Source organism: Phodopus roborovskii, unplaced genomic scaffold (assembly GCF_943737965.1).
Source record: "Phodopus roborovskii unplaced genomic scaffold, PHOROB, whole genome shotgun sequence".
Taxonomy (NCBI): domain Eukaryota; kingdom Metazoa; phylum Chordata; class Mammalia; order Rodentia; family Cricetidae; genus Phodopus; species Phodopus roborovskii.
In genome coordinates this window covers 19,883,451-19,955,539 of record NW_026126434.1, presented here as the reverse complement: position 1 = coordinate 19,955,539, position 72,089 = coordinate 19,883,451, and positions in this window count along the sequence as shown.

Here is a 72,089-nt window from a genome sequence, read left to right as displayed (position 1 = left end):
TCTCAGAAAAATAGTAGACAAACTGCTCAGAATTGATCTGTCACATGGCTTAGTCAAGACTGCATCTGGTGACTTTCCTATCTTCCAGGACAAATCCTTTCTTGGACTTCAACTCTAACCAGGTTGAATGCTCTGACTTGGGGATCAGTTTTCAAAAGGTCCCATTTGACTAACACTTGAACCAAATTAGTACTGTATTGTCTAGTGGCCCAGGTCTATATTCCTCGGAGAATAAATATAAATGTAGAACAGGGACATAATGGGGTACTAAGAATAAAAATAATAAATAATGCTAGCTAGGCTGGTAGCCAGAGGCCAGAAACCGAAGGAGAAACATGGTTGGCAAGTAGCTGGCCCTGTATTTTAAGGTAATTATAGATCATCTGAAAAATGTTGGAGAAGGCCACATGGACATAAAAGCATAATATTTTGGCTTAAGTTCAACAACAACAAAAACAGAAAACGTTTTCTGTTCCCTAGAAGATCATATAGCACAAAAACACACTGAAAGCCAGAGAACCAGGAAGACAAACAGGTCACTCCATGAGAAAATACCAGAATTCAGAGAAGAAATGCTATCTATTCTTGACCAGGAAAGAGAGGAAAATAACAAAAGGAAAATTCCTGCCTTTATAAAAAGGTCAGTTCTACAACAATGTTTGATACATAAAATACAAATTAAGGACAGAATAAACTACCTATTGCTGATATTTTGTAAGAAAAAATATTTTTGGCTTGAAGAGGAAAGAGACACAAGACTGAGTTGAAAAAGAGAAAGTAAAGAATTTGCACTTACTCTGGTGCAAATAGAGCAGCTGAGTAATTCTGCAGAGATAAGTTGCCAGGTATCTGTATGTATGAATCTGGGATTCCGAGGACATGAAAAAGCCAGAGGTGAGATATGACTTGGGACCAAATGAGGGAATGTAGAGGAAGCATGGTCATAGGGAACAGACAAGCCAGGACCCTATTGCAATGTGTGAGTGAGGGAAGTTCCTGCAGGGTGATGGGAAATGTGTGGTCCTATATATGTGACCAAAGTCAAAAAGGAGTAGTTGCTGTTCATAAGAGAAAGGCAGAATTTGAAGAGAGAAACTATTTGTGTCAAATACAATAGTATCAAATAGATACAACTCTCTTGGTGTGATGCATTCACCAAAGGTGGCCCATACTGCAATGTCCCAGAACTTTCCTTTTGCCGCTCAAGCTGGCTAGGTGTAGGTTAAACCCTGCTCAGAGGGTATACTGAACATGAACAGTCATATGAACTATGGAGATACAGCTACTTTGCTTCGGTTTTAGGGACTCTGTCAGGCAGCCCAGGAAACAGGTCCATGGAGGCCGAGGCAGGGCTGGTAACATGACCGGAAGATATGGGGAGGAGCCACCACAAGAATGCATACTAGCATACTAGGGAAATTTTAGTAGAGACAAGGACTAGCCTTCAGACTTAGAGTCTTCATGAGCAGCCATGGCAATGAACTCAGTCCCAAGAGAGCTCTGGTACAAACTAAGACAATGTAGTGGGTGCCTAGGAGCTTTGGGGACACAATCTCTGTCTTAGTGAATGCAGAAGTTGGGAAAGAGTGAATCATGAGTCTCCATCTGTCTTTGAAATTCTGGACTTGTGGGCATGTATTACTCTTTTATTTTTATCTCTTGTATAGAGTGGAAATATCTATGCTTTGTTCACGCAACTGCTATTTGTAGAAACACAGGCTGTGTTTTCAAGGTCTTTTTTGCTATAAGAGAGCTTTCTTAAGGATGAGTCATGTCTTGAGTCACAGTTATATTGGATTTAGAAGACACTTTAGACTTAGAGACTTTAACATGGATGCTATAGTGAGTTGACACCATATGTAATAAAGAATTTTTTCTTTCTTTTTTTCTTATTCTTTTTTTTTTTTTTTTTTTTTTTTTTTTGTATTTGAGAAGAACCAGTTTGAGGGCCTCAGGAACAGAACTGAATGTTTTGAATATTTTTCCATCTACAGTTTCTGTATGAGAGATGACATCCCACTGAGATCATATAAAGAGAAAATGTTCATAAAAGATGTAATAAGGGTGAGACTATGAATGAAACCAATCAATGTCTCATAAAAGAGCTGATAGAGAGGGATGGAAGATTTTACTCTTCTATCCTGTACCTTGTGTCATGTGAGGGTAAACAGTCACTCTTACTGGGGGATATGCAAGTAAGACATTGTTGTAGAAATAGACTGAACCTTTCTCTGATACCTAATCAGCCCATGCCTTGATATCAAACTTCCTAACCTTCATAACTATAGAAGACAAATTACAAATCACTGTTATAAACAGACAGGGAATTCTGTTATAGCAGCACAAAGCAAACTAAGGCTGGTGGTAAATGGACCATGAGAAGAAAGGGGACCCCACATTCTACTTGTTAGATGTGTTCACATTTTAGTAACCCGAATTTAATTCAACAAATAATTGTTACCAAAAAGTAAAGAACATTGAGATGAGTTTAAGGTTCACACATATGTAGAGCAGAGGTGATAATCATGGACTACAAGCCTTAAATGTGTTTCAGGAAATATAGGCATGCCTGGAAGTATGGAAGGGAAAATGTTATTGAATAAAATTTAAAGGTATCTGTGACAGCTTGAGTGTAATTTTAAAACTGAAAGGGACAGACAATTGAGGGTTTGAAGGACACAATGTAAGACTGAGGAGGCAAGCAGAATGAGATGAAAATGCTACAAGAGTGGTCATATCAGGTATTGTCGGTAGCAATTTTGACATTCCAATGGTAACTAATACATTAAAGTATAAACAAAAAGGAATGTTTGGAATCGATCTGATCCAGGGTATGCACTCTTCTCAATCATTCTTAGCCATAGAGACTTCTTTGTGTAGTGGTTAGCAGTCAAGATAGAAACATATATCTTACTAAAGAGCGGAGAACAAGAGATTTCAACATAAAAATATTGCAGTGAGTTGAGACCGTTTGTGATACAATATATTTTATATTTGAGAAGGAGATGTTTTGGGGGCTTAGGGGCAGAATATAATGTTTTGAATGCATGTATCCATCTAAAATTCCTATGGGAGAACTTAAATCCTATTAAGATAGTATAAAGAGAAAAGTGTTCTCAAGGAAGGGGATGAGCGATTTTAGAAGTTTTCTGAAAACAAACAAGAATATAGAGAGCTGTCAAAACATTATGACCTAAAAATACAAGCAACAGGTTGGAAAGAAGAGGTGAACATTCACATATAGTTAAAGATTCCCAGGCACTCAAAGTTGGTCACCTTCCTAATAATCCCAAATGGGTACATAAATATGTATGTGCCTTTATGCTATTTTCATAATTTATTTATGATAACTTTTAAAACATATGTGAAAAGAGATAATGAAATGCACTTTGATAAGGCTATATTATAACATAGTTTCTTTCATTAAAATTTACATTCAACTTTTTTTCTTTAAAAGAATGCTCCTGATAAAAAGAATTCAGAGAACTCATTACATCTGTCTGCTCAAATAAATATGGCTACAACCTTTAAGTTATATTTAGTTTCAAATATGTATATGAAAAGCTACCTTCTGTTTGGTTGGTAAAATTAGAAACAATGCTTTGTTAACATTCTGTAGCCATCTTGACAGGGGATAACTACCAAATAGATACAAGCTTGGACCAGTTTCTGTACCTGACATTGCAATTTCAGGGAATGATAAAATCCATTCTATTTAAGCTGGGATGCCTGGATTTTAAAATCTTTTTTCCCTTTTAGGTGATAGTCTCAAAGGTGAAGGTATGCAGTTTTGGTTACAAAACAGTTGGGGTCCTGGATATTTAGGCTGTTTTTAATCTCTTGGTATTATGCTTTTTAAACATTTTAAACTTTGAATTAAAATGCAAACTATTAGATATTATTATACCATTTCCAAGAAAGTTTGTTTAGGTAGCTTTCTCCTTCATTTCTATCATTTGAACTCTCTTTTCTTTTCTCTTGATTTTGTATGTTGACTGGAGCCAGGATTGGGAGAGGTGAGGCAGAGGGCATTTGAAGGGTCATATGGAAACCTAGTACAGTGGGAATTTGTATTTTATATGAAGGTGAGCCTAATGAAGTCACCAAATAAAGATAGAGACAGAACCCCAGCTGGCCATCTCTTGTCCTAAAGAAATAGAGAGTCTCAAAAAGCCTCAGGAAATGGCCACTAATAAGAAAGGACATTTCTTATACAAAAAAAGGCATTCTAGTTTGATATTTTTCTCAGTCAAACACAGATGAATCCTTTGGATGTAGGGACAAAATGTATATGACAGGACGACATAAGACTGGAGGCCATTTCTTTCTGATTGAACTTGCAAAAAATGAAGAACAAGAATAATGAAGAAATAAGGAAAGACAGTCCTTTCAATGGGCCTTTAACCCTTTACAAATAATAGGTGTAACAATATTAGCAATAATATATATGCACATATTAGCCTTTATAGTATATGTATGTATTTATGCAATGTTCATAAAGAATATCACTACTTAGCCACTTACTGACAGCACCAGGGACATTATAACATAAAAGAGTAAAATATAGGGAGGGGAGACTAGTGTGATAAACAATTGATATTACATGTTCAACGTGTAGCATTCAACAAACAGGAAGGCCATACATGAGATTATTTGGTGGTCTGAAACATTCTGCCTGTTCGGTTGTATTTAGACATTTATTGACTTAGCATTTATGGCACTGGCCTTGATGTGTTTGTCTTTTGTGTATCTGTCTTTATTTGCTCAAGAGTTTGTGGTCAAAATGGCAACTGAGAATCATCACTTTGACTGTTAGGAACCAAAGCTGGGTGTACGAGAAATGCCGGGATCACCTGGGATGAATGGTAATAAAGGACTTTGGGGTGTAACTGGCATTAGTGAAGATAAAATGTTGAGTAACCTGTGTGAATGGGATACAGGTGCTTAGGGACTGACCAGAATGACTAATGATACATGGGCTTGAGGGTGGCCAGAATTAAGGGGAATCAATGAGGCTGGGGATACATGAGGGTTGGGGATGACCAGAGTGGAGGGGAATAAATGAGTTTGGGGAATAACCAGAATGGATGATGATATAGGGGACTGGACAGTGACTAGGATGAAAGTTAATAAATGAGATTTAGGAGTAACAAGGATGGATAAGGATACAGGGATTGGAGAGTGGTGGAGTGGATGTGATACTGAAGATTGTGGAGTGATGGTTTGGATAGGATACAGAGGGGTTGGGAGGTGACATTAGTGGGTGGGAATAAAGGATGGTGAGGGCATTGCTCAGATAGGAGGTCATGTGAATATAGCATTGGAGAGTCATCTGAAAGGCCTAGTGGAGATATTAAGGCTCAGTTAGAGAAGGAATGATCAAGGTCATAAAATTCACCAAGGCAAAGCCCTTAAAGATACGAACAGAAGATGTGAAGGAGAATGGGAATCTATGGGGCCACACTTGACTGAGCATGATAGAAGTTACTTATGTATGAAGTGACCACTCAGAAGAGGCAGGTTAATGAAGATGGACTGCTAGGGTCAGAGCTCAGCATTGTCATTTCTTTGCAGAGTAATTATGGGCAAATTCTCTAACCTCCTATGGCACAATGTCCTAATTCACAAGGTAGGCTTATTAGAAGAAACATCTTTGAGCTTTTGAGGGATTAACATATGAATTTACATCTGGCACTTCAAGTGGGGTACTTTAAAATATATCTGTATAAGAGTTATCTGTAATTTAGATCACAAGCAAGATCATGAAAGGGTTGATATAATTTCACAAAGAAAATACAAAAGGTCAAAGGTCAAAGGGTTGGTTTACAGTGGGAATTTTTTTTTTTCTGCATTGATGGGTATGTAGTATTGGGTGTAGAAAGCTTTAAAGGAAAAATAAAATGCAAGTTTTCTTTTTAAAATAACAAAAAAAGTTTGTTACTAAGTTTACTTATTTCTTATCTTCTCAAAATCATTAAATACATACAGATAAGTTAACATAATCAGATGGATTACTCTTCATTAATAAAAGTCAAAAGTTTTATAACATTTAATATACATAATGTACTTATTGCTGCATACAGTGCAACTTAACTGATGTATAAAATCACACTTATGTATATTTCTGCACAAATATACATAAATGGTAAGTCACAACAAGATGACAGGGAGAACCAAATGGAAATAATTTTGTCTTACTATAGATACCAGCATATTCATTGAGAGGTCCCTTCTGTGTATGGTCTTGGTGAGGGACTTGGAAGGATGATTAGAAAACAATTAAAGAAAGATTTCATATAGGACGGTGTTCAAATGCAACTGTAAAGCAAATTCATAGCATTTGATACTATATTTAACAAACAACAACACAATGCTAAGACAGTGGGAGGCTCACAGCTGTATCAGAATCTACCAACATGGCATCTTATAGAGCAGCCAGATAGCCCTGAACCACTCAGTACCATGACACTAACATCTCCATACGTTTGACTTCTCCAGGTCATATCATTGGGATCACACAGCCTTTTATTTTAATGTATGTGCTGTCAAAGTGAGCACACAATACAGCCTTTTAAAACTTGCCTTGCTAAGTTAATTATTTGTTTCCTGCATGTTTTCTGTGGCTTGGGGGCTCAGTTGTTTTTTTTCTCAAGACAGATAACAAGTGTAAATATTTACAATGTGTATATCAAGATATATGTGTCTCATTACCCACCAAATACTTTGCGGGCTATTTCCACATCAGGAAACTCTAAAGAAATCCTTGAAAACCAACCCTGGACAGGTAGGTGTCTTAGACAATGTCTGCTTCTAATGCCTGCATCAGACATATTCTTTAAAGCCCAAAGTGCCTGGGTACATAATCTATACTTATAATTTCTTCCTTCAATTTGGAAACAAAGAAAACAAAACAAATGTCTGTGTTTTTCCCCACTGCTCAGAGAAATGTCAGCAGAGGTACAGCTGTCTGGGAAGAGCCTAGAGCATTAAAATAGTTAACAAATCCTTACTGGGTTTGTTGTATCCCTGTTTATTTGATTGTATGACAAATATTGCTCATAAAGCATATGGAAAATTTGGAATAAAAATGTAAATAGTTAAACATTCTGTCACTCATAGATGAAAATTTAGCATATGCTAAAATTAGCCCTGGCTTTGGGAGCGGCAGATCTGAATTTGATGGATGCTGGAGCATTTACAGGCTCTATGACCTTGAACAAGTGACAAAATCACTGGGTTTTAAGTTTCAGCACAAATAACAGTTCACTAGGAGCCCCAAGGCAGGCAGGTTAAGAAAAGCTGTGTTTCTGATTAGAGATACTCATCAAGATCGATTATTCCCATGTTTCAAATCTAACGTCAAGGTCACTGTTTTCATATCATTTAAATATTCTGTGACTTTTGACACAGTTGCTTTCTCCTTCTATGAAATTGCTTGTGACACTTTTATCTCACTTTGAGGTATGTGCTGCAGGGGAATGAAGATGAGCATATGGTAGAGGTCTCTGCTCTGTGGTGTTTATTGTAGTACAATCGGCATCCCTAAGATATGGAATCAGCCTAAGTGCTCATTGGTGGATCTCTGAAAGTGGTATTATATGCTAATGGAGCATCATTGACCCACAAAGAAAGAAAGAATGGAATGTTCTCACTTGCAGAACAGTTAGAACAGGAAAACACTGCAAAGCTTAATAGGTCAGACACAAAAATACAAATGCCATTTGTTCTGTGTTCTATAGGGGTCTAAGAAAGAATATACGAGATAATAGCATCAAACCACCAAGCCACATAGCACACAAGGGTAAGAATTCCTCCACAGAATAAGAACAAACTACTCACCCTTCTCTGTTTTCTCAAACAACCTGCAGATCTTCTGCAGTAGGAGCTTGCTCTGCCCTCATTATAAAGTTCACTGTGAATACTAAAGTGTTTTCCTATCTTTGTGAAGGATACCTAAGTGGTACTGGGGGATTGAACCAATCCGTGCATGGAGACCAGGGTTGTGCTCCATCACAATGTGCCCACAATGGAAACAAATCAACAAAGAACTGGAAAGACGGTGCTGATGAATTGTCTGTTTGGCTTTTTATGTTTACATGAGGACAATAGGAGGAAAATATCCCTGATATTGAGAACACTGGGTCTGCCTGTAACTATAATCAGAGACATCACTGAGACATGGTACAGTTGTTATTCTTTAGTTACAGTTCTAAGAATAAAAGCTGGAGAAGGGGTGAGTGGTCCTGGGTGAGGGTCCTAAGTGAGTGGGGTCCCAAGGTAAGGGACCACATGGGAGAGCATAGCAAGTTCCATAGCAGGTGAGGATGACCCAAGCGGGAAGGAATAACACACCAGGCAGATAGGGCTTAAATGAGTTTATTTAGAAAGGGGAGTGAGGGAGAAGGGAAGAGACAAAGAGGCACACAAAACAGAGAGGGGGAGAGAGGGGAGAAGACAAAAAGGGGGGGGTTAGCTGGTGGCCAAAGGTAAGCAGGAGAGAGAGAGCAAAAGGGAAAGCAAAAGAGAGAGTAAAAGAGAGCAAAAGTGGGTAGGGGTCTGACTTTTAAAGGGGTCCTTTACACCTGCCTGCAGATTAGGACTCATGGAACCCTGGGCTGACCAGGATATTGCCTGAGTGCATTCTGCCAGGTGACAGGGGCAGGCCAGAGTATTGCCTGAGTCCTTACAACAGTCATTCACATCTGTCCCTCATCTAGAGGATGAGGACAAACACTTTAGAATGTGCACTCCCCAGCATGCAAAGTAGCTTGATGCAGCACAGAACCATATAAAGTGACATGTGTGACAAAGTAAAGGGACAAAAAGGAAGTGAAGTATAAGTTGCTAGGAGACATCCTGGAATCAGACTTTGAGAGAAATAAAGTTACTTCAGGAACTCATGTTCATGAAAAACCTGAACATCCAAAAGAAGCTATGAAGATTTCATTCCAAATGCAAAGCACTGGGAAAAAAGTAGAGAGCTTTGAGCAAATTACAACCAATTCAACCACATCTTTTCTCATCTCAGAAAGTCATACACAAGCTAAAATAAGTCCATACTTAATAGGAAACTAGAGAAGACAATCAGGGATTGGCTCCTTCATGCGGTTCTGCAAGCCCCAGAGAGCTGCATAGAAAAAAACAGCTGTTGTATAAATAAGTCTCTCATCTGGAAGTTGTAATTGTATTTGTGAGAAGTCACAATTCTGGCTTATTGAATTCTCACAACTGTTAAAATAGAGTCTTTTAGAAGGCAAAAAAAAAAAAAAAAAAATCTACAAAAACTCCATTCTTGTTAATCCTCTTAAATAAAGACTTTTTTTTTAAAAGTTAATTTTTTGGTAATAAATTCAGTGTATTTGGACATGTAACCAATGAGATATCAATCCTGTGGAATTTAAAATTAAAAAATACTGGGTCTTTTACTCCATTAGTAAGTACTAATTGACTGGCTAGTGCAGATTAGGAAATCATACACATTTTAAGGGAGGAATAGATTGTGTGAACTCAAAGGTAGAGCAAGAATAATTCATCACATAATTACAAACAGAAGTGAGCAGCATAGGAAAGAACATAAAGTCTCACTTAGAGAAACAATTAATAAATGGGACCTCTTCAAACTTAGAAGCTTCTGTAAGGAAAAGGACACAGTGGACAAGACCAAACGGCAGCCCACAGCCTGGGAAAAGATTTTGACCAATCCTATATCCGACAAAGTGCTGATCTCCAAAATATACAAAGAACTCAAGAAACTAGTCAACAAAACACCAAATAACCCTATTAAAAAAAAATGGGGTACAGAACTGAAGAAAGAATTCTCAATAGAGGAAATCAAAAAGGCAGAAAGACACTTAAGAAAATGCTCCACATCCTTAGCTATCAGGGAAATGCAAATCAAAACAACTTTGAGATACCATCTTACTCCTGCCAGAATGGCTAAAATTAGAAACACCAATGACAATTCATGCTGGAGAGGATGTGGAGAAAGTGGAACACTCCTCCACTGCTGGTGGGAGTACAAACTCGTACAGCCATTTTGGAGATCAGTATGGCAGTTCCTCAGGAAAATGGGAATTAGTTTACCACAGGATCTGGCATTCACCCTATTAGGCATATACCCAAATGATCCACATCCATAAACAAAGACATCTGTTCAACTATGTTCATAGCAGCACTATATGTAATAGCAAGAACCTGGAAGCAACCTAGATGCCCCTCAATTGAAGAATGGTTAATGAAGATGTGGCACATCTACACAATGGAATACTACTCTGCAGAAAAAAATAATGGTATCTTGAAATTCGCAGGCAAGTGGGTGGCACTTGAAGAAACCATCCTGAATGAGGTAACCCAGTCACAAAAAGAACACAGTATGTACTTACTCATATATGGATTTTAGACCTAGATCAAAGGATCACCAGCGTATAATTCACACCACCAGAGTAACGAGGATACAAGGTGTATTCTAAGAGATTCATATAAAGTCCCTCACAGAACCGGGAAGGGACAAGTCCCCCAGAGCTCAGGGGAAGTGGGGGGGGGGGCAGCGAATGGAAAGAGAAGTAGGAGAAAACGAGGGAGAGGAAAGGAAAACATGTGTGACCAGGAAGATTGAGCCTAGTTAGGAATAGAAGACAGGAAAGAGGGAGAGAGAGAGAGACAGAGACAGAGAGAGAGAACATAAAAGAGGGAGCCAATATTGGTTTGAAGATAAAATTGAACACAAAGAAAGGTCTAGAGAACTACAAGACTGCTGCCAACTAACAATTTGATCTTCTGTGGAAAGGCTACCATAAATGCCCTTCCTGGAGAGTGAGATCAACAACTAACTTATCCATGGAGCCCTCAACTAATGCCTGCTGGAAACAGGAGCAAACACCCATACATAAACACTGAGTTGAAGTAGAACCCAGATGCAGATGGAGAGGACAAGACCAGGCGGCAGAAACACATAGAAACAGCTTACCTGAACAAGGAGGAGCTAATGGGCCACCAGACTGATAGCTGGGAAGCCAGCATGGGACTGACTCAGGCCTCCCTGAATATAGGTCTCAGCCAGAAGAACTGAGCAGTCTAAGGGACCTCAGACAGTGGAGCCAGGATGTATCCCTGGTGCACAAAAGGACTTTGCGAACATATCCCCCTTGGAGGGATAACTGCCTTAATCTAGAGACAGGAGAGTCTCTAGTCCCTACTTCACATGACCTGTCAGATCTACATGACCCCAAGTGGATGGCATTCCCCTACATATGGAATTAGGTAGGGTGATGGGAGGGGAGGGTGGTTAGAGTGCATGTGAGAGGGCAGAGAGGGTAAAAGGTAGGGAGGGAGGGAAGAAGAGAGGAAGGGAGGGAGAGGGAACTGGGATCCACATGTAAAATAATAAATTAAATTAAAAAAAAATGCTTTGACTCCAAAACTTAAGTTCAAGGACAAGTTACTGGGGAAAAGGATTTCTATTTTTGTTTTCACAGAAAATGAAAAGATGTGGATTCCTTCCAGACTAATGTGGTTTGATCAAGCCAGACCACCTGAAACAGAGTACCAGGTGATCCTACATTCAAAACAGCTGGACAAAGCAGCCTTACAGACTACAGCCAGGATTTCTGAATCTTCTTTGAATCCCCCATGACAGCACCCCTTACCAGCAGGAAGTAATTTGGAATGAACAACGCCCAAATTCCCAAATATTGTCTATAAACATTTGTTTTCATTTAAATGGACTTGGTTATATAAAATAAGTAAAAAAAAAAAAAAAAAAAAAAAAAAAGAAGTCCCAAGCACAGGTTCCCAATGTTGCTTACACAAGGGAAGCTGACTAGAAGCTTGGTCTTAGTAGACATCAAATTTTATGAAACCACTGTGCTTTGAGGCTGATTGCAATGCATTCTTCCCAACACAGTGGCAGTCACACTTTAAAATGAAAAATCTGGAAATCTGGGGCATTTCTTATAATCCTTCTCTTTCTGGGTAAGGGTCCCTAATTTAGATGCATTTGCTTAGATTGGAATTTAGAAATAAAGAGGGTCTCATTTATTTGTTTAAATTTAATTTAAATTTAAAATTTAAATGTTCTCATTTATTTGTTCTCAGTGTCTTGAATGCTTGTCATAGTGAGTAAATATTGAGGAGTATATTTTACTCATACATATATACATGACATATAATACATATATTATATGTAATGAGTTACTCTTAGAATAAATATACTCAATGAAATGTTAGTATTTATAAAAAAGTAATAGTATCACATATTTCCCACAATTGTCTATTAATCTTATAAAACACACTTGACTTTATTCTCCCTACTACTTGTCCTACTCATATCATGCTCCTGTCTGTGGGATCTGTGCCCCTTTCAAGTCTAAGCCTGTGCTTTTTCTATTTCTTATCAGTCATAATACTTATGTGTCAATTTGTAGGGCTCTTCATAAGTTTTTGATTATATCTATATTCATTGTATATGTTTGAAAATTCAAAACTTTTTTCTAAGTTCTTGAAGTTCAAGTTTAGATGATTTAGGTGAGCATTTTCGTGTATGGAAGCTGACCAGATGTTTTGTTCTTAGTCTGACAACTGAAGTTCAATTCCCAGACCTCACATGATAAAAGACCTCTGACCTCCATAAAAATGCCTTGGACAAACAACTAAAATATAATAAAAAATTAAAGCTTTCTTCTTCCCCTTTCTCTCTCTCTCTCTCTCTCTCTCTCTCTCTCTCTCTCTCTCTCTCTCTCTCTCTGCCTCTCTCTCAGTCTGTGGTATGCATGGGATGATGTAAGTTCTCTCAAAAATGTCACAGTGGTTTCCCATGATTTTAATTTTTTTTTCAGTTTTTCTGTAATTATTTACCATTGTTAACAGAAGTCAGCAAAGGGGTGTGTTTTCTTGTAGTCAACTAATCTTAGGTTCACTTGCCTCTTTGAATCTGTCATAAGTGCTCCAATATATGGGGGGATGTTGCAAATGCAATTAAAGAGTTTAATTTGTTTGTTTGGTTGGTTGGTTTTGTATTCTTTCTTTCTTTTTTTGAAACAGAGGTCCTCTGTGTAGCTTTGGAATGATTTTTTTTAAGTTTGCCCTTCTGCACTCCTACACTCTTTCAGACAAATTGCAATCCTAGATGGTTCAAACACCATTGTTGCCCAGGTCAACAGTCATCCATTGTTCCATGTGTGCAACCATTTGTCTAATATTTGGGTCTGCTGTCTTGAACAGTGGATGGCTCCAGAGTGGACATCAGATTGGTGGCGAAGAACAATCAGAGAAAGTAACAGAAAATACAAATAAAACAGAAATGAGATGTTTATAAAAATCCAGGGTTGAACACTTTCTCCAGGACTGAAACACTTTCTCCCCTAAGAATTTGTGTTCATTTCCTTTAAAAAACCTTTAGATTTCACATCAAATCAAGACTTTCTTCTTCTGAAGTAAATTTTGGTAAGTTCAGCATTGACTAAAGTAGAAACTATCTTCTAATACTAAATAACTAATTTAAATAGTGCTAGACACAATTGACACTTACATGGATGTGAAAATGATATGCTACCAAGAGCAAAAAGATTTTATTTTGTAAGATATAGTATGAGAAAGATAAACACATCACTTACACCTTAACTGTTGATCCAATGGGTTAAGTTTTGTAAGTTTCTCAAAATTAAATGGAAAAAGAAATGGATACTTATATTACAAAAAATAGAGGCCTCTTGGTAAAGAGAGCCAATTACAGAGCCATTTCAACCTTAGAGAAGAAACTATTGTTCATAGCAAAAGATCTATGGATACTTTATATATTTAAAGACATGTCTGCTGTGAACATCTAATCCAGCTTTATTAGCTGTACCCTAGGAAGCAATTACCTAAGAAAGACTCAGTCAGGTCCTGATTATATTCAGACATTTTATTCTTGCACATAAGCCTAAGTCTCTATCCTAAACATGAGATATAGTGGCATACAGTTAGCAAACATTTGTAGCTCAGAATGGTAAATATAAAGACAAGCACCAGAGAAAACAATGGTCATCTTTACCTTAGAGTCCCTTTCCTGCTTCCTTTTCCTCAAACAGCTTTAGTACCAAATCATGGGAATATGAAGAATAATGGGGATTAAATCTAGAGATAAACCTGAGTTTTTACAAGGAATGGATGGTATTAACAGTTTAGTAAGGCTAGTAAGGCAGAGTATATATTCTTATGTCCTGACTACCAAGACCACTTGGGGATCAGTTAGAGGTACAAAATAAATGGATGGAGAGTCATTTATAGGTGATATACATATATACATATATTTTTAGGATTTTATTTTTACTTTAAAAATTATTCATACATGTGTATTTGACATATGTGTCTTTATACATGTGAGTATATTACACTAGGAGTTCAGAACAGGGTATCAGATCCCCTGGAGCTGGAATTGCAGGCAGTTGTGAGCTGACTGATGTATTTGTTGGGAATCAAATTTGGATCCTCTGTAATGTCAATATATACTCATATAACTTGAACCATCTTTCCAGCCCCATATAAACATATTTTTGATATTTTATTCAGATATTTAAAAATAGCACTTATATAACCATAGACACATATTTATAAAAGTATAGCTTGTATGTTTGAGTTTATATACATACAAATGTTTATAGATTTATATATTATTAGATTAACAGGTATATACATGCCTTCATATTGATACATAACTAAGTCAAATACCACTTAATTCTATGTGCCTATGGTTATTTCTAGGCCTTGTGAGATTTGTGTTTGGCAAGTTAAAGCTTCTCATTATATCAGCTTTCTGAGTGAGTGTTGACTGCATAAAGCTCCTGTGAACATGGGCAGAATATTATCCCACACCTTCAGAAGAAAGTTATGTTAGTGTCCAGTTACCACATAGAATGCAGCCAACATTTCAGGAAAGTGCAAACTTAATTCTGAGTATGACTGCCCCACACAGCCCTCAGGTAGCTGCAGGGATAGGAGTCCGGATTACAACAACTCACTCACCAGGGAGGCAGGAATAGAGGTTAACCCTCCCCCCCTCCCCCCGTTGAAATGGGAAAGGGCACGGCACTGTAGATATCTGCCTGGTAATTTTTCATAAACTTAAATATATATCCACCATAGAACATGAAATTCAAAATGAATGAGAAACTGGGTATATAAAAATCTACTTAAAAATATTCATAGCTGTAGCAAATGTAATATAACCAGCTTAGAAACATCACAATAAATATTACAGGAATGCATGCAGATTTCAGTTGAATTACATATTGGAAATCAATTAAATTAAAAAGAAGTGATGCATACAATAAAAAGAAGTGATGCATAAACAACAGAGACACAAATAACCACCATAATGGGCCAATATCTTTTGAATAGGCTATACTTTATCTCCACATTCATAAGGGGCTTTAGAACATACAGCATACTTTGCTCATCCCTGATCAATATTTTCTTTTATAGAATAGAGTTCTAAATGAAATCAGGTGGCACATTCCTCGGGCTTTAGTCTCCTAATGTCATTAAGTTGTGCTGTTGTTCATCCAGTGAGGCAGGTTGTTCATAGTAAGGGTTTCCCTGATACTGATTGTAGCAACCACAGCTCTCATGGTTGTTTCTTTAGAGTGTATGGTGTTTTATATGAGGGTATTTTCATTTGTTTTCCTAAATGTGAATGGGGGAAGAGCTATACAGACAGACTAGGAATTATAAACGTAAGTAAGATATCATTCCACACATAAAGAATTATTTATTCCCAAATAGCACCCAAGTTGAGAACTGCAACCTCCAGGGATTATTATGTTTAGCAATGCATCACAAGGCTGTTGTAACCTCCAACATACACGAACATTAACAGTGAACTGCCCCAATGTCTAGGCCAATCTTTCTTAATCAATGTGTACAAGTGCTTGAAAGACAGTCACTGAAGAAACATACATGTGCTTAAATATTTAATTATTAAAATATGATCATATTAAAGATTTCTTTTGTAAATCTGTACTGAAATCCATGTCATTCAATACCAAGAGAATAAAGCTTTGAATAATATTACCACCAAAGTAAATAGATAATCTATAATCAAAACAATGATTGCTGCCCAATATTCTGTTATTTGTTTTTCTATTGCCATTTTAAATTTAGGAGGGGATATAATGCACTATAAATATAGAAGAAAGCAAGGCACACACTACATAGATGTTACATGACTCCTGTGTCTATGTATTTCAAATGACCAAGGTTAATCTTCTTAGTTTTATAACAATTCAGGGTATAAAAATGTTATCACCATAGTACATTATACCAATAAATAAAGAATTATAAAAAATAGGATTTTCATGATCTTAGAGGAAAATGTTTATATGTTATTAAATAAGACTGAAATATTAAATAAATAAAATAAATTATTTAATAAAATAAATAAAAACTGTCCTATAATTTACTCTGGGTGCAATAAAAAATGTCTTAGTTTTGCATTTGAAATGGCACCTAAATAAGAAAATAAATTCTATTTCAGAGATGAAATGTTTTACTGGAGAGTTTCCATGTGGAGCATGCAAACACTATATCATCATTGAGGTTTGAACTGTAAGCCAGGCTTGGACATCTCTCTTCTTCCTTTCTTCCCTCCTTTCTCTGTGTCTTTTGTCATCTTGCACTTTCTCTTCCTCCTCTCTGTATATCCATCTTTCTCACTTTTATATGGTGCGCTTCAATTTTGGAGTTTAGTATCTCCTATCCCATACATTTTTGATAACTCAGAAGTAACAACTACCTTCTCTCTAATATGATATTCTAAATATGGGGAACCAAGTAAAATTCTTTCCCTTGTTCTATTGGTCTTATCATTTCCCCCCATTTAATCTCATCCTATAAACATGCTTAAGACTAAAAAAAGCATCCTAATAAAACAAGTGTTCTGCATGTTTTTTATGATGAGACAAACAACGTGTTACGGACCGTCTGTTTCCTCTGCTTTAACTTTTTTCTAAATAAAATTCCTTACTACGTTTTAGCAAAAGAGTAAGAAAAAGCAGCATATGAGGCAAGGTGTGCACCGTGTATCCATGGAGACATTGAAATTATATCAAAATGCAACATGAACATTTATGAGCAGAAAAGGATAGAGTCAATCTCTAGTGAATTCAAAATGAGGAGCATAAATCCAGTGTGGATGAAGCCACGCCTGAACAAGAATTAAAGTAGTTCTGCAGTGGTGAGCTAAGACACACTCTACAGAGGTAAATCATCACCTTCATCCACTTAAATTACTGCAGAAAATTTACATTTACAGCACAGGGATGGGCTCACCTTCTTTTCAGGGTCAACCCTATGATTTCAAGGTATCCTGTGGAGAAAGTTTAACCTTTCGGATCCCCAATTAAAAGTTAATTACAGTACTTACATTTTGTACCATATAAACTTTCACTGTGCAAAATTTGCTGCATTCTTTTTATTGGAAAATCTATGGCAAGTAATTACATGAGAGGAAGAGGGACAGATGGTGTTTCCGGGTTCAACTTAGACTTTTTTGTTATTGTTTCTTTAACAAATCCACACAATCTCATGATATGTATGAAACCCATAATAATCTTTGTAAAGAAGCTCATTTCAACAAAATTTTACTAAGAATTACACAATGGATTCTCAGCATGATTTCTTGGAATTGAAGCCAACTGGAACAAACAACAGGATTTTAAGATAAATGCTGATTACATGTGAAAAAGCAAATGAGAAATTTGCTCAGAGAAACTGTACTAATGTGGGCCCAATGATGGCAGCTGTATCAGCTGCTGTGGGGAAGGCAGTGTTAACTTTAGCTTTTTACCTTAATGCTATCAAGTAAAACAAAACAGATACAAATATTAAATATGCTTCTTAATAAGTGGTGCAGCTCAAATACATGTTGTATTAATTGTTTTATACCAATTTAAACAAAACTACGTTATTGTTTGCAACATACTAGAAACAGAATGGCTTTTTGATGAATAGATCTAAATTTATAAAAAGTTATGTAAATGAATCTTAAACTACAAAAATGTAGTACTTATTGAATATTTTTAATATAAGTATAGTTTTAGTTATATTCAATGGCATCTTTAAAATCATGGACAGTTATGTTACATATGTATGTATCTATATGCATTTATTTATATTTATAATATCAATTTACATATTAGGTTTCAAGATATAGCTAAAAACAACAGTTATAGATAATTTTTGATAAAATCTGACTTTTTGAGAGGTGCTTGAAAGCATATTTATATTGATAGGCACAATCTATGTTAAAATTGCAGAAAGAAATATTTAAAATGGGCTTGGAAATCAAAAGAAAATATATGCTTTCATGTGACTGACAGTTCTAGGTTCCCATCAGATTTCATTGCACTGTGGAAAAAAGAGTCCCATCTTCTTTCTCATGTATACTCTTTAGCATTAGTCTTCTGCAAGCTTTTTGTTCCAGCTCCAGAAACCCAAGAACTGCAACTAGAAACCCTGTTCTCATTTGTAAGTGATGGATAAGAGGACATTATGCACATGTGTTAAATTATGCAGCATTCATTCATGCAGGATTCAGGTAGCAATATCCCCCAGATCATTTATATATATATATATATATATATATATATATATATATATATATATATGTATAGAGAGAGAGAGGGGGGGGGGATCCAGTATAACAAAACCTGGAGTAAAGGAAAACAATTTCTATAGCTACAAGGTTTTATGCAAGAAAATTCAAGAAAACCTAGGCTTTAGATACTGTTAACTTTATTTCTAGTTTTTACATTTTCTAAAGTTTTGGTGATGCCAAATTTATATGAAATAGTTGTTAAATTTATCCAATTAAGATCTAAACTATATAGATCTGGGAATTCTCCCAGAGAAACATGCTGTTCCTTATTTTAACGGTTGACTAATTTAAATGGAAAAAAAAAACAGTCATGACAGATAATGATGTTCATACAGGAGGCCACTTTGTTTGACATAATACCACGGTGGGAGGGGCAATTTTAGTGTGTTAATTAGCACATGTAGTTGAGAAACTGTTGTACAATATAGACACAGGAAAGTCAGAGATTTCTAATTAAATTAAGTACTTCTTGATGGCATAAAAATAAAAGGAAAAGCAAAATATATTTAAAAGGTTTAAGATGTAATAGGTCTCAAATTTTATTATTAATTGCCCAGAAAGCAAGTACACAAATGAATGTAATGTTAATGATTTATATGACATACATAGAAAATCAGAAACTATATGCTATACTTCATATCTTTTCATATATTTTGAATGCAAAATCAAGTAAAACTTGATGTATGTTTGAGTGGTAACTGAAACTATTTCGAACTATATTTCATGTTAGTTGTCACAGTATGCGTTTTACCCTCTGAAGAAGGTAGGCAACAGCATGTTTTCAAGTCAAGTGATAGCATTTACAGAGCCAAAGCTGTGTTGATTCATTTGTGATAAGGATCCCATTGGACTTATGGAACTTTTTTGTCAATTTTTCTTTTAAAACGAAGAACAAATATTTTACAAAATTATATTTTAAAGATTTAAAAAATGTTGGGTACATATTTGTGTCTTTGTGTATATGTGCAGGTGTTTGAGGAGTCCAGAAGGTGTATTTAGTCCACAAGTGTAGGGTGTTACAAGTGGTTGTGAGCCACCTTACACGGGTGCTGGGCATTGAACTTGAGTCATCTGGAAGAGCAGTAAGTGTTCATGATCACTGAGTCATCTCTCCAACCACTCATCTTTTCTATAAGATGAAATACTTAGAGAAAAAAATGACACATCTTTCAAAATTAATTTTTTTCACTCTCAGTTGTAATAGCCTTATATATTAGAGTAATATTTATCATATATGAAATCTAGAAAGTGGACTGATTTACTAAAAAAGGACATTTAAGTAGTTGGTAATGTTGAGACACTTTTTTTTCACATTACAGAAAATGAAGTTTATTTTTCAAAACCTTGAGAATGAGATATGCAAAATTAGAAAGAAGGGGAAGATGAAATATAAGCTAAGTATTGCCATGAGTGTTGGTCAACACTTGTAATACCAAAATTAGAAAGAATGAGACACAAGGATTGCAATAAGTACAGGCTAAGCCTGGGCAACATTTTCTAATATTTATTTTTAATATATTTTTATATAATTATTTTAGCATATTACTGCCCTTCAACCAGCTCCTCCTAGGCCCTCTCCACCCATCTTCATGTTCTCTTTATATTTAGCATCATGGTATCACACAATAATCCCAAGCAACAAGATTAATTAATGGGAGAACATGTATGATCATGATCAGCAGACACTAGTTATTTCCAGCTCATCATCTACACATACATGTAATAAATAGAAAAGTTAATCCTTGTGCCTCCAACAAGTTAACTGTCTTGTTTTAATTTTTTCTATCATAACCAAAACTAAAATTTAGAAACCAGAATTCTGTTATTGTATATCCAGTAGTAACATAGTTGTAAGATAAAGGCAAATCATTTTCTTTTAACTAACATCATTTTCTATAATTTTTTGATTTATGAAAAAATTACCTGGTGTTTACCAAGTTCCTATTTTCAGAGCATAATATTACAGGTGATGGTATAATTCTCTAATTTTGAATGAGTTTAAGATTTGATAAGGGTGATCCAAGTAAGGAGATTGTAAAAGTTCACAAGAAGGTTTTTGTTTATGATGTGTTTCTTGCCAGTGACACAAAGGGGTAAGACATAATGAGTGGAGTTCAATTATGTAATTTTCTTATGAGTGGGAGAGTGAACAGGGGTGGAACTCACCAGCGTATCTACAGCAAACCTTCTAAAACCAGAAAATTTAACCTACAACTGCCAACGTTGTGTCCTGTCTAGTTATGTCTCTTAAGCTCACCCCAAGTGAAGCTGGGCCCCAGCCCACCAACCAGGGTCTTCATCAGCTATGGCTTAGCTTGGCTCCATTCCCTTTGGAAGAGAGCTCCTAGGCCAAGTTGCATTTTGTCAATGTAGCTGAATTTTTATTGCCATTACTGATGGTACGGTTTTGTTCTTGTTCTGGCGGAGGGAGGGAGTCCTTTTATGGATTTTCTCAAAGGTCCTCCGTGCTTTGGGCATAGCTCTAACTCCATTCCTTGTTCTGTTAATAGACTATTGTGCAGCCCAGCATCACTCCTTTCTTATTTATCTTCAACACAGCCAGTTTCAGTTCATGTGAACAGCAGGGCATCCAGGCATTGGTCCCCATGGCCTTAGTGCTGCTGCAGGCAATATGTCTGTTTATGATACTGCAGATAAGGGAACATACTTGGCAAAATTGTCAGTCCAGGAACACTGCAATTATGGACTTAACAAAGAAGATGTCAAGCACTAACGGGGAGGAAACACATCGATGAGTTCATACTTTGGGCTCCTCATTTAAACACGTGGGTTCTGAAATGAATAAATCCGCAGTTCAATTTGCACATGCGGAGTGAGAAATTATAGTGTAAGAGCTCATAACATGAATCATCCCATATAACTTTCCAGCTTGATACAGCCTCATTTCTGGGTGGAGTTTGGAGTAAGTTACTTGTATATATGCTAAGATTTTTGAGGCCGGTAACAGTTGTTGTAATGATTATATAATTAAAAACAAATTATGGGTCTCTCTTCTTTCTCTCCCCCTTCTCTTCCTTCCTCCCTTCAACTCCTCACCCCATCTCTCTGTTCTGCAAGTCGATCCCAAGGGCCTTGTGTATGAGGAAGCTTTGCTACCGAATCACATACCCAGACCATTTGTAGTGAGAATTCAAAATTAGATATATGTGCAATACTGTTTTTTTCTGTTTTTACTTAATATGTGATAGTTATTTTCACATATTTTCAGATTTCAGTGTTTCCAGGAACCCAGAAATCTTCTCGGGTTAATGCATAGAAAGACAGAGTGAAGGCAGTCATGAGTCTACCAAAGAAATTGTCTTTAAGTGTAAGCTCATGAGAGTCTACGTGCAGGTGTCTGAGACAAGAAGATTTGCATAAATACAAATGAGTATGCAGGCATGGGAATAGAAATCTCCCAGAAACATGTGCTGGGCAGGAATCCAGGAATGCAGGCATTAGCCCTCTTCAAATTCCCATCCCTTTTGTCCAATACAAAAAAGGACCACTGTCCCTATCAACAATGCCCTGCTATCATAAGGAACTCCAGAGCACATGTAATCCCCCAAAACCACTACCAATGCTAAGCATTTGCCCTTGTTCAGATGGGGAGCAGTAAGTATGACACAAGGGAAAGCAAGCTCACCCCAAGTGCCACAACTGTTGTCCACACAAGCATGTACCCTAGGCTTGGTTCTGTAACTGTTCATAAGAGCTATAAAAGATGAAACTAGGAAAATAATCTCCACTAACCTAAACATCATATTATCAGCTGTGAGCTCATAGAAATAGATTCTAAGCTTTCCCAGGATCCCAGGATACAGGGTTCTGTGTAACTTTTCCAACCTTTACATCAACTGTTATCCTAGTTTTTCCCAGCATCTTGAGGTGTAATTGGGTATAGATGACAGACATGAAATGCATCAGCTACACCAGTACACTTGATTTCCCAGAATGACATCATCTATGAGATCAACTTTCCCCAGCATTACCAGGGTGATGGGAAGGTACTATTCTCAGCATGAGTGCTCTGGCTTCTCCAGATGACTTTGCTTCTTCTACTAAATAAAACGTTTGCTGGGTTGCTTGCCTGCTGTGCTTATCTATAAACTCATATTGATGAGCTCAAGAAACTGCACAGAAAGAGATATGATCTCCCCAGTTCACTGCATCTACAACATCATAAAGAATAAAGCATGCCTTTGAAAGGAGTAAAAAAATAACCAATATCAACAGAAAATACTAGGGACTTGCTCTTCAATAAAGAGAATTAAGTGTCGGTGTGTTTTTGTTTGGAGATTGGATTGTAGAAGTTCAATATGCTTAGAAGTTAACTCAAAGGGACCCAATTGGGATCCACTCCCTTGTTTAATAAGGACATGGAAGCAAAGAGGATATCTGGAGTCATTTTGTGTCCTAGTTTGGGAAGCAGACAGTATGGAGGACTCCCTTGTAATGTGTCAATGGTCACTTAGCTAGATTCTTAATGGACACTTGGACGTAAGTAGTGAAATTAATTTTTCATTCTATTAAATCTACAATATGAGTAGACACATTTAAGGATTTCTGGGGTACACTGTTAACATTCTTCTTCTGCTCAATTCCTTTTAAACCAATATATCAAATCAATCTGAAATATCAATGGCTTCTCCTTTTCCGCCCATGGGACTAATGAAAGCAATTGTTCTCAGACTAGAGAAGTGAGTTCATCCACTGATATGCTTAGTGTCAGGGTTAGTGACAATCTCTTTTTGAAAACCATTGACTTTCCTTAGATCTTAGAGTAACAAAACAAACGGGACATGCTTGCTTTTAGCAAAAGGGAGGGAAGGTGCTGTCAATGTGGAGGCATATTATACACAGAAACGTACAGGCTATGCTATCACAAGATAATCTGTGGGGGTTTCACAGTAAACAGTTCAACACAGCACATGCTGAGATGAAGTATACGTACTAAAAAGAGTGTGTCTACATAACAAGGATAGTTCTTTTTAAATTACAAATCTAAGTACTGTGTCTGTTTACTTTCTCTATGTATCAAATTACTGTTTTGCTCTGCATTCTCTTTTGCTGTTAATAAATAAATATACTATTGGCATTTTTTTTTACATACCTTTCTAAGTGTGATTATACTTTGGCTCTGAGCTTTCCAGAAAAATAATGTGAAAACACACAGAAAGAATTATCATTCGTGCATGTATTAAAGAATAAATGTGTCACCCTGCAGCATTTCTGATTAAGGCATGATTTAAGGACAAAAAAGTCTTGGAAATTGTGTATTACCAGTTCCTGTTGCAGCCCTGGGATTTTACCTGTAAAATTTACTCTGGGTAGAGCTTCCCAAGGGTAAGGGAAACATCATCAAGTGGTCAAGGCTGAGCCATGCCTGATGTCAGAGTACCCTGACTATGCCCCCCCACAAGTCCTAAAAAAGATTTGTAAAATCTAGCTGCTATAAATACCTCAAAGCAAAGATTCTATATTATTGATTTTTAACAAGGATCCAAAGTTTATACACATAAACACACACACACACATACACACACACACACACACACACACACACACACACATACACACACACATCTACTAAAGTACATCCATCTGACAGAGCTGCTACTCATACCAGAGAAAACACTAAATCAACATATCAAAGATCCAATGAGTGGATTCAGGAGCCCTAACAAATGAACCCAGTAAACCTAGAGGAGCACTCGCTTCCCAGTAGTTCTAGCAAAGACTCCATCTATACATTAATGAACATCCAAAGGTCCACAATGAAGTCCACAGACACAGCCAATTCATCTCCAGCCTGGAAACAAGTAGGGATAATGATGATGAACTCTGAGAACCATTGCTGCTACAGCTACTGGGATATGTTTGAAAATGCCTGCCCCACTTCGGAGACCTCTCGGAGCAACTCCGAACAAAGGAGACCTGACTATCCACGCGGGACCACCTGTAATTTCCACCGGCTTGGTCTCTGACCCTGCCTCCAGTCCTCTGCTGGAGTCCCGGGCCCCTCCCAGAGATCCGCCTATCTCTGCGGGTCCACTCGGAGTTCCTGCTGGCAAGATCCTTGACCCCCAAAACTGGGCCCCTGCCAAAGAACGGGGTCTCAGCTGGAGAGCGCCAGTTTCCAGTGAGCTCCCACTACCCTGCAAAACCTTCTCAAGTTCCAGCCCAGCCCTCTTCCTCTTCTGCCAGCTATTGGCCAGAGGTGAGTCTGGGCCCAATTGGGGCTGCCTGTCCCCTTCAACCTCTTTCCCCCCCTCCCCCGCCTGAACTCCCTGGATTGGCCCCTGATCCTGCTGCTCCTGTCTCCAGTCCCCATTGAGAGCACCCTTGGAGCTCTGATACACCCCCACCCATCCCAACCTCCAGCCTACCCCCCTACCCTGTGCCCTACCCCACCTACGGTCCTGCCTCTCTGGTTGAGCACTGGGACAGAGGGTGGAGCCAACAGTCCACCCTACTTCGGAGACCTCTCAGAGCAACTCCGAACAAAGGAGACCTGACTATCCACACGGGACCACCTGTAATTTCCACCGGCTTGGTCTCTGACCCTGCCTCCAGTCCTCTGCTGGAGTCCCGGGCCCCTCCCAGAGATCCGCCTATCTCTGCGGGTCCACTTGGAGTTCCTGCAGGCAAGATCCTTGACCCCCAAATCTGGGCCCCTGCCAAAGAACGAGGTCTCAGCTGTAGAGCACCAGTTTCCAGTGAGATCCCACTACCCTGCAAAACCTTCTCAAGTTGAAGCTCAGCCCTCGTCCTCTTCTGCCGGTCATTGGCCAGAGCTATTGGCCAGAGCTATTGGCCAGAGGACCACTGTGAGTACCTGCTGGCATCTTCTTCTGGATCCTCATCCTTGACCCCATCCCTGGATCCCTGTCTGCAGAGAAACCTCCTAGAGAGCTTGGACCACACAGAGCTACAGACATTGAATCTTTGATCCACATAAGCCCATCGGGGAAGGACCATAGAGAGAGGGAAGAGACACCACCAACACCTACTGGAAGAAACTATGGGAAGAAGGCAATACCAGAGAACACCTAACAACAGAAAGACAAACATGACACCACCATAATCTAGGGAATCTACACCAACTAGAATGGAACACAACAACAAAGCAGAGGAAGCAGAAGGGTACGACTTAAAAATCACCATCATAAAAATGATAGAGGCCCTCAAAGAAGATATGAGGAAATCCCTTAAAGAAATGGAGGAAAAAACAAACAAAAAAGTGGAAGAAATGAACAAATTCCTTAAGGAAAGTACAGAAAGCCAAGAAAAAACAATTAACCAGGTGAAGGAAACGGTTCAAGACTTGAAAACTGAAATTGAGAAAATAAAGGCAACACAAATGGAAGGAAAGCTGGAAATTGAAAAGCTGGGCAAAAAATCAGAAACCACGGACACAAGCATAACCAATAGAATTCAAGAGATGGAAGAGAGAATCTCAGGCACAGAAGATAAACTAGAAGAAATAGATTCATTGACCAAAGAAAACCATAAATCCAACAAATCCTTAACACAAAACATCCAGGAAATGTGGGACACCATGAAAAGGCCAAACCTAAGAATAATAGGCATAGAGGAAGGTGAGGAAGCCCAGCTCAAAGGTGCTGAAAACATATTCAACAAAATCATCGAGGAAAACTTTCCCAATCTGAAGAAGGACATGCCCATGAAAGTACAAGAAGCATACCGAACCCCAAATAGGCTGGACCAAAGAAAAAAGACCCCTCGACATATAATAATCAAAACACCTAGCATACAGAATAAAGAAAGAATATTGAGAGCAGCGAAAGAAAAAGGACAGGTAACATATAAAGGCAGACCTATCAAAATTACACCTGACTTCTCCATGGAAACCCTCAAGGCCAGAAGGTCCTGGATAGATGTTCTAAAAGTATTAAGAGAACACGGATGCCAGGCTAGGCTACTATATCCAGCAAAACTCTCAGTCAATATAGATGGAGAGAACAAGATATTCAATGACAAAACCAGATTTTCCCAATATGTATCTACAAATCCAGCCCTACAGAAAGTATTGGAAGGAAAATTCCAACCCAAGGAAGGTAACTATGCCCACAAAAATGTAGGCAACAGATAATCCAACTACACCAGAAACCTAGGGTGAAGCAGAACAAATATATTCACAATACCACTGCCTAAACCTAAACCAAACAAGCATCAACAATCAATGGACCTTACTCACCCTCAACATTAATGGTCTTAACTCACCTATAAAAAGACACAGGCTAACAGAATGGATACGAAGACAGAATCCATCCTTCTGCTGCATACAAGAAACACATCTTAGCTCCAAAAATAGACATTACCTCAGGGTAAAGGGTTGGGAAAAGATTTTCCAATCAAATGGAAATAAGAAGCAAGCAGGCATAGCTATCCTAATATCTAACAAGTTAGACTTCAAACCAAAACTAGTCAAAAGAGATGAAGACGGTCATTTCATATTCATCTCAGGAGAAATCCATCAACACAAAGTCTCAATTCTGAACATCTATGCCCCTAATACAAAGTCATCCACATTCGTAAAAGAAACACTACTAAAACTCAAAGCTCATATAAAACCTCACACACTTATAGTGGGAGACTTCAATACACCACTCTCAACACTAGACAGGACCACAAATCAGAAACTCAACAAAGAAACAAAAGAATTAACAGAAGTTATGTCTCAACTGGGGTTAACAGACATCTATAGAACATTCCATCCAAAGACAAAAGAATATACCTTCTTCTCTGCTCCACATGGAACCTTCTCTAAAATCGACCACATACTAGGAGACATAACAAACCTCAACAGATACAAGAGAATAGGAATAGTCCCCTGTATCTTATCGGACGACCATGCTTTAAAATTGGAATTCAACAACAACACAAATAGCAGAAAACCTGCAAACTCATGGAAACTTAACAATGTGCAATTGCACCACTCCTGGGTCAAAGAAGAAATAAAGAAAGAAATTAAAGACTTTCTAATATTCAACGAGAATGAGGATACAACATACCAGAACTTATGGGACACCTTGAAAGCAGTGCTACGAGGGAAGTTCATTACACTAAGTGCCCATATGAAGAAAACAGAGGATAGTCACATAAAAGAATTAACAGCCCAACTGAAAACCTTAGAACAGAGAGAAGCGAATTCACCCCGCAGGAGCAGACGCCAGGAAATAATCAACTTGAGGGCTGAAATCAACAAAATAGAAACCAGGAAAACAATACAAAAAATCAATGCAACAAAGAGTTGGTTTTTTGAGAAAATCAATAAGATAGATAAAACTTTATCCAAATTAACGAAAAAGCAGAGACAGAACATGCAAATTAACAAAATCAGAAACGAAATGGGGAACATAACAACAGACACAGAGGAAATCCAGTCAATTTTCAGGTCATACTTTGAAAATCTGTATTCCACAAAAATTGAAAATTCAAAGGAAATGGACAAGTTTCTGGATAACTATCACTTACCAAAATTAAATCAAGAACAGACAAACAACTTAAATAGACCTATAACCCGAAATGAAATAGAAGCAGTCATCGAAAGCCTTCCAACCAAAAAAAGTCCAGGGCCAGATGGATTCAGTGCAGAATTCTACCAGACATTCAAGGAAGAACTAATACCAGTACTCCTCAAACAGTTCCACAAGATAGAAACAGAAGGTTTATTGCCAAACTCTTTTTATGAGGCCACAATAACTTTGGTACCCAAACCTCACAAAGATACAACTAAGAAAGAAAACTACAGACCAATATCCCTGATGAACATCGATGCAAAATACTCAATAAAATAATGGCAAACCGAATTCAAAAATACATCAGAGAAATCATCCACCATGATCAAGTAGGCTTCATACCTGGATTGCAGGGATGGTTTAACATACGAAAATCTATCAACGTGATCCACCATATAAACAAACTGAAAAAGAAAAACCATATGATTATCTCCCTAGATGCGGAAAAAGCCTTCAATAAAATTCAACACCCTTTCATGATAAAGGTCTTGGAGAGGTCAGGGATAACAAGAACATACCTAAACATAATAAGAGCAATATACAGCAAACCAACTGCCAACATCAAACTGAATGGAGAGAAACTTAAGCCAATTCCTCTAAAATCAGGAACAAGACAAGGCTGCACTCTCTCTCCATATTTCTTCAATATCGTACTGGAAGTTCTAACTAAAGCTATCAGACAACAAAAAGAAATCAAGGGGATCCAAATTGGAAAGGAAGAAGTCAAACTGTCTCTATTTGCAGATGATATGATAGTTTACATAAGCGACCCAATAAACTCTACCAGGGAACTCCTACAGCTGATAAACACCTTCAGCAAACTAGCAGGATACAAGATAAACTCAAAAAAATCAGTAGCCCTATTTTTTTCAGACGACAATGAGACAGAGAAAGAAATCAGAGAAACATCACCCTTTACAATAGCCACAAGTAACATAAAGTATCTTGGTGTAATGCTTACCAAACAAGTAAAAGATCTATATAATAAGAACTTTGTTACTCTAAAGAAAGAAATTAAAGAAGATACCAGAAAATGGAAAGACCTCCCATGCTCTTGGTTAGGTAGGATAAACATAGTAAAAATGGCAATCTTACCAAAAGCAATCTACAGATTCAATGCAATCCCCATTAAAATCCCACCACAATTCTTCACCGACCTTGAAAGGATAATAATCAACTTTATATGGAAAAACAAAAGACCCAGGATAGCCAAAACAACTCTATACAATAAAGAACTTCAGGAGGCATCACCATTCCTGACTTTAAGCTCTACTACAGAGCTATAGTTCTGAAAACAGCCTGGTATTGGCATAAAAATAGACAGGTAGACCAATGGAATCGAATTGAAAATCCTGATATTAATCCACGCACCTATGAACACCTGATTTTCGACAAAACAGCTAAAATTATACAATGTGGCAAAGGCAGCATCTTCAACAAATGGTGCTGGCACAATTGGATGAGGGTGTGTAGAAGACTGCAGATAGACCCATGTCTGTCGCCATGCACAAAACTCAAGTCCAAATGGATCAAAGACCTCAACATCAATCCAGCCACATTGAACCTCTTAGAAGAGAAAGTAGGAGGTACCCTTGAACAAATTGGTATAGGAGACCGCTTCTTGAACAAAACTCCAGGGGCACAGACACTGAAAGAAACAATTAATAAATGGGACCTCTTCAAACTTAGAAGCTTCTGTAAGGCAAAGGACACAGTTGACAAGACCAAACGGCAGCCCACTGACTGGGAAAAGATTTTCACTAATCCTATATCCGACAAAGGGCTGATCTCCAAAATATACAAAGAACTCAAGAAACTAGTCAACAAAACACCAAATAACCCTATTAAAAAATGGGGTACAGGACTGAAGAAAGAATTCTCAATGGAGGAAATCAAAAAGGCTGAAAGACACTTAAGGCAATGCTCCACATCCTTAGCTATCAGGGAAATGCAAATCAAAACAACTTTGAGATACCATCTTACCCCTGCCAGAATGGCTAAAATTAGAAACACCAGTGATGACTTATGTTGGAGAGGATGTGGAGAAAGTGGAACACTCCTCCACTGCTGGTGGGAGTGCAAACTCATACAGCCATTTTGGAGATCAGTATGGCGGTTCCTCAGGAAAATGGGAATTAGTTTACCATAGGACCCGGCAATCCCCCTCTTAGGCATATACCCAAAGGATTCACATCAATGCAACAAAGACATCTGTTCAACTATGTTCATAGCAGCACTATTTGTAATAGCAAGAACCTGGAAGCAACCTAGATGCCCCTCAATTGAAGAATGGTTAATGAAGATGTGGCACATCTACACAATGGAATACTACTCTGCAGAAAAAAATAATGGTATCTTGAATTTTGCAGGCAAGTGGATGGCACTTGAAGAAACCATCCTGAATGAGGTAACCCAGTCAAAAAAAGAGAAACACAGTATGTACTCACTCATATATGGATTTTAGAACTAGATCAAATGATTACCAGCCTATAATTCACATCACCAGAGGAACTAGGATACAAGTTGTATTCTAAGAGATTCATATAAAGTCCCTCACAGAACTTGGAAGGGACAAGTCCCCCAGACCTCAGATAAAGTGTGGGAGGACAGCTAATGGAGAGAGAAGTAGGAGAAAATGAGAGGGAGGAGAGGAAGGCATGTGCGACCAGGAGGATTGAGCCTGGTTAGGAATGGAAAAGAGGAAAGAGAGAGAGAGAGAAAGAGAGAGAGAGAGACAGAGAAAGAGAGAGAGAACATAAAAGAGGGAGCCAATATTGTTTTGAAGATAAAGTTGAACACAAAGAAAGGTCGAGGGAACTACAAGACTCCCAACTAACAATCTCAGCTCCTGTGGAAAGGCTATCATAAATGCCCTTCCCGGAGAGTGAGATCAACAACTAACTTCTCCATGGAGTTCTCAACTAATACCTGTTGAAAACAGGAGCAAACACCCATACATAAACACTGAGTCGAACTAGAACCCAGAAGCAGATGGAGAGGACAACACCATGCGGTAGAAGTACATAGAGACAGCTTACCTGAACAAGGAGGAGCTAATGGCCACTAGACTGATAGCTGGGAAGCCAACAGGGGACTGACTCGAACCCCCCTGAATATGGGTCTCAGCCAGAAGGTCTGAGCAGTCTAAGAGACCTCAGACAGTGGAGCCAGGATGTATCCCTGGTGCACAAAAGGACTTTGCAAACATATCCCCCATGGAGGAATAACTGCCTTATTCTAGAGATAGGAGAGAAGCCCTAGTCCCTACTTCACAGGACCTGCCAGATCTACATGACCCCAACTGGATGGCATTCCCCTACATATGGTATTGTGGTGGGGGGTTGGGAGGGGAGGGTGTTTAGAGTGCATGGGAGAGGGCAGAGAGGGCAAAAGGGAGGGAAGGAGGGAGGGAGGGCTGGAGGGGAGGGAGGGAGGGAGAGGGAACTGGGATCGACATGTAAAATAATAAATTAAAAAAAAAAAAAGCTTTGACTCCAAAATTTAAGTTGAAGAACAAGTTAGTGGGGAAAAGTATTTCTATTTTTGTTTCCACAGAAAATGAAAAGATGTGGATTCCTTCCAGACTAATGTGGTTTGATCACGCCAGACCGCCTGAAACAGAGTACAAGCTGATCCTACATTCCAAACAGCTGGACAAAACAGCCTTACAGACTACAGCTGGGATATCTGAATCTTCTTCGAATCCCCCAAGACAGCGCCCCTTACCAGCAGAACGACGCCCAAATTCCCAAATATTGTGTATAAATGTTTGTTTTCATTTAATTGGACTTTGTTATATAAAATTAAATTAAAAAAAAAAAAAAAAAGAAAATGCCTGCCCCAAGGAAAATTACTGCCAGTCACCATGACAAGGTAGTGAATAACCTGGGAAAGCTCTGGAGAATGTAACAGGATTTGATGACTACAATATTTAGAAGCTGAAGCCATCAGGGACCCCTATCCTTCTGTCTATCTTCCCCCTCATTTGATCCCCCAATAGTGCTATTAGGTGGTCCAACCTATATTTCACAAAGCAAAATGATTTTGTGTGCTCTGAGAAATATAACTGTATTTTGTTTGTTTCATGCGTTAGAATCCAGATATCTCTATGTAGATATACTGTGGCTTTCTTTGGGAGCAGGATGAACTTCACTTTCTGACAATAAAGCATCTTTTAGTTTTAAACATCTGCAGCCTGGGCTTGGTGGCCACTGGTACCCTTGCCAGCTACAGTGAGTTTATTCCACACATGGGATATACATCATTGTTTAGGTAAGTCAGAGTGTACAGTTGCTTCAATGGGCTGGTTCAAGGGTAAATAATGTGAAAGGTGTCAGAGGAAATTGGTGGTCTTTGTATTTGACTTTGCAAAGAACATTTAACATTGAGATCAAACACACCTCCCAGTTATGGTGAAGGTGGACTTAAAGGGACATCACCAAGTCCTTGGCCAATACTTGCCTTAAGTTTGTAGCAGAATTCTAAAAATTCTGATCTTGAAGCAAATTAATTTACCTTAATTTTATGCCAACCTGATTTATATTTTATTTTCACTTTAAGGCATCTCAACCCTATGTGAAAATAGGCAGGCACTACTTATGATTGAATGTGTAACAAGTTAGCTAAGAATATAGCACATGATACTTGTTACTAATCTATTTTATTTTTGCCTCATAACAATTCATATTTAAAATAAAACACAAATATGTATAGCTTATATATTTCTTTGGGAGTGCACACTTCACAACTTATAGAATTGCTACATTTTAATTAGTGGTGATAAGTGCCAGGTTTTGATTTATGATATAATGTGTGAATACTGATTTGAGGGTCTTTTGAAAGGGAGATTACAGATACAATATTTAAGTTGTATGCCAGATGGGGAATGGGGCAGAATATCATTAATATTCCACATTTCATACATCTGCAGCACTCCTATTGAGAGGGGACTTTTTCTGTCTCTCTCTCTCTTTTTTTTTTTTTTTTTTTTTTTTTTTTTTTTGTGGCCCTATTTAGAAGACCCAGTGACCACCTTCCAAGGCAGAAGTGATTTCCAAGTCCAGGATGTCTCTTTTTGATATATAAACCTCATTGTGTACACAAACTAAATGACAACCAGTTACATCTGATGGGCTTTCAGAGTGTCTGGGGTCAGAGATGAAAACCTAGAAAGTGAGGAAATGTATGGAATCATTAACAACACAGCACCTGACAGACAATGTGGCTGAATTCAGTCAAGGCTCAGAAAGTACAAGATGTGTATGGGAACTGCCAGATACCTTGGTTATTTCTCCAGAATTTACCTTTCTTCTCAAGGACTGGAGAGGATGATTTGTATGTGGATTTGCACATACACATGTGCATGTACCATACAGAAAGGAAGGAGAAAGAGGGCAGGTTGGATGGGTGAGAGAAGAAAGCCTCTAGTGTTTTGCTGTTGATGAGGCAATTGTAAAAATACCACCTCATTTGGGCCTTCTAAGAGAACTACACAGTGTGAAGGACAACTATTATTATTCTCATTTTAGAAGTGATGAAAGAGGCAGGAGTCCTGTGTGGCTAAATGACTTTAATAGAGCCAAATAGCCCATAAATGGTGGATTTGGGATTATATTTCAGATCTTTTGATGGCAAATCCCTCTGAAGTCTTATTCCATTTTGAAGCTATAATGCACCACTCACAAATAAGTATTAAATCTAAAAAGATGCTAATACCATTTCAAATGGAGATGCTGTTGAATATTTTACAACATCCCTCTCTGACAGGATTGTCTGGTGTCACTTGGACCTGACACACCTTTGCTTCCCTTCTCTCAAAAGACAATTGGGTTTTTTCTCTCTCTCCCATACATTTATCATATTATATTTATCAGTCTGTGGAATGGATATGATAGAGATTGCTCAACATCATCTTTCATACTATTGAAAAGTCTCGTAAAATACTTCACGATCCCTCAGGAGTCTATAGGTAACATTTCCTTTCTCTGCTTCAGCATGAAGAATAAAGCCAAAGGTTGCTTCCCACACCCATTAAGACATGGTCATGTGACCCATTTCTGAACCATAAAATACAAGTGGAAAGGCATGATGCTGCCTGTGGGGAATGTGGCTCTCCAACAGAGAAAAGGGCCACATCCTTGGAACAGCCCTTTCCTGTTTTCTCAGTTAAAACTGATACATGGATGGGAAGTCAGCAGCATCCTGAACCCTGACAGTCAGAGAAGGCAGCAGGACATGTTGACACCATTGAACACAGCAATATTTCCAGAGGGCAGACACTGCAATCTACAGTGTTATATTCCTTCAGTACTGGGATACCCAAGCAAGATTGTATGTTCCCTGAACATTCAACATGACTATAGCATGTAGCACCCTAAATATACAATATGAGTGACACAATTAGACACTGCGGCTATGTAGCTTCCTTCCTCACAAACTGCCTGGAGAACACTTGGGTGGCATTCTTCAAACATAGCCTTCCTTTCAGGTACCTTGCGGACACAGACTTGTCTCTTCATAGTTCCCTGTCTGGTGACTACTGGCTGTCAGAGAAGCCCCTCTCCAAAATGATCATCTGCCTCTGTGCAGAAAGGCCTTCCCAGAATCTTCTCTGTGGTGGCAGAATTTGCTAAAGTCTAGCAAAAGATTTTAATTAAACATTGAGCCCACCAAAGCATGTATGCTGAGATGAGAGGAAAATTTACAACAGCTAGCTCTCCCCTTTAATATGTGCATTCTGGGGATCTGACCTATTGAGCTGCCAGCCCATTCTTTTCAAGTTAACCTGAAACAGTATCCTTTACATGAAGCCTTGTCTTATTTTTACCCCCAACCCTTTTTCCTTTTAATGCCCTTAGAAAGATTGTCTACTGACACACCTGCATGCATGCACGCAGGCAAGACACACACACACACACACACACACACACACACACACACACACACACACTTTTAATATCATAGGCTCTATCTGTAGTCTCTTCTGTCTCCCTTGCAAATGTATGGCCATGGCTCCTGGTAAACCCTGCCTCCTGGAGGGTGGGATCTGCCCACTGAGGTATTCTCCTCAACTCAGGGATGAGAATGGTCTAAACACCACAGCCCTCGGCTGCTTTGGACACAGCCATACTCATTCATAGAGACGCAGTGGCTCATATTTACAAATCATGTGGCTTGTGTAACCCCAGGGGGAGTGTCCTCATTCTCAAAGGGAAGCAGGGATGGGAGAAGCTGCAACTTACAGTTGGCTAGGAGTTAGAGCCCCCTTTTCATCTCCATCTCTCACAGGTTGACACAATTCAAGCTGAGACAGTAGAGATATCTGAGGACCTCTGGACCTATAGCCAGCAGTATGGCTGTGCCAAGATCTCATTCCACCTTTTCATATCAAACTCTCTATGGATGTCTGACAATACTTTGTCTTTCAGTTTGTTATCCTTGACCTGTTCATATAACTGAGAAAACGAGTACTAATTCTGATATAAATTACTTTAAGTAAATTGCCTGTTACATATCTTTATCAAGGTGATGATAAGGTAGTTCTAAAGAGTTAAATGAGATACATAATGTGCTATAATCTAAAACGTTAGTGAATATAATACCTGTAAAGGAAAGAGAAATCCTAGGGATGTTAAGTAATTAAAGCATTCATCAGAGAGGTGCCCGTACTGTCACTGACCTCTCTCTCCATAAATGTCTTTCTAATTAGCCACTTAGTGGTGCCTAGAAAACACAACAACTGCTCAAGGAAAGATTGTTTTTATACTAAAGTCAAGTAAAAAGATCCCAAAATATCTCGCAAAGAGGAAGCTATCACACATTTTATATTTTATGACATTTATTATGTCTAATAAACATTCACCTAATGGTCTCGCCTTTTTTTTTTTAGACAGCATCTAACACACCTACCACAAACACAAAGTTAAAAGGCACACACAAAGAACATTATAAAAATATAGCAGTTTTTACACAAAAGTTTAGAGGGGTGTAAACCCTCATGGGCAAAGTGGGTTGATGATGGATACTTAGGTGAGAGGGTGTGTCTGCCTTTCTGGTTCTGTTTTTACGATTTTGTTTTTAATTATACATAGATCTATCTATCTCTCTGTCTCTGCCTCTCCCCCCACCCCGTGTGTGTGTGTGTGTGTGTGACAGACAAAGAGAGAGAGAGAGAGAGAGAGAGAGAGAGAGAGTATAGTGATCATAGAAACCAGAGGAGGTTGCCCGATCCCTGCAGCTGGAGTTATAGGTGGCTGTGAGACACTATGCACATTCTGGAAACATAACTCTGTCTGTAAAAGCACCTAACACTTAACTGCTGGTTCATCCTCTAGCCTTTGTTCATTTGCCTCTGTACCCAGCCAACCAGCCATATTCTTACACATGCAAACATAGGAGCTTATAACTCACTAATACATCTTAAAATGATAAAGTATCCATTATATTTTCTAATTTGAGTTGCCTGAGATAATTCATTTAGAATTTTCTGTGAACTCTAATAATTTTTAGGCTCTAGATTTGTCATTTTTCAATACATTTCCCATTTATCTACATTTCCTGTGATCTTTCAGATGAAAAGCCAATCTGAAATATATTATTATCTGGAACCTTAAATATTCTTCCACAAGGAACAGAAGTTATGGTTGGAACTCCAAGCTTCATTTACCTGCATTCATTATTCAAGTAAGGGCAGTCAATATTCTGAAAGTATGGTAGATCTTCAAAATTGAATTTATGTTTGCAAGATGAGTTACTTTGAAACCTTATATCCAAAATTTTATCAGTTCCCCCAAGAAACAGCATTCTCTCAATATGGTGACTTTTTTGTATAATAGGCAACACATGTTTAACTATTGATTTGGTGGTATTTAAAGGCTATTTAAGCCAAATTTAGATTTTTCATTGCAAAATGACAAATTATTATTTTATGCCTTACAAATAATGAAGAGATGTAATGATTGTTAATATAACGAAAAGTAATTCCCTTGCACCAACATCTGCACAACTTCAAATATCAAAAATATTCTGTGGTGAAAACATGAGAAAATCCCTCCCATGATTTCTGTATTTAGCAGGTTACACAATATATACCTCCAGAAAAATACTGCCTATATTGCTTGAGCCACTATAGAATAAAAAACACAAAGAAAGCTATATTTTAGGATGCATTTACATCTAAATAAAAAATATAAAACTAAAAAACATTTAATACTTATTTTCATAAAACACATGTTTTAAACTTTTGATGAAATATTTTCTTTTGAATTAAGTGTGTGTGTGTGTGTGTGTGTGTGTGTGTGTGTGTGTGTGTGTGTGAACACTATCAAACAGCACCCACCAAAACCAGAAGAGGACATCAGATCCCATAGAGCTGGAGTGATGGGAAACTGTGAGCTGCCTGAGGTAGGAGGTACAAATAGAACTTGAGACCTCTGCATGAGTGATATGTCCTCTTTTTTAATTGCTGAACCTTTATCTCTGATCCTGAGTGAGCACGGTTGTTTATACAGTGCCTGCTGGCTTGTGCCAATATGGTAGCTGCTGCAAATACACTGGAAGACAGTCGAGAGTGTCCTCACCCAGGAGCCACATAGTGCTTTAAACCAGGTCAGGTAGCAGAGAAGGTGCAAAAGGTGGGAAATGATCTCTGTATGTTTCACATATTGTAAATGATAATTATTTCTGAAATACCATGTTCCAACCTTAAGTGAGTTATTTAATTATAAATTTCATTCATGGCTACTTTATTTTGTTGAAACAATGCAATTTTTTTCATTCATTTCTGTATGCTTTTGTCTGATCCTATCAGTTGATAATCACTATGAGACAAGTAAGCTGTTCCTCTTCTCTCTCACTCATGCTATTTCTTGTCAAATCTTATCTTAAGTCCCATTTTGTGATTCTGAAATTCTAAAGCCATTCCTGCAACTGAAGCATGAGCCTCACTTCAGAAACACATAATAGCACATTGATTTTCATCCAGAAAAATCCAAGTTGTGTCTGTTACATTTAACTGTGGTTTTGGGAACCACCATGTTCGAAAGGAACATTGGACTTGACAGCTCTTTGACACTGTGTGATAGATGCAAGTTTTCTCATATGCTACCACTGGAATATTTTCCAAGAGAATGACCCAATCAATGGAGAACAATAAATCTAAATGGAGTCGAAGGTTTGCTTATTCTTAATGTACTATAGAGGAAAGTCCCAATATTTCAGTTTTCTAGAGAAAGAGTTGTGTAAACTCTCTGATTAGCTCCTTAGCTCCTTTTTCTTTTTTCTGGCTTAGGTGCCTCAGATAAAAATAAATCTACTTAAAGATTTTTGAACAGGACCCACTAATTAAATTCTAGGCACACTGAATAAATTCAATGGGAAATACCAGTCCAAGTACTGTTTTTCTTCTAATGGGGAGAAAAAGTACATGAAGGTTACAACTCTATGAAACAGTAATCACTACTCACCTTGCTGTCTTGTCGTTCTGCCCTCACTGACCCATGACTTCAGCCTTTTGTAATGAAGGGTGCGTCCATCATCCTAAAGAGAAAGTTACTGCTCAGTGGCACATTGAAAATAAATTTGCTAGGTATGGAATAAGAGAGTTACTTATTTACTTACATATTTTATTAAAGCTTGAGATAAAGTGTTACAGATGATCTTGCCATCTAAGGGAAAAGTATGAATACAGATATTCTGAATCCACTTACTGGAAATTTGGCTCAGGGAGCTCGGGCTGTCACCCAGGTACTAGAGTATGTCTGTACTTAGAAAATGAAAAATTACTTTGCATTGGAAACCTTGATAAGACAAGAGTTTGTCTGTCATTAAGGAGGAATCACAGAATAAGTTCTTCTTAAATGAAACCTTAAAACATACTGTTTGGTGTACGGCCAGCAGATTCAAGCAAAGTAATGGAACACCATGAGCTTTACCTTAGAGGCTGGGATGAGGGTCATTAATAGAAAGTGCTTGGTTAGCATGTGCAGGAGCCTGACTTCACCCTCAGTACCATCAAAAATGGGAAACAAAAGATATCTTTGAGTCTATTGTAAGATTTAGTTTTAATTATGTAGTATGTGTATGTGTGTCTTTATAGGTAGGCATGTACATGTCAGTACACAGATTAAGAATGCTGGAAGAAAGAGTGACATCCACTGGAGATGGAGTTATAGGTGCTTGTGAGCCACTGTAGGGTTGCTGAGACTAGAACCAGAATTCTTGAAAAGAGTAGCTCTGTCTAGGCCCTCTATCTAAAAATTTTTATCACTTGCCATTGGGGTGATATTTTGCTTGAATTTTTAACAAATAAAGCTTGCTTAGAGATCAGACTGCAGAGCTAGCCACTAGTTAGCCATAGAGGCCGGGCAGTGGTAGCACATACCTTTAATCCCAGAACTCAGGAGGCAGAGACAGGCAGATCTCTGTGAGTTCAAGGCCACCCTGTGCTACAAGAGATTGATCCATCTAAAAGAGAAACAAAGACAAGCATTGATTTCTCATGCCTTTAATCCCAGTACTTGGGAATCACTTGCCTAAATCTCAGCACTAGGGAGGTGGAGATAGGAGTGAAATGGCTGGGTAGAGAGAGGAATCTAAGGCAGGAAGAGACAGCAGCTCATTGTATTCAGTCTGGGGATTCCTAGAGACAGGATTATGCATTTAGTCTGAGGATTTGTAGGGATGGGATCGTCCCTTTGGTCTGAGGAGTCAGGAGAGGTAAGAACTAGTGGCTGGTTGCTCTGCTTCTCTGATGTTTCAGCATTAATCCCTATATCTGGCTCTGGGCTTTTATTATTAAGACCAACTAGAATTTGAGCTACATGCAATTATTATCATAATGTCATTTTTTTTCCAATAGATTGTTTGGGGCAGGAGAAACCAAAAAGGTTTATTACTGTGAACTGCTGAATGAAGGCACTTCAGTTTATTATTTCTATTATTCCTATTTAGTGTTCTCATTACTATGAGAATATGATCTATTCAAAGTTACAGAACCTAACTGAATTAATCATGTATCTTATGTAAATATCAGAAATTGGCATACTGGTAGATGGTAAAATCTGTATCTTGCCTTCAGCACATCTTCATATCTCCCTTTGTATGTGAATAAAAGTTAATTCCTAGCTGCTATAGTTACTTACCAACTTCCTTCCCTAAACAAAAGTGTTTACCCCATGAGAACATGGCAGGATTTTCTTTTAAGATGAGAGCTTGTACAAATGAAGGTGTTTTTGTTTCTTTATTTTGTTTTGTTAAGTTTTAAGCACTATGCTCAGTACAAGCTGAGGCACAAAATTTTTCAAGTATCTACTAACAGAGCAGTTTTGTGACTGGATGAGTTAATTCAAGACATTCCTGAGAATAAAGCGACCACTTTGCATAGCTCTGTGCATAGTGAATGGCCACTCCAGCTTGTCCGGGTGCTGAAACATAATGAGGGTTATTTGAAGTCACAAAGGCCTTCTGCAACTCAGAATGTGACAACAGCTCCATGGAATCATTTTCTGCACACTTCAAGAACACACATCTAGTCATTACCTCTTCCTGCTGAGAGAGCTCACACAGACTACACCACTTTGAAATCTTGTCTTACATAATATTTATGGTATTGATAGAATATAAAAAAAATAAAATTAGAGGCACCGTAGGGAGAGGCAGGCCTGTGCATGTTAAAACAGATGCAGGAATTAAATATATGGTTCTATTAAAGAGGTAATTATTTTAGGTTATCACTGCTTGAGCAAATCTTTATTCAATGTCACATTGTTTTTTGAAAGACGGCAATAGCTTTGTATGTTTTCAAACCTTTTATATATATATATATATATATATATATATATATATATATGTCAACAAGACTTATTTTATGCAAATGCAAGTAAAATCATCAAAATCATAGTCATGAGCAGTTCTTTTAGATGACAAAGTGCCCTCCACCTCCACCAAGGAATAGCCATTGCCTTGTAGCCTTTTTTTTTTTTTTTTTTTCATGGCAAGGTTATTTAGCTGTAGAATTTATCAGCAGCAGCAAGTGAACACAAAGAGACATAGATATTTGTTACACTCTAATTCTGGGATACTCGTGGGATCTGTATCAAAACTCTTAAAACCCAGGAAAGAACTAGAAAAATCTTAAACTATGGAGGGAGAAAAATAAGAAGCAAGTCTATTGTCAGTGTCAACAAGATTGCATGTGTGGGAAGTGTTCTATGTGGTTATCCTCTGTCCTTGCATTCTTCCCTAGTTTAATCTCATAGGAAGTCATAGTTAGTTTGATAAGTAAATGTTCATATAATACTGCATGATTTGTATTATATAATTGTATTTGGGGCTGCCATAGTTATTTTTATGTTGTGATAGATGGCTCTGAAAAAAGCCACTTCTGGGGGAAAGTATTTATTTGGCTTGTAGCCCTAGTCTGCATTGGGTAGATTTCAAGGCAGGGACTTGAAGAAGTTGGTCATATGACTACATTGAAGCAGTTGGTTATGTGACTTTAATAGTCAAGACCACAGTGAATGAGAATGCACACGCCCACACATATTGCTCAGCTTTCTTTTTTCTCCTCTGACTCAGCCCAGAACTCCAAGACCAGGGAATGGGCCTACCCATATTTCCATCCCAAGGAATCCAGTTAAGACAATCCTCCCACAGACTTGTCCACAGGGCAACCTGACACCAACAATCTTTCATGAAGATGTTCTCCCCAAGTGAGTTTAGACTATGCTAAAAGGGATAATCAAAACTGGCATTACTGGGACTGCAGAGATGGCTCATCAATTAAGAGCAAGGGCTGCTCTTGCAATGGACTTTGGTTTGGTTTGCAGCATACTTGGGGTGGCTCACAACCATTCATAACTGTGGATTCAGTGAATCTGAAGTTCTCTTTTGACCCCTGTGTTCACTGGAAATTTGTGATGCATACTTGTGCATGTAGGCAAAACACTCTTACACATAAAGTAAAAACAAGTAAATATTTAAAAAGGATTAACAGCGAATTTAACTATTAACAGTGGCAGCTGACTTGGGAATTTAATGTTAAAAATGCCAATTGTGACAATCAATTGTTTTATGTCTACTTTAAAAAATTTTGTGTAAATTTTAATATACAAACATGAATTCTGCCATATTTGACTAATTAATTTGTAGTTTGGAAGTGTCTTACAGCATATCTATAGACGTTAAACTTCCACATAGTAAAGCATAGCTTTTTTATTTTAACATTCACGATTCTCCCTTAAATTGAAATTTTCTTCCTTAGCATAGATAACTGATATTCACTTCTCTGTAGCTCATATCAAAATATAACTATATATTGAATCTACATGAAATTGGCTTTTATGGAAAGTGGAGTTTGTGGGTCCAAACATGAATTTCTATATTTAAAATGTTCTTTCCCACAGATAGGATATTTTGCCAATCCATCCTGACCACAAAGATATTCAATTTTACAGAAAACAGAAGACTCTTGTCACAGAAGTACCATTGTAGTCTCACTTCTTGTAATGAAATCTTGTGGAACTATTATTCTGTGTCATGATGTGAATTTACTTTGAAATGATACTGGAACTGTAGACATGGTTCAGCAGCAGACTGCTTTCCTGGCTGGATGAGAGAGAACCTTGGCTTGCTCAATTCATAGTACTAAAGCCCCTTCCAATAAAAGCCATGATTACTTACTTTTATTTTTATGTCTTAGTTTAGAATTTACATGGAAAAATACTTTCAAGTAAATCAAATATTGCCAATCATACTCTTCAGAAACCTAAAGGTGAGTTAGCCCATCTACAATAGTCAAAGAATAACCAACAAATTCATCCCAGAGAGTTTGCTAAAGTGGGAGGTTAGGGACTTGTTCATTTGCAACTGTAGATTATGCCGAACATCAAAAGAATCTTCTAGAATCCTGGAGAGATTCAGGGAAGGACAGGGTTAGGAAGAACCCAGACGATGGTTTACAAGAACAATGAAAGTTTGGATAGAAGTTTGACAAAAGACGAAGCTATCAAATGGAGTATGAAGAAAGATGAAATCAGAACTGATGAACATCAAAAGCCAGGAAAATGGTCAGTGAAGTTGATAACCCTGAAATAAAATGGTTTAGCACCAGTTATATGAGTTGTGGAAAGAAAGAAAATCGGGTCCTGGACATTGTGCCTAAAGAGATTCAATTCTATGCCTTTGGCATGGAAAAATTCATGTATCAGTTCTAATATGCACCTCAGAAAAATAAAAGTATATAATTAAGTACAGGGTACACAAAAGGACCTTGCTAACACATCCCCCATAGAGGGATAACTGCCTTAACCTAGAGACAGGAGAGAAGTCCTAGTCCCTACTTCACATGACCTGTCAGATTTACATGCCCCCAACTGGATGGCATTCCCCTACATATGGAACTGGGGTGGGGGGATGGGAGGAGAGTGTGGTTAGGGTGCATGTGAGAGGGCAGAGAGGGTAAAACGGAGGGAGGGAGAGGGAACTGGGATCCACATGTAAAATAATAAATTAAAAAAAATGCTCTGACTCAAAATTTAAGTTCAAGGACAAGTTACTAGGGAAAAGGATTTCTATTTTTGTTTCCACAGTAAATGAAAAGATGTGGATTCCTTCCAGACTAATGTGTTTTGATCAAGCCAGACCTCCTGAAACAGAGTACCAAGTGACCCTACATTCAAAACAGCTGGACAAAGAAGCCTTACAGACTACAGCCAGGATTTCTGCATCTTCTTCGAATCCCCCATGACAGCGCCTCTGCCCCTTACAAGCAGGAAGTAGTTTGGATAGAACGATGTCCAAATTCCCAAGGGGAAAAAAAAATTAAGTACAGGGTAGATATCTACCCATCCATCAGGGCACAGGTGACTAATGAAATTTACCAGCCATCTGAGTCTACATCACAGAGAAAAACAGCTGAGGTGAGACTAGCATTGTGAATTAAAAGGAAAGCCATACTTCCAGTATGCTAGAAACTGCAAGAACAATAAAACAATAGATGCTAAATTGGTTTGTTCCTCATGGCAAAAACGTTGTTTTAAAACAAATTTAATTTAACTTGGATTAAATTTAAATTGCATTAATTTGACATGTTACTTGTATGTTTCCTAATATACAAAATAATCTTTGTGGATAAATAAGAATCTATCAGGGATACTTGGGCATCTAGTGATTTTTACTCACTCTACCTTCAAATGTTCACATTATACCTCCAACTACACCTCCCAGATGCCCTGGTGAAATGTTTGAATTATTTTCCTCTAACATGCATGTGGCAGTCATTTTATTCAGCTTGTTCAGGCCACTGGGAATCCATCAGCTTTGAAGCCACTGTCCTTAAACTGTAGCAAGGAGAATAACAGAGAGAGAGAGAGAGAGAGAGAGAGAGAGAGAGAGAGAGAGAGAGAGAGACTATGAAAATGTAACTCTAAAGGCTGAAGGTCAGACATTTGCTTGAAGAGATTACATCAGAGCATTCTACGGCAGCAATGAGTAGGGGTACAACTTCACTGTGGGTCACTAGAAAAACTAAACCAGTGCTTATTCTGGATGAACAGTGACCTTGGTCTTCTGCATATATGTGACAGTTGTGTAGCTTGATCTTGTGGGACTCCTAACAGCGGGAACAGGGGCCTTTCTCTGACTCTTTTTCTGGCTTTTGGGACCCTAGTCCTCATACTGGGTGGTCTTGTGCAACTTTAATACAAGGGGAGGTATCCTGAGGGAAACTTCGGAGGGAACCAGCTACTAGATGGTTCGATTAGTCTTTTGCCCCTATACCCAGGTAGGACGACTGATTTGCACATCAGGACCGCTACAGACCTCCACCAGAGTTTCCTCTGGCTTTGCCCTGCCCAGGCATAGTTTACCATCTTTCAGGTCCTAATGCGCATGCATCCGTTCGTGCTCCACCTCCCCGACGCTGCGGACGAGAGGGGCCGGTGGTGCGCCCTTGGCGGACTGGAGGGACTGGAGAGACCTCGGGATCCCACCTCGGGCCCCCGGGCGGGGTCCTTCACCTTCATTGCACCATGGTGGCTTTCGTGTGAGCCCCTGACTCGCACACGCGTTAGACTCCTTGGTCTGTGTTTCAAGACAGATCGGGTGGGTAGCGTTGCGAGAGCGCCAGCTATCCACGTTGGGCGCCATTTGTAAGGAGTACAGGTTTTTCAACCCACCGCCCGGTCTTGTCCAGCTGCCATGCCAGCCCTAAATAACACACTGAGACTCTGTATTTGATATAATTCTTTTGGCCAGGTACTTGTTTCTTATCGGCTAGCTCTGTCTTAAGTATTAACCCATTTCTGATAATCTAATATTTCCACTATTTCCACGTGGTCTTCTTACCGGGGAGGCGGCCGGCATACTGCTTTCTCCCGACTCTCCATATTGGCTCCTCCTCTTTACTTCCTATTTCCTCCTTGTCTCCTAGTCCCTCCTATCTAGCTTTCCTATTGGCCAACAGTGCTTTATTCATTAACCAGTATGAGAAACATATACAAAATGACATCTCCCATCATCGAGGTGCTTAGCCTTACTACAACCTGATATGCCATATTTTGTCAGTATCTACAGGAGGCCTCCGCATTTCTGAATAGAAACTGAGGAGGATTGGATGGGAGGCTGGCAAAGGAGAGGTGGGGGAAGGAGCTGGGAGGGGAGGAGAGAAGGGAAACTGCAGTTGGGATGAAAAATAATCAAATAACTATATAAAGATGAACCCCCAAACACATGAAATGAGAAGACTGATGAAATATCAGGCCATATAATAGGAAAAAGACAAACCAATGTCATGCCAAGAAAATCAGTGACTGACTGACTGAATGAATGAATGAGTCAAAGAAATCTGATATTCCAAGACATAATTCAATTAGCAAATTTAGCAATTATTTTTCTCTATAATTTTAATTTAATTTTAAATAAAGTTTTAAAAAGTTTTCCATTTTAAGTTTTTGCTTTAAAGTAGAAGCACATGGAACCAAGTGTTCTCAGGTTTTAACAATACAATGCCAAAAAAAAAAAAATCCCCTTCTAGCAGCTCTAGGTTCTGACATCAAAGTATCAGTTATCTATTATGTATCTGCCTTTCTGTAACTACCCTTCAGGAGCACACCACTTTATACCTGTGCACATACACCATATACCATATAGACACCCTCTCTTTTACAAATAGTCATACACATATGCACCAGAACTCTTTCATAAACACACAAATTTATGTACACAGCTACCCACAGACACTCATACACACTAAACACCCATATGATCACACACAGATGGTCATACAGACACATACACACAATATTCCGCACACTCTGTTCACACAGCATTCATGATCCTGAAGAATATAGACTCTGAAAATTTTCCACCTGGAATTAAATCTCAGTGATGGAAAGATATCTGTAATTGGGGAAGGTTTAACCTCTCCTTTCCTTATCCAGATATGTCAAGTAGACATTAGAATTCCTACATTAGAATTAGGCCATATGAATGTTAATTGACATTATTGCTGCTTGGATACTATTGCTTTTGTAACAGACGCAGCAGGATAGCAGTGTAGAGGCTGCATATGGAAACTCTAGCTTCACTGGAGAGAACATGACTCCCTTTTAGGTTTTCAGGAATAATCTGTGTTCAATGACACAATAAAATCACTCAGTGACATAGGACGAGGAGCAGCAAGGACAGCCAGAAAGATTGAAGACATGTGACTTCCATAACCTTAAAAGAAAGGGAACCCAAGGTCTGTCTCCAGCCCATGTGAGCAAATTTATGGCTTTGAAGAAAATGTCCATCATTTCCCATGGCAGCTATATATGGAGATGTGGTCCTCAGTGTTTCCTCCAAGTTCTCCTGTGATGTCCAAGTACCCAAGTTTTACTGTGCCTTTTCCCAGGGAGATGGAAAACATTTGTTCATTCCAGATAGAGCAACATTGGAACCAAGAATAATTCCACACAAGTGCAGTGTGGAGGACCTATGAGTTTAATTAGTATTTTGTAGCTGATTAATAGGTGGCAAGTTGGTTCCATTTCAGAAAAGGGACCATCTATGTTGTTCACTTCTTGATAGTGTCAGCATAGGGGAGTTCATTTATCTCAACAATTTCTTCTTACAGATTCTCCACACCTTCTGCTATACAAAATAAATTAATGTAGAATTAGTGACTAAAACATTTATCTTTCAAAAATGTATTTCATTTCTATGTACATACATACGCACATACGCACTTACACATGGAGGCAAACATAAGGGATTGGATCCACTGGAACTGGGGTTACAGGCAGTGGTGAGCCACTCAATGTGAATGATGGGAGTCATAGAAGAACCCTCTGCAAGATCACCAACTTCCCCTAGCCATAGAGCCATGTCCCCAATGAACATTGTTTAAGCAGTATTTCTGCTTTCGGATCATCTGTTCTGTTCCTTTTTCTAGTGCTGGACTTTCAGATTTATCTCAAAGTTTAAGAGCTGCAAACGCATGTTGGTCAAGTGCTACAAACCACCACTTCAAATGCACTTTAAACTTACCCCCCACCATTTTTCAGACCATTGTTATCCCCACTTTGCACAGGTATTCTAAAAAACATTATTCAGTTATGCCAGTGTCACTGTGACACCATTTCTGAAGTAGTGTAGGACGTGTTTGTTAAAGTTAATGTCCCTCAGTGCCTTTCCTTGTACCCTTTTAAAATACGCAACAGCCTTTGCGTGTCCTCCTTTTTCTTACCTAAAACTATTTTCTCCTCATATCAATTTCTCTATTCCTGGTGAAATTTTGTCCATCCTACATCAAGCCCCTTGTTTCTTAAGAGAATCTCAACAAAAATCAAGTTCCCAGAATTATATGGGGGCAGATGAGAAACATATCTGTGTATTTGCTATTTTAGAGAAGGAGACAATAAAGAAGGAAAGGGTTGCTCTTCTAAAGCATGCACATGTACAACTTGGTGTAGGCAATCAGTACATTATTATTCTGGATATTATTTTGCTACTACATGCAGAACATAAACTAAGAGAGACAAGACAATAGCTCCTTCCAAAATTCTTGTATAGGCCCTAATCCTGGGGGAAAATATGAGCATGGCTACATTCCCATCAACCCCCCCCACACACACACTTCTTTTGTAGTTCAAGCCTAAGTTCAAACAAAACTTTGTGATTCATAACACCGTGTCATTGTCAATAATAAATTAACCATCAAAGCATTACCTGTGAAATCAGCTTTTCTGTTAGAAAAGTCTGCCCTGCTGAGTGTGCACAGGCCTGCTGTGAGCACAGAAGGTCAGGGCACATGCATCCAGCATGGGAGGCTGAGTGATTTGGAATGAATTAGCAGTTATATAGCAAACAGCTTTACTATTGCCATTACTTTCAAACCTGTCCATTGTTTGTATATTAAAACCAGAATTTTCATGGACTTTTGGCCTTTGGAATGTAATGTTGGAAGTTGGACTATTTGGATAAAATACACAAGAAAAATGATTAAAATAGGAATATTTCTCCAATCTCTCAAAGACTGTAGATTCATCTTGGAGGTTGAACACTCATCTAGTAATATATATAGGCTCAACACTAATTTTTGAAACTTCAAAATATATCCAATTAAGAAAACCCTGCAGGCTTCCTGTCTAATTATCACTAACTGATTCCTCACATGCTCTTAATTTAAAAAATTATAATAATTTATTACTATTGAGGTATAACTACATAGTTTTATGCAGTTGTAACTAAAAAGGGTTAACTCAATAAAACTATTTTGTGGTGTTTATGAAAGTTATAGTCTCTAGAACTCTGCTTTAAGATTAGCAGACACTCTACATTCTAGTGTTTAGATCACTTGTTTTAAATAAAGCTATACTAAAATGCATTAGACCAATTATACCCCATTTCATTATCTGCCCAAAATTGTGATAAAATGATACTGAGATATTTGTAGACCAACAATAATAAGTCTTGTAAGGATGACTAAGTTCCATGATGCATTGATGACAGAAACTATTATTTGATTCAAATATTTTGAAAAAATTTACCATTTACTGAAGCTAAACAAATGCTCACTATATGAGCTAGAAATTGCAAACTATAGCATAGGCACACAAGAAAAATGTTGGAATGTTATCAAAAATCTTTACAATAATTTTACTTATAAAACAAACTCGAAAGTAGCCAAATTTATTCAGTATGATTATGAAAATAAATTCACCATTGAAACATTCATAAAATTAAGGAACATTGATCTAAACATAAGGCTAGATCTTGTCATCTTTATATAAATCAAAATAATACATAAACAGGATTGTATGGATCTTAAGAACAATGTGTGTGTGTGTGTGTGTGTGTGTGTGTGTGTGTGTGTGTGTGTTTGTGTATGTATACCTGGGGATGGAATACTGATTCTAGTTCTGTGAAAAATTCTGGTTATAGGAACTTTAATCTCTTAATTAGTACTTTACTGCTTGTGAGAGTATACATATGAGAGTAAGGTAATACAAGGCATCATCCACCTTATATGGGATTCATGTCAAACCCATTAGTAAGGCCCTGGTTCCCATCCTCAGTAACATGAAAATGAAGATAAATGGAATTATACATGATTAATCTTTGTATAGTAGCTGGCATATAATGAATGTTCAGGAGAACATAGATATCAATATGAAGGTTTTATAAAATACTTGTATACAAATTTTCAATTAATTCTTAATGAACATGAAATGGCCACAGAAATATTCATTTTAGCAACTTAGCAATTAGCTCAGTTTTCCTTAATACTAGTTTAGGATTCCAACTGCTCATTAGCAAAACAAGAAACAACCTAGTTTTAACGCTAAGACATATCCACATTGCCAAGGTCCAGAAAATGTTAGAAAACAAAACTACTTATCATCCACCAGTGAGACATGAGATGGATAATAAAACATTTAATGTGTAAAGCCCACGATTCGATGTGGGCACTCTAATTATCATTATTCTTCATAAAATAGTTGACCCAGTTATAAAATCAAGCTAAATATTCTTGTTATTTTTGACAGTAATAGAAATGAAGTTGAAATGCTCTCTATGGATCAATGTAATGCATCACTGAATAAGCCGACTCTGACAGATATCATGCGGTGTATTTTTTTTCTCCACTGAAACACATTCAGGCCTTTCACTCAAAGGATATAGTTGTACACCACAGAGAAACAATAACTGCTCATTTTGTTTACCCATTCTCCAGTTAACAGTCTCAGACATTATCTCAGTTTGATTTCTCAGTTATTAGTGAATATCACTTTAATTACAGGTTCTGCTGAACGGTGTTCCTGTGTCACCATGTTGGCTGTGGGCGGAGTCCTCCATCTGCTCTTTCTTGAGTTTTTATTGACTTTGCTGCCAGTACATGTTTTTATTCAGCTTTCCATAAAATCCTACCCAGCCAGCCTTTTCCTAGTGCCCTGAGTTTATCATCCACTTCAGCATCACTGAGACATTAACAGCCTGAGTATCTGAACGTACATTTTGATCTGTATTTTGTTTTGTTTTATTTTGTGATTATTTTCTTGTCGTTTGTAAGTGACATTTATGTTTCTCATGGAAATATAGGGTTAGAAAATTAAAAGCTATGACAGTAGTAGGTCTTGGTGTACTCTCTTGTGTCAAATCTAGATTTCAAATTCAGCTTTCAAACACTAGAGGCAAAGGTCACCTACTTATCTGTCCTCTTTTGGGCTTAGCTTGATATTTTTTAAAATATGGATGTTAAAAATATTTCAGGGTGCTTTCAACAATGAAACTGAGATCAAATGGCTAACTGCAGTTGATAACCCAGAGACACCCACTTCTCCGTTGTCCCACCCATACTAACACATGACCCCAGACAACCTCAGGAGTCTTCTACAGTCAAAGGTCAACTTTGTCATCCTTTAACAAAATCTGTAGAAAAAGTTGCTGGTAACAGGCTTCATGTTATTTCCCTTTGTTTCCAGCCTCTCAAATCCTGTATCAGAGCAACAAATAAAGACTGCCAATCCCAAATTGAACTATTGAGAAAAACAAAACAAAACAAAACAGGTAAAAAAAAAAAAAAAAAAGAAGAAGTTGAAGCATGCTTTTCCCACAGAGAAAAGTTTGACAGCATAAGGGAAGTGTATCTTTAAAAGACAAGAGATTGCTTTTATGTCTTTATAGCCACAGTCATGAATATTCATCTTAGTACATACGAAATATATAAAAAGAAGATTGTGAGACTCTTTCTTAGCTGGGCATTTTTTTTCAGCCTAAACTTAACTAATTTCTATGTAAACAGGTTGATATTTCTTAATCATTAATTTTCTGCCTCAATTGTAACTGAAATCACTGGAGAGTTACATGCAGTGTCATTCAGCATCTAGTTAATATGTATGATACTATTTATAATCAGATGAGACTGATATTCTTAAACATATATATGTACGTATATGCCTCTAGGATAGAATATATCTTAGGCAGACTTCTGTACAAGGGAGAAATTTGTCTCAGTGAATGGACACTAAATGTGTACAAACTAAAAACATTTCATTGGAGTATGTGATTTTTCTGGGTCACTTCTCCCTTTAAGGCTAGCCTCAGCTTTGATGAAGTTTTCTTGCTACTTTTCCTACTACTGAATTTCCAAGATAAACTCAAAGTAAACATACCACAGCAAATAATTAATCTCAATATTCAGATTTCTTGGTCTGCATAGTAACAGACTACTTGGCCTATCTCACTGGTCATTTTCCGTAGTTAAAGGCAAAAGATGTCAATCCTGCAACTGAAAGATACCATTTCTCTTAATTTCTCCCCCACATGAGTAATAGCTTGCATATACATACAGATATATTGTATAGAATGTATATCTTTAAGTAAAGTTGTATATAGTATATACATTTTAAAAATTTTTAAGTAATCTCTTGTTTTAAGAATATAATATAATTGTCTCATTTTCTACTTCCCTTTCCCCCTCAAAATTTCTCATATAACCATCCTTGCTTTCTTTCAAATTCATAGCCTCTGTTTTTCATTAATATGATTACATGCATATATATATATGTATATATGTATGTATGTATGTATATGTTCCTAAACACACATAAAATCTCACCAACATGACTGCCTAAACATAAGCTGAACAAGGACAATAGCAATAGATATGTGTACACATTTTTATTTTTAAATGTGAGCCAATGTATAGATAAGATACAAATGGAAAAAGCTATTCTAGAGGGGATTTTCATTTTTTACCTTAACATGACTATATAACTAGACAACTGTAAAACACATATTTTAAAAGTAAGTTTTTTTCAAAGGTGAAAATCTTTAAAGTCTATGTACTCAGCTTGGCAGTGGTGGCACATGCCTTTAATACCAGCATTTGGGAGGCAGAGGCAGGAGGATCTCTGTAAGTTTGAGACCCACCTGGTCTACAAGAGCTAGTTCCAGGACAGCATCCAAAAAGCTACAGAGAAACCCTGTCTTGAAAAAAAAATTCATGTACTCATTTGTGTGAGAAATCATCTGAACATCAGCAGGCTGACCTTTTACAAGGTAGAGTACACTTTTCAGATGTCATACAGACTTTTCCTCACAGGTATGACAGTATTCTCAGGTTTTTTGGTATTAATATTGAATATTTCCAACTTTCAGTGTAGTAAACAGAATTAAAGAAGACAGAATGTAGACTCTAGTTATGCCAAGGTGTTTCCATTTTTATTCATTGTGCTTAGGTTTAAAGTCACCTGTTAGGTTATGGATACTTTCTTAAGTCACATGTGAAGACATACTCATTCCAAAGAATGCATATAATGAAGTTAAAATTAATGAATAAAAATGAAAGATTCCCATTAATTAAAATGAGTTTTACATTCCCTTAGAGTAAGACTTACTTAAAACATGTAGATAATGAGGTCTGCTCTACTCCCTGTACAAGTCAGTGATATCAGCATTTGCCATCATTATTTAACCGAAGAGAATAAATCAATGTAAATTATTCAATTTAAATTCAATGTAATGATTCACTAACACTCCCATAAATTTCATCTCTGAAGGATATTTTCTCTTTAAATGTATTTCATGACGTTCTTATTCTTAAGAATTCAGAATTCTTGTCTTACCTTCTCATGAATTAACATTAAATATCTCTCTATGTACATGGAAATGAAAGATGTCATTGCCATGTTTTTAATCTCTAAATATGTTGTATATATCTCTGAGAAAATATGGAGGTATTGGAATGGATATTTTGGCATAATACTCAATAGGTATTTCAACCTAATATACATAGGTAATCTATAGGTCTTTAAAACAATGATAAAGTCATCATCTAACATTTCTGATGTAAAAAATAACTCATCTAATAATGTAAATCTTAGCTGCTGTATGCTGGATGTATGCTTTCAAAATGCTAGTCATAGAGCTCATCCAGACATATGAACACATGTATTTATATTTCTCTAAGAATGTCTTTTCTTAGGCTATTGCCAAGGTTGCTCTGCACAAACTGATGGTAAGGCTCTATTGCTGAAGACATTGCTTATATATCTCATGAAATATGTAAAAGTTATGCTGGTTCCCATAGATGTTCTGCTACTACTGAGTAGCCTTCATGATACTGAAAGGTACTTTGCATACTACCAAAGGAAAGAGGTAATCATCAATCCAGCTGCAAAACCCAGAACCTACCAAGGTGACCTGTTATGAGATATGCGACACAATTTTATCATAAACATTGTGGTACAAATATTATGAAAGAAACCAACCTCTCTCTGATTGGGATTAGATTTAAGGCTTACTCCATGAGATGAAACAGATGCCTGACACTGCTCAGTTGGCCAAGAACCTGAGCTAGGTATTCCCTAGGAGAAAACCTAATACGTTTGTTCTGCTAAAGGAACAGAGGAAGCAAATGACATTCTGCTATACCTGAATCTCAGTATGTCACTCAGTTATCATCAGAAAATGTCACCTCTTACATTAGCTGGAAACTAACACAAAGACCAACAACTGGCTAGTATGCAGGAAATGAAAGATTTTGGAACACTCAGTCCAAAATGAGATGTCTTCAAAAAACCCTTTCCCTGAGGGCTCAGAGATCTATGTCAAAGAGGAAGAGAAAAAATTTCAAGTACCAGAGGTGATGAATGACTCTATGAAAATAGTATCTTCTGGACACAACAGGACAGATGCACATACAAGATCACAGAGGCTGTGACGGCATGCACAAGGAACCCAGGTGGGTTCCCAACATGAGAGAATAAGTAGACATGGACTCCAAACTCTAACCAAGAAACTATCTGCAATTGATAGCCACTTGCAAAGGAAAAAGTAATTTTCTCCAATGTAGTATAAGGGTATAGTAAATATATTTCAGGACAGGACCTAAATCCAAGAGTAGTTGGCCAACAGAACAAACTCAATGGTATTTTCATAGGCATTTTGTCTCGTGCTTTGGTTGGTCTTTTCCTTGTATATTTTGGGCTTTAATTTTGTGGTTCTGGTGTATGAGGGTTAAGGTATGTTCTTGGTTTTGTTGTTGTTGTTTGTTTATTTTGTTTTCTTTTTTTAAACAGACAGTGAAAGGGGACATGGAATTGAGTGGGTGGGAACTTGGGGAGTATCTGGGTAAAGTGCAGAAGGAAAAGGTGATCAGAGTATATTGTATGAAAAAATTCATTTAGTAAAATGAAGTTTTCAAAGGTTGAGATGAAAGGCATGCATTCTAAGACTGTGGATGTTGCTCAGTTGATAGAGGATTTGTCAAGCATGTACAAATCCCTGCCTTCTATTTCTGCTCTATAGACTAGGTGTGGATGTTCTTGCTGTGATCCTAGGACTTCAGAGTTGGAGGCATAAGGATCAGAAGCTCAAAAGCATTCTCTGTTATTTGAGGCCAGATTGAGATATATATGAACTCCTGCTTCAAAACAAAACAACAAAACAAAACAAAAATTGGCATTATTATCACCATTTCACAGACAGAAAACATGAACTCCTGAGGTAAGAAACTTGAGTGTTGGTCAAGGATTTGATGTAGTGGTTAACTCTATTTATTGTTTAGTAATTTATTACATTTTTGTTTACCATTTGTTTCAATAACTTGTTCTTTCGGCAGTCATTAACTTCTCTCACATTAAGACTATGATATTTTTATAAATAGTAACTATGATGTTCTTAATCTATGCTAAACTATTCAAAGCTATTTTCAAAGTAAATCTATTTAACTTTAGTAACACAATTAGTGCAAGATGAACTGTTAGCATTTTTAAACAGTTTTTGAAAAATGGTAGATGGACCAGTGGGATGGCTAAAGCTGGTAATATCATCTGCTGGCACACCAGACAACCTAAGTTTGTTTCACATGCCTACATGGTGGATAGAAAAAATCAAGTCCTTCAAATGTATTCTGACTCCTACATGTACACCAAGGCATGTGTACCCACTCCCCACAAACACATATGTAAAATTAATAAGTAAAATGAAAGTAAATAAAAAATAAATGATGGGATTAAATGTCTTATAATTGCAGAAGTCAGAGTTAAAACTACCATATAATTGAACCCAACCAGCCCTGCAAGTTCCACCATGCAAGTTCCCAGTTACCATGATGGTTAGACTATAAGCCAAGATGTTTGTGACTTATTTGAGTTTAATACATAAGTTCAAGGAAAAAGTACAACAGCATGAACAAACAGTGGTAAATAATCTTCATGATTGACTGGTAAGAAATAAGTACTTTCCTAGAGCAGAGAAAGAAACCATGCTTCTCTGACTGTGATGCACTGGGGCTTTTGCCTTGACTCCATATAGTGACAGATAATTTTGCATGCTTAAAATGTCACAGTAACTTATTTTCACTTAATGCAAGCTGGTCAGGCAGCCTTCTTGTCTAGCAGCAGCTACCTCACTTTCAGAAGACATGGAAGAGAAACATTCTCTCTTCACTCGATGCTGCAAACATAAAAAAAGAGAGGCTGATGTCTAATAGTAAGAGAAGTTATCAGACAAAATAATTCCATGTGAAGCAATATGTTCCCAAAACATTGGTAAATGCCTTCGAAGAAATCTGTGTTATTTAATTATACAATAACTGGTGTGAGATTCTATTTTAAAAAAATTAGAATTACATTGCCCAGTTCACATTCTCTATTGGCCACAATTTTGAAAATATGTAGGGTGCATATTGCTCAACATCATGAATTTGAACATTATAAAGTTGTTTCTTTTGACACATCAAAGCTATAGCTGCTAGGAGACTCACTGGTAGAGCGCTATGTGACCATATGTGAAGTTGTGTGTTCAATACCTAATACCCAAAATGTAAAAATAAAGTAACAGTGTGTCATTGGAATAAAGTACTTTTAACTAAGGTCCTTAATTTATGTATGTTTTTGGTCATTAGTGATCAATCATCACTGAGTTTTGACAGCTGCATGTTTTGCAGCTAGTGACAGATTTGATGGCTCCTCTGCATAATCTTAACTTGCCTTTCTGTTAGTTTTATGCCCAATTTAGTAATCAGTGCCTGTCCATGATTCTGTGAAGGTTTAACTGTATCAGATCCAGTCTCATTATCTCAGCAGTATACCATTAAATTAAAGCCAACCTGAGAAGATACAATTAGTCTTTGTTTTCATCTGATTGTTTTTGAGGGTTTCACAACGCATCTGTGTATCAATGGCTGCCTATCCTGACTTCATCCCACTCCTTCATTTTAATATATTGATTTCAACACAACTCTTCATTACATCTTCATTCTTTATGTCTAATAACTTCAAGTCAGTTCTCACTCTTCCAAACCCTCCCTCATTGTGACAACATCTTCTGAAATGTGACTGCAGGCAAATGGTGGCCGCAGCACACTAGCACAGTCATGTGGCCATGTGCTAGTGTTTAGTGCCTTCACATGACAAGGCAAAGAGAAATGTGATCACAGCTTTCCCTACTAAAAGCGATGACATAAAGGAACTCAACTGAAACTAATCAATTGAGGCTTTATAAGTCACATGCTTTAACCTTTAAGAAAATATTCTGAATAAAGAAGTCTTTTTATTAATTATTTAATTTTGTTAACTGATCCTTTGATTACTTTTTCAGTTTGCTTTGTCCACATGGGAAGATGCTTTTGTAGGGACAGTAGGAAATCACGAGGGAGCAGCATCTCTCAGGGTGAAGAGTGGTCACAAGCGTGCCATCACACTCCCTTATAAGGGAATAGACTTGACTTTTCTACTCTATTCTACTCTACTCTACTCTACTCTACTCTACTCTACTCTACTCTACTCTACTCTACTCTACTCCATTAAATTATAGTGGTTTGAATGACAACAATTCCAAGGGCTCACATTTGAATGTTTGGTCCCCATTATTTCCCAGAAGGAGAAGGTGTGTTACTGGGAGTAGGCTTTGATATTTCAAAAGTCCCCTCCACCCCCATGCTCTCTGTGTATCAAGATGAAAAGATCTCAGCTACTGCTCCATCACCATGTCTGCCTGTCACCAAACTCCCCACCATAAAGATCACGGACTAACCCTTTGAGGCTGTAAGCAAGCTCCCGATCAATGTTTTTATTTATAAGTTATCTCCATGATGGCGTCTCCTCACAGTGGTAGAACAGTAACTAAGACATCAAGGAACTCTACAATTTCTGTTAAACTTGAAGTCCTGTTGCTGCCAGCTATGGTGACAGTATGGTTTCCTAAAGGTCTCCCTCTTCCTTAAAGGAGTAACTAACTACTGAGAGAGACTGGAGCAAATAACTCATCTCAAATTTTTCTCATCTCCCTACCCTCCTCCTTAGAAAAACTTTCTGGAGCTTGTTGAGCCAGTTTCCATCAGTATTGACCAATGCTGAGGAAGCTTTCTGTAAGAATGAAAGAGAAAACTTTATCAACTAGATTTTAATGGTCCTGAGAACCCTGATCCTGTCTTTCTCATTCCGACCATGCTCTGGGGCCTGGGGTCCAACAAAGAGGCAGAAATCTGAATTCTGTCAGTTGTGTTGGAGTTTGCTGCACTGTTGCCTATGTATCAGATTTCCTCAACAATTTCATTGTGGGTTGGGGATTAAATACGCTCATTGTGGATGGGGATGAGGTTTGTCACAGCTGTTGCATCTATTTCAATCTTTAAATAAAAAAATACCATAAAACCCGTCAATATATTAGAAGCTGATTCCAGACCTCAAACACAACCTTCATGAAAAACTTCCTTGTCATTCATATCGGTTTCACAATGGAAGTAGGAAGAGTGTTTTTCATTATACACTTATACACAATAAGGGGTCCAATTATCTATTATTGATTCCAACTGACTACCTTATCTTCTAGAAATAAATTTTGTAATTGTTGAGCCAGGAGCGTGGATACATGTACCCAATTTATGGGACTACATTGCTGTGATTATCATTTTTCTGAACTTCACAACCATGCAGACTATGGTCATCATTAAAGATGGAAAATTAATTCTAGCTTGTTTTAAAATCTGGCTTTAATTTTCTGGATTTTCTGACACATAAAATTAACTCTGAGGAAATTTTATTTTTATACATTTTTATTTATGTGTTTACAGACATCACAGAGCCATAAATGCCAAGCAAGATTCAAATACTTCTCTCTACGGAAAAAAAAAAAACCCACCATTATAAGGTAAGTATAAATTACTTATAATTGCATAAATTAATAAGGTGTGACCTTGCATAAATTATTGTAACCCTCCCACATTTATCTTTCTTCAGACAGGTAAAAAGTTGAAAGTCGGCCATGCTTATCTGGGTGGCCTATACTGCCACTGAAGCTGTGGTGGCATCTGCTGCTAAAGGACGTGTTCAAGTTCAAGGTCCTGCTGCAGCTGGATCTGTGGTGATGTCTCTGGCCCATGTGAGCATCGAGGGGTACTGGAACCATGCTGTGCTGAAATGGCCTCACCCTTCACTGACTTGCAGCAAGTAAGCTATCCCCACCCGTTTGGGGAGCGCTAGCTCTGCACTTGGGAAAGATGGAGCCCCTATAGGCATGCACCTCACCTGGGGAGCACACTAGAGCTGACCCTGTGGTCAAGGACACAGGTGAGCTAACTGAGGGCATGAAGGCGTGAGAGCAGGGGAGCTCACCTCAGCCCTGTGTTCATCTGCCATGGGAAGGCATAGGTGAGGGAAAGATGCCCTCCCTATTTGGTCCCTTTCTGTCACCTGTGGCAGATGAGAGAATTGGCTCCAGGGTTATAAGTGTGAGAGAACTCGCCCTGCCCCACACCAGTGATAACACACAGGAAACCAGACCACACCCCACTTGAGCAGCCCCTGTTATTGCGGGTGCAGGCAAGCCTTCCTGAAAGCATGACAATAGGAGAGCTGACAATGCCATCCCCTCTTATTCCCCCTACAGCAATCAGAAGAGAGAGCCTTGCACCTTGACTGGGCAAAACAGTAGAGAAGGCCTTGGTGACATGATCAAAGCGGACCTAGATCTGAAGGCCTGAGAGCAGGAGAACTTGTCCCATTCCTTGCTGTAGGCTGCATCAGGTGAACTAGCCCAAGCACTGCTGGAGAGCTAGCCAGGGGAGTGTAGTGATGTTGAGGAAAGCTAAGGATGTAACGGACATGCCTACCACCAAGGCCCAGAACTATGAGTTGGTCCAACACAAAATCCACCTCATCTGAGAGCAGGGGGCACTTTTAAGGTGATAAGCTATCCTTCCAGTTGACACTTTTCATTGGTAAAATTAGAATCATCTCAGTAGGTTTGGGCTGCCTCTTCAATATGTTCAGCTCTTTTTTTCCCTTTTCCATAAAAACTTCCCTGAAGAACTGCTTAGCTTTTCCTTAAAGGCTTATTTTCTCCCATCTATCTGGAGCAATTTCAGCTGGTCATGTGAATGAAGCATTTTTTTTTTTTTGAGACACAGTTTCTCTGTGTAGCTTTTTAGACCAGGCTGGCCTTGAACTCACAGAGATCCGTATGCCTCTGCCTCCTCAGTGCTGAGATTAAAGGCGTGGACCACCACTTCTGGAAGCAAGTCACTCTTTAAAGATAATGCTGAGACTGGGGCTGAGCCACTGCAAACTCGGGGGAGAAAAGTTTTGAAGACATAAAAATTATGAATGCCCACAGCTTTGGAAGCCATTGTTACCAGGGGCTGCCCAGGCCTTTGAAGCTGCTACACCCAGAGCTGCTGGACATCAGCAGAAAGAACCCCCAGGCCACAGACAAGAGAGCAACAGCCACAGGGTGGCTGGCTATAGCAGACATTGTGGCCACTAGCACAGGCCAGCATGTGAGGACAGACATCCATCCCTTCCATTGCCTATGGCTGATGTTAATTTTTAAAAGAAAAGATTTTTAGATATATATTTAATTTTTGATTGGAAAATTGCACAGGTTTTTTTTTCTTTTTCTTTTTTTCATGGAGTCACAGAGAACACTACTGTTTCCTGCCAGGGTTAGTGGGGTGCTGGCCAGGTAAAAAAAAAGATACAACATTCCTGGTTTACACACTACATTTTCTTGCAGTGCTTAAACACCAGAGTCTCTGCTCAGAATCACTCTGTCCTAGATCTGAGGCATAGGTCATTCAAGCACAGGAAGGGCCCATGCTTTTCTGCTTTCTGATATGTCCATGCTGCTATCTCTGTCTAATGTTCTTATTTATTCTAGCTTACAACAGTAACACCGTTTTTCTCCACATTCACCAAGGCCCACATCGGCCAGTCCCACTCTCAGATCCACCCTCTGGCTGCCTGTATATAGCTTACATTTCCATCGTGAACATCTGCTAAGGACTACTCTCTTAACTTTCTGACATCTATTAATCCCACAACCGTGTTCCCTCTAGCTCACATATACAGGTGTGTACCTTCTCTAAAGAACAGGAGATTCTATTCCTGAGGAGGCAGAGATGAGAAAGATTAAGCAAAGCCATGAGGCAGAAGATGTGCTGTGGTTAAATGTAAACTTCTCAGAACAGTCATGGTCCAGAGACAACATTCAGGCAGAAGTGGGAAATACATAACACAGAAGTCCCCTTTTTATTGACAGAGAATTACCCTCTCACCAACATAATTATAGGAGTTATAATGTTTGTTTGTTTGTCTGCTGGGTAGATAGAGATAAACAATCCTTCAGAAAACCTTAGCAGATTGAACATTATAAAACCTTTTCCAGGGAAATGCAATTCATTGTCCTCTGGAGAATATGGTTCAAGTCAAAGCTGAGTGTCTTGTCTGTCACACACAAACACAAGCATTTTTGCTGAATTTGGAGCTCAGAGATCACATGGCTGGGAGATCAGTGAGACCCTGGTGCCCTACTGTTTCACTTTCTAGAGCGTTTGTTTCAGACACATAGCATCATGCCTGGGATTTTCGGTGCATTGTGGGGATCCAAACTCAGAACTTCTGCACATGAAGCCCCACTCACCCAGTGTAATCTTGTTTGACATTTGCTACCTTCTCTTTCTGTTTTCTTTTTCTGAAGGTATGGGGTTGTAAGCTCTTTGACCATTCTGGGTATGAACTCAATAATCTCATTGTTTGTACACAATAAGAGAAAACCACTGACTTCAGACCTCTCAAACTTTTCTGTCCTAAATTCAATAATGTACCATCATTCTACAGTGCTTGCACTTGAGAGAAACACTTTTAAGGGATTACAGTATCACACGTTTAATTTAATGCACATTGTTTTCTTTCTTGTGACTCTGAGTAAGCAACACATTCACCTCATCTCTAGGACTTAGGAATAGATGAGTGGGGAAAAACATGAATTGGAGCTAATTGGCCCCAAAGGCCTCAAATTTGTGAACTGAGAGAAAACAACATCAAGAATTTCAAGATTTTAATTTGTCTTTAAAAATTGAATAAGGGCTTAACTCCAGTTGGAGACATACATACATACATACATGCTAAGTTGTTGGCTCTTCTTAATTGAATGACAAATTAGGGTTTGTGAAGCTATGTTGTCTTTACTAGACAACAGAGGTGGGCAGGTGGTTGTTAGTTACGACATGTATGGATTTGAATAGTTGTTGCCTTATCAAAATGAAAGATACTTCCTAAGTTTAAGTAAGGTATTTATTTATTAATATTCCCGTGTGTGTGTGTGTGTGTGTGTGTGTGTGTGTGTGTTGGGGAGGCATAGCTTGTACCTCTCTACATGCATGCATGCCACATGTCCAGACAGACAGACAGACAGATGTTTTTTATTATGCTCCTTCCTATTCCCATGATGAGGTCTATCACTGAAACTTTTTTTTTTTCTACTCTGTGAGTCTGGCTAGCCAATAAGCTTCTATCATCTTTCTGTCAATTCCCAAATTCTGGGTTTACAAGCACATGTAGCCATGTCTGACTTTTATATGAATGCAGGAGATGTAAACTCAGGTCCTGATGCTTGCCACTCTTTCCCACTGTCGAATCCTTAAACCCATTCTCACTTTCTTATAGTACGTTTTTCACCGTCCTCTCTGCTAATTTGTTCTTAAGCAGTGGACACCACATCCCATGGATGAAAGGAATGACTGTATTACTTTAAAAAAATAGGAATTTTGGCATCACTTAATTTTTGCTTCATGAATGGGAACAGATAAATGTATGTGTTTTGATCAACTGATCGTCCACTATCATAATCTATAGCAGTACCCTTGAAATCTCATCAGCAGTTTTATTCCATATTATTACATTTTGTTTATTTAGGACACCTAAATAAACTGTGTTATATATGCTATGTTATATATGCTGTCCCTGGTCCTCCAAGTAACTTTAAAATAAGCCAGAGGTTTGCATATAAAGAACTAAGGAAGAAGGGACAATTGTCTCACTCACATCTAGTAGGAGGACTTGTGTTCACATCGGTCTTGAAAAGAATACTACTCTCCTCCCGTGACATTTTCATCCATTGCAAACAATTGAGAAAATTCCATATAAACTGGCATGGAGCTAGCAGAATAATAGGAAGTGAGTAAAAATAGAATGAGGCAAGCATAACGGTGAGAACCAGGAGCAAAGGGGTTAGGTTCCCAAGAAGAGGCATTGTTACTTCTAACATTCCATTTGTCCCTGAAAACAGGTTTGGAGGAGCCCTCAAATCTGTACAGTAGTAGCTTTCCATTCCAATTTGACTCTATATGGGCATGAGGTGTGACAAACCCATGCTGCCCTCACTTCCTTCAAGGTAAGTAGGCAGGTCCTTGCAAGGTTCAGGTGAAATAAATGCTGGTCTGAGACTCACAGCTGCTGTTTTCTGGATCTAGGCTATAAATTTTGCTAAATATTGGGCTCTATGCCAAACATGTCTCAAACTAGAACTAACAGGAGCCAAGAAGGAAACATGGTGACCTCATGTGATACCCATCTCTGGCTGTCATTAAACCTCCATCCAACAGAGAATGGCTCACTTAAGAGAACCTCTAAGAATCCTTCCATTTCTGTACAGGCCACTTGGGATATTTCCTATGTGAACAACAGTTCACCGACAGCTATGCTGCGCTGGCTGACTTCTCTATTTATAACTCAGAAATGAGTGTCATTTGAGGGAGAATGAGTCTCTAGTCAACAAAATTTTCTCAGACTTCATCAAATCAATCACATGACTTTGTTCAATCACCTCTATGTACTTCCTTCTCACCTGGTAATGATATTAAATTCAGAGATTATTAACCCCCCTTAGAAGGAAGTCACCTCAGAATAACCTTAGCATGTCTTTCTCTTTCAAATATATCCCAGGACTACAGACGTTTTCTCATGATTAGCAGACCATAAAGAACTGATATAGTCTCTATTTCCAGAGTGGCTATCCATCCTGGCTTGCTCAGGAAAAGTCATAATGGATGCCTACTTTCTCTTGCCTCATTATCAGTTCAACATTCTTGGCTCTCCAAATGACCCTCATTGCATAAATTATATGTGCCAACTGGGTCTAATGGTTCCACTGAAGCCTCGCTCATCATACTGATAGGTAACTCTGTATTTATTCAGTACTCTGTATCCTAACATATACAATGCCTTCCTAGCTTTGGACAAAGAAGCTGTCTGAATAATTGATTTTCTGATTAATGTCTCTGATACTTTTGGAGGACTTTATGTGGCTGCAGACCATGAAGGGATATACTTGTTCAATTCAATATGAAACAAATGTTCCTTCTCTTCTTAGTTTGGGTCCATTGTTTGACCATAATTTTACATTTTCTAGTCTAATTTTTTCCCAATTGCCTTGATTACCATTTTGCTGTTTACAATAATGATGAAAGCATTGTAGTTGTCTACTCAAGGAGTCAACAAACTCCCCATATGCAGAGATATCACAATGATACATATTTCCCCTGACTTAGTGCCATGAGGATGACAGATCCTGTCTTCTTTTCTTCTTTACTCTCAAGTGCCAATCTGTCCATCTTAAATTATTTCTGATGAATAGAATATATTATTATGGCTTAATATATGGAAACCAATAAGTCCATTATTCAAGCAATAGTCCCTGATGTCATCTATCTATAGATGTACTTGTTGATACAGCTTACATATGTATGTATATATGATGGCTAATTTTATGTCAACCTGACACAAACCAGAGTTATTTGGGAAGGCAGAGTCTCCATTGAAAAATAAGCCTCCATAAAATTTGCCTGAAGACAAGGGCATTTTATTAATTAGAGATTAATGTGGACATACCCTGACCATCTTGGGTAGTGATACACTTGGATTGATGGTTCTGGGGGTGTGTAAGAAGTAAGCCAGTAGGCAATACTTCTCCATGGTTGTTACTCCTGTTTCTACCTCAAGATCCCTGCACTACATTCCTGTGCTGGCTTCCCTTGATTTAATTATAAGATGTAAAGGGAAAACAGTCCTTTCCTCCCCATCACTCTTGGGCATGATGTTTTATTACAGCAACAGAAAACCATATTTTGCATTTTGTCATCATGAAGTTATTACCCCTTCTGTGTAGTTCTATTTGTATTTCTCATCAGGATTTACCCTTTCAGGTAAAATATATAATTACTTTGTCAATTAGAAAAGAAATTCCAGCTGGTATATACCAAATGCTTATGGACATAATAGCTGAAAATTGGAAACCACACAAAGGTCTGTCAATAGCTGACATGGTCATGTGATACAAAACTCTACAACAGTGAAGAGAGAGACATCAGTACCATTCAAAACCATAATGAATTCCTCACAAGCTGAGTTAGAGAGTTCCTTATTGATTTTCCCATTTTAGTTTATTTGTATCTTATGTATCAGGTAGGAAAGTATGGAGACAAACTTACTAAGCCTCTTATTAATTCTAAGATCCCAATTCTCTTGGAATTTTCTGGTTGATGTTTGCCAATAGGTACTACTATTCCCGTTCTTTCTTTCCTTAATCTGATAATTACCAGAGAAGCTTGAGTAGTATGAAATCCTTTACAAGTTATTAAAATACTATATTTTAAAAGAAATACAACCAAAAAATGTGGATTAAGAAATGTGAAAGAATGCTTCCCTCCTGCCTTTCTTTGAAATGTGACTTCAAAAACCTTGCCTGGAGGACCTCACATCAGTTTGTGTCTCTGACCTAGGCTAACTTTAACCTTCTGCCAGTGACAGAAATAGTTGCATTTGTTCTGAATACAGTGTGTGACTTTTTGTATTAGCATCTTGCTTAGCTGGCATGTGGCCTGGGTCTAGGAGTGGCCATTTTACCCAAGGCCATTCAGCCCCACTATCCTTGTCTGAAGAGGTATGTGCCATGAACAGGGAAGGGCATATCAGACCTCTGAGATGAATGACCACTGAGTGGCACAAGGAGGACCTGGTATACTACAGTGGATCAGAGATTCTTATTCTCTTACTTAATTCTCCAATGTGCATTGGATAAAATCCATATCCCATACTATGCCACACAGAGCTCATGTGAGCAGTTCTTCTCTAATCCCCACCTTGATGCACACAAAACTTAGCCATGTATTTCTGCCTTCTTTTCTCAGTCTGGACCTATGTGCTGTTCACTCTGCCCTTTTTGTATGTTTGGAGCCTTATCAGGACACTGTCCTCCTAAGTACCAGAAAACCTGTGGCACTGACCTACTTAATTCTTCAGGCTACTAACTGGCCACTCTGACATTATCCTTTTTACATGCATTATTAGCACTTATTAACTGAAACAATCTTGATTCCTATTTATCTATCCCTTGTGCCCTATATGAGGATATGAATTCATCAAAAAATAGTGTGTGTGTGTGTGTGATGTTCACTATATGACAAACTAAATGTAGCACTGTAGCTTAGAAAACAGTACAATGAAGATACATAAATGGTGTGGATAGCTCTATCTCACACAATTCTAGGACACAGGAGATGACTCAGTGGTTTAAAGTTTGCCAGGCAAATGTCAGGTGGGGAGATGGGTAGGTAGTTAAAGTGCATTAGAGGCATGTGTCAGTATAGAAATTTGGATCTCTAAATTTCTCTAAATGGCATGCTTGTAAAACCAGCTGTGTTTGATTGAGAGAACCTGCTTAAATGAAATGAAGGACTATCAAGGATGACTTCATATATCAACTTCATTTTCCACACAGATGAGAAATAAACAAGTATACTTATAAAACACACATAAGAGAAAATGGGAGAATAATAACATTCAGTACCCACCATGTTTGCTACATTAATTCACCCTATTTGTAGTGGCATCTGAGAATTTTACTGTAGTCTGACATTTTAGGCTCCTGACCTCTATCCCTTTATTAGCCTTGTATTAAGAAATAAAATCCCTTTCATAGCAAGGTCCAACTGGAGAAGATGGGTATCAAATGATTTGATCTGATTAGGAGCTAAGGTCCTCCCAATGTTGGGATGCTGGACACAGCATAGAATGCTAGGGAGGTGCTACTAATACAAGTCACCACTCTGTGCCTCTCAGAAAGCTGAGCTAGAATTCTACATCTAAGTCCCAGGGTTTATTTGAGTTCCATTTAGAACCAGCAACTGCAAGCAAGCAGGATTTTCAAAACTTCCCTAAATTAAAATGAGTAAGGCATGAACTTGGACACAAAACACCTAATATTTTAGTATCTTCTAATCTCATGTGAATCAATTCATAACATGTGAGCAAAGCCTCTAACATATAACATGGATCACATAAAAAAAGAGTAATTCCAGATGAGCTAGTAATAAAGCAAAAATCACAGACATTTCTTTAATCCTAGAATGAATTTCTTCAGAAAGACTCCAACAGGATTACTGGAAAGATCAGGATGCAGTAATAATATTGGCATTCATACAGAGAGAAAATAAAGACCTCTTGGTGGTAAAATCACACATAGAACAACCAGCAATAATGTTTGACAATAAAATAAACCTAAAAGCTATCCAAATTTTGTGATTTAGAATTGGAAGTATCAAAAAGTAGAACAAATGAGCAAGACAGAAATATGTTCGACAGTCCCGATAACAGAAACAAACATGACAAATGGAGACAGAAATAAGAGAAGGGTAGAGGGATTGCTGAGGGATTGAGAATGCATGCTGCTTTTCTAGAGGTCCCAGGTTCAGTTGTCAGCACTTACATGGTGACTGAGGACTGTTTGTAACTCTACTTCCAGTGGTTGCAACACCTTTGGCTGGCCTCTGCATGCATTACACATACATGGTGCACAGACATGCAAGCACACCCACACACATAAAATAAAACAGAGTGAAAACAGGTAAAAGAAGAAAGCTGAGCACAAAAGTTTGTATCTGTAAGGTTAAGGAAGTGAGATTACCAAACGTTTGAAGGTCCTGATCACAATAGTGAGTTCAAGGTCAGCCTGTGCTACAGATTTCTTGACAGTAAAACCTAATGAACACATTGATATGGGGGAATAAAGGACAAAAAGTTAACAAAAAATGCTAATTCTTAGTATCAAAAGATGTGATTTGTAAATTTAAAAGTATTCAGCTCGGTGTAACCACAAGGCATACATATTGTGGGGCAACATGTTACACACAGAAAAAATGAAAAGAAAAATACAAATCACAGTGTAATATTGCCATACATCTCTACCGCACTATAAAATAAAAGGGAATGGACAAATCATATTAGGGTATGATCCACCAAAATAAAAACACAAGCAAATAAAGAAAAACCTTCATGATTTAGAAAATGAAATAACCAAGAGGGAAAAGAGGCTGAAGGGTGGAGCAGCCAGGTGAGGTCATTGCTGGCCTGTCCATGAAACAGACTGGGGACTGAATCAATCGTGCGGGTGAAAGGTTCTAAGAGTGTTCTCATCAGGCAACATAACGTCAATTACTTATTATGTAGACTTATTTCAGTCACCCTGCTGATGGAGGAGGGTTTGATCAAGACACATGCACATGTAAGAAATTCTCAAATATCACAAACATTTTAATATGTTCATGTATCAGGTACATGAAACAATAAGGCAAACAGTACTCTGTGAAAGCTATCTGAAATAATGGTAACAAAACTAATGGAATATTTGATGAGCTGAGGTTGAGTGTGGAGTCAAATGAGCTATGGATATCAGGGTTGACCGAGCTTATACATAAGGGCTGCTTTCCCTTACCTTCTCTTCTGCACACCACAAGGAAGTTGTTTCATGACTGACTGCTATATATGTGTCTCAGTGCCAACTACCAAATGTGCAAATTCTTGCCACAGTCTGACACTTCAGTTAACAGGATTTCAAACTGTGGGAAGTGAGGTACACAGCCAATATACTCACCCTGCCACCCCCCTCCAACCATATGGTATTGCAATTTCTTTTTCTATTGCTTGAGATTCCAGGCATGCATATGTATTTTGATCAAATCCTCCCTCATTCCTTCCCCTCCAATTTCTGCCTCTTCCCACATTTTGCTCTTGTATCCATGTGCTTTGGCTTTTTAAAAATTTCGAGTTTGCCTACTACTCTCAGAATGTGGGACCTTCTATCTACTGGAGCCAGTGTAGCCTCTGAAAGGCTGCATCCTTAATGAAAACAGACTCTCCCCTCTCCATCAGCCATCACTAGCATCCCAGCTATGGGTGCGGCATCATGAGTCCCTCCCACACCCATGCTAGAAGTTTGTTTGGCTTGATTTTTCACAGGTTCTGTTCAGGTAACAAGAGCTGCTTTGAGTTCATATATTTAACTTCCCTGTTGTGTCCTCATAAAAATTGTTTTGCTATAGTTATCTACCACCTCTGGATCCAACTTTTATTTTTGTTTTTTTCTGCCTCTTCTATAATGATCCCTGTGCCTTGGGAGGAAGGGTTGTAATATAAGAGGTCATATAATATTCTAAACACCTTTCACATATTTTACGTTCTTAATTAGGCTACACTGAATCCTATCTTTTGCTCAATTTAATTACCAGTGTTTAAAGCCCCCTGTGATGCAGTGGCTTTATTTAAATTATGACTGACAATTTCAAATCCTAGAAGATAGTAGCCCTCACTCATATCCAATATAAGATCTTAATATAGCATTTATTATAAACATCACATACTAAACTCAGGGGCACTAAATATAAACTACATTTTGAGGTAGAAATATTCCAATAAATTTTTGGAGAAACTCTTTTCCATTCTATATGCAATTCACACCAAGGCTTTGGTGATACCATTTGGTTGGTCCCCCATTCTGTAGTACTGTCAGGTGTTGGTGGAAAGTTCAGAAGGCAGGCTGTACTCAAAGGATGCTAGGCTGCATGGCATATCCATTTGTGACACTGGAGGCCTACCTCTTTCTTCTTTAGTTTTTCCTCCTGCCTGCTGTGATGGGAATAGCTTTCCATTGGCTCTCATGATGCTCATCACATCACCCAATGAAAGGCAACTGTGACCGAAGACCAGCCTTCCTCCCCCTAAGTGAATAAGTTGGGTATTTGCTATTGTAATAAAAGGATGGGAGTTTTTATACATTTCCATGATAGGATTTACAAAAATAGTGGATGATGTTGGGGAGTCTAGGCTCAATTATGTCTTTTTGCCTTAAAATAACAGAATGTTTTACTGATGAAATGGTTACTACTCTTAAGTGAGCGAACTAATTTCAAATAAAGCTTAGGTCCATAAAATAAAAAATTAAAATAGAAATAAATACATTGAATTTCAGACCTAATATTGGTAATATATTTTCTTAATCATATAATTATGAAAGAATACATTATACTTGACAAAAATAAAAGTTGTTTTACTCAAACATTTGACTAATTTATATGAGTCAGAGTGAAGCAAGTAAAGAGTCCTCTTTTTTGCTTTCCTTTTATTTCCTTTTTCCTAACAGGTTAACCCATGGGTTTGACAACTTAAACAAGATGGAATTATCCTTTGGATTTTAGAATCTTCTGATCATTATCATTTCAAGTTTCCTTACAGTCCACGTATTCACCTGTCCTGTTTAGGTCTCCTTCAATATAAACTGAGGTGTCAAAATCACATGACACTTCTTCCTTCTTGTCAGATCAACGGCCTGACCACAATGCTCAGCATTCCTGCTCAGTCAAAGACCACAGTACCCAAGAATCTCTTTCTGCCTCTCATATCAAAGTCAAGGTTCCTTTAACATTTTAAGAATAAATTATCTATTTATATAACTCCTGGCACACTGTAGAAGGGTAATGTTGGATTATTTTTTCCTTAACTTTATTCTTTTTTCTTTTATTGTTAAAAGGAAAAAGCATATTAATACATTCAACAGTAGACACAGTTTCTGGGGTTTGCATGTCTACATGGAAATGGTTTGTCTAGCACAGCTCCTACGACACATTAGTGCTTAAAACCGTGCTGTTTTTAGTCTGCTCTAGTGAAGTAGGCACCTTTTTTCTCTGATTTGGATAGGAAATGTCTTCCAAAAGTCATTTGATTCAGCAAAATTGGAAGTAACATTGGAGTGGCAATCTCGGACGTGTCATTCCGCAAAATGTTTGAAGGTAAATACATAGAACAAGGGACGGATTTCCGAAAAAGCATCTACCTTCACCCTTCATCATAATGGACAGAAGCTTAACTTCTGATTGCTCAGTTAATGAGGTGCACTCCAAAAAAAGTGTGTTTAATGAGAAATGCAAATTTTCAAGTATTGAACAAATTGTGCCTTATTAAACTGTAGGAGAATGCCCCTATTTCTAATGAAAAGAAATACAACATGAAACCAAACTCTTCCTGATATTAAGTCACAATATGAATTTAGAAGGTAACAATTATTATGTATTTTGAAATACTACTGAATATCTGCAGAGAGACTTTCCTATTGAATCTATAACCATCATATGAATTAAAATGTTTCTAACAGACGATACTATGTATGAATGCCCCTCAACTTTAAGGACATTCCATTTGAAGACATGGTAAGCCACAGCTGACTATTATTGATAAGTATATTCTATCATTTTGATAAGGAATAAGATATAAGCAAAAACCTGGTGACTTGAATAATGAAAATGTGCTTAAATTCAGTCTGAAAAATAGTTAATGTAATAGTATCTAGAAGTCACTTACCGATGCTGCCTCATTTAATTTTTTTAATCATACTATAATTAAGTTGAATTTGCAAATAAGGCATTAAATAGGCAGGTATTTGATTTAGTTTTATATTTTTTTCAAATGAGTATAACTGAAACAATATCTATTACTTGCAAAATGTCATTCAGAATATGATATGTAAAGCTTAGTAGATTTTCAGAATTTAAAATATTTTTATATGAAAACCTACCTCTTCTGAAGTTTGTAATGTCATTAGATAGAATTTTTTTTTTCAGACACTGCACCCTGTTAACAGAACAATTGGTAGTTAATGTTCTAGCATTTTGATGATGAAGTGTGAATATAGATGAGGCTTTTTTAGAAGTGCTTGTTCTGTGTTTATCTTCATCTATTGCAGGGTGGTATTCCAGACTTTTAATGATGAAAGCAGGAGAATGGGATCACGTGCTGGCCTGGTGATGTGCTTTTCATAGC